The 66,551-nt window shown below is 65.9% G+C and overlaps 3 protein-coding genes across 5 annotated transcripts; 2 read left to right on the top strand and 1 right to left on the bottom strand.

Annotated features, from left to right (window-relative positions):
- Positions 1 to 12,800: 12,800 nt before the first annotated feature.
- GTF3C5 (general transcription factor IIIC subunit 5) lies at positions 12,801 to 30,121 on the top strand. Of its 3 annotated transcripts, XM_062207291.1 has the most exons (11): positions 12,807 to 13,566; positions 16,356 to 16,563; positions 18,218 to 18,416; positions 23,612 to 23,807; positions 24,435 to 24,539; positions 25,348 to 25,462; positions 25,826 to 25,906; positions 26,137 to 26,234; positions 26,770 to 26,852; positions 27,181 to 27,323; positions 28,491 to 30,121. In XM_062207291.1, the coding sequence occupies exons 1-11, from the start codon at positions 13,414 to 13,416 to the stop codon at positions 28,643 to 28,645; spliced, it is 1,536 nt and encodes a 511-aa protein (XP_062063275.1). In that variant the 5' UTR covers positions 12,807 to 13,413; the 3' UTR covers positions 28,646 to 30,121. The 3 variants fall into 3 exon arrangements, with proteins under 3 accessions (XP_062063277.1, XP_062063276.1, XP_062063275.1); XM_062207293.1 differs by lacking the exon at positions 27,181 to 27,323 and having other exon boundaries at positions 12,801 to 13,566; positions 28,491 to 28,611; XM_062207292.1 differs by lacking the exon at positions 25,826 to 25,906 and having other exon boundaries at positions 12,804 to 13,566.
- Positions 30,122 to 34,369: 4,248 nt separating this feature from the next.
- Positions 34,370 to 39,916, top strand: CEL (carboxyl ester lipase). The gene is made up of 11 exons (XM_062207289.1): positions 34,370 to 34,435; positions 35,986 to 36,136; positions 36,252 to 36,374; positions 36,521 to 36,718; positions 37,176 to 37,306; positions 37,421 to 37,528; positions 37,626 to 37,743; positions 38,327 to 38,513; positions 38,674 to 38,877; positions 39,176 to 39,373; positions 39,616 to 39,916. Exons 1-11 carry the CDS (start codon positions 34,370 to 34,372, stop codon positions 39,914 to 39,916), a joined length of 1,785 nt encoding a protein of 594 aa, XP_062063273.1.
- A 2,435-nt stretch (positions 39,917 to 42,351) lies between these two features.
- RALGDS (ral guanine nucleotide dissociation stimulator) lies at positions 42,352 to 60,210 on the bottom strand. The gene is made up of 18 exons (XM_062207288.1): positions 60,030 to 60,210; positions 53,159 to 53,269; positions 52,308 to 52,501; positions 51,807 to 51,902; positions 51,208 to 51,401; positions 50,807 to 51,090; positions 50,005 to 50,220; positions 49,756 to 49,859; positions 48,149 to 48,233; positions 47,098 to 47,166; positions 46,670 to 46,756; positions 46,334 to 46,366; positions 45,991 to 46,112; positions 45,818 to 45,913; positions 45,130 to 45,334; positions 44,812 to 45,054; positions 44,024 to 44,138; positions 42,352 to 43,217 (listed from the first exon to the last, which is right to left on the bottom strand). Exons 1-18 carry the CDS (start codon positions 60,198 to 60,200, stop codon positions 43,042 to 43,044), a joined length of 2,601 nt encoding a protein of 866 aa, XP_062063272.1. The 5' UTR covers positions 60,201 to 60,210; the 3' UTR covers positions 42,352 to 43,041.
- Between the last annotated feature and the right edge of the window lie 6,341 nt (positions 60,211 to 66,551).

Raw genomic sequence — 66,551 nt, 5'->3', positions numbered from 1 at the left:
ATTCCAGTTCTCGTGGCCCATGCAGTGATGGGGGGAGCTGTCCGTAAGTCAGAGTGCCCGCCCCGGCCCCACGCTGTTCCATACCCTCCCGCACGCACGCGGACGGAAGCGGCGTGCACGCGGCCTGGGGCCGAGGGGCTGCACACACTCCCCCCCCCCCCCATCTTCGCAGTCTGTTTTGTTTCTGTAATGGGCGTGCATGATGGCGTTATCACTGGCATTAGAAAAAGACTTCGCTCAGCTCAAACGCCCTTGGAGCTTTTTTCCTTGGGGTTTATATTAATTTGAGCTTTGCCTTCCCACCCCCTCCCTCAAAGCCACTGGTCCCTCAGGCCCCTGCCGCGGGGGCGCACAACTCAGCAGGGGCGTGCAACTCAGCTGGGACGGTTTCCTTTCTTCCCTGTGAGCTGCTGGCCTGCCCTGCCTCCTCACTCCCTGAATCACCTCCCAGCAGGTGCTGGGTCCCTTCCTTTGGGGTGGGTGCCTAGCAGGTCCCCAGGAGGTTGAGGACAGATGGGCAGCCCGTGGGGCCCCAGGCTCCTTTGTCATAGCTGGAGGAGGGCGACCAAGGGGGAGCGAGTCCTGGCCTGGGAACTCTGGGGACAGTGTGGACGATGACCGTCAGTGGCGAGCGGCCTCTCTCCGGCACACCCAGCTCTTCCTCCCAGCCTGAGTGGGGGGCTGCCCCTCCGGCCTCCGCAGCTGTCCAGCCGGGAGCCACTCAGGCCCGGGGCTCCTGGGGCTGGGGTTTGCAGGAAAGTAGCGGAGAAATCTGAGGCAGAGCCTGTGCTGACCTGGCCGCGCTCAGGTTTGACCTGATAAGTTTATCGCGCGGTGCCGGCTGCCAACGGCCAGAGGGGAGCAGGCAGCAGGCCGGGCAGGAGCACGCTCCTGGCTGATAGCGCCTTCCAGGTCTTATCAGGGCCTGGTGGCTCTGAGAGCGGGAAAGGGGGAAGAGAGAGAGACACAGAGAGAGAGAGACCGACTTGCAACCACTTCACCCAAAGACAAGAGCCCGGGGCTCCTCGGGGCAGCTCGACGCTCCAGCCACCTGGAGACCCCACTGAGTCGCTCACAGCCTTCCAGGCCACGGAGTAGTGCCTTTCTAGAAGGTGCCAGAACCCAGATAGCATGAGGCAGGAGGGCAGGAGGGCCCGGTGACTGTGGTCAGCCTCTTCCCTGTGAGGAGCTCCTTCGGTTTGTCCCCCTCCCCACAGTCCTTTCCCACGCCAGCCCTTTCTCTCCCAGCCCCCGAGGTCCTGGGTGAGAGTGACCTGGGTAAGAGTTGACGCTGAGTGAGCCCTGAGTGCCCGGCTGGCACCTGCTGCCGCCCGGGGAGCCACAATGTTTCCAGCATTATCGAGGAGACTGAGGTGCAGGGTGGCTGCCAGGACCCAAGAGACCAGAAGCGGCACCAGGTGCAAGCGGCGCCAGGTGCAGGAGCAGAAGCCCCCGAGACCTGGGAGCCGCCGACTCCCACCAAGGCTTGCAGGTCCCACATGTGCTTTGTGGTCCCAGGGAAAAGCCCCAGGCAGTTTGGCCACCTGTGTCCTGACTCCCAGGGTGTGAAGTCTCCGGCAGAGGGAGTCAGGCAGACCCTGGCCGCCTTAGTGTGTGTGGTCTCCGGGGGCCGGGGCAGGAGTGGGCTTAGAATTTCCCTTTCTGCATTTTTTCCCGGATTTCCCATGGCCTCTATAATGATGGTTTTTCACTGGAAGATGAGGAGGAAGAAAAGTGACCTGTTCGTTTGTTTAGAGAGGGCAGCTGGCAGTAAGTTGCTGCCTGTATCCCGTATGGGCACTGCTGAGTCCCGGCTGCTCCACTTCTGGTCCAGCTCTCTGCTCATGCGCCTGGGGGAGCAGCAGACGATGGCTCAGGTGCTTGGGCCCCTGCACCCCCATGGGAGACCCGGATGGAGCTCCAGGCTCCTGGCTTCAGCTTGGCTCAGCCCCAGCTGTTGCAGCTGTTTGGGGAGTGAACCAGAGGATGGAAGATCTGTGTCTCCTTCTTCCTCTGCCTTTCAAATAAATAAACAAATCTTTTTTTTTTAATAAAAGACAATGTTTGTAGCCTTTAGAAGTCTCTGGATCAGTCTGCACGTGCCAGGGGCCAGGATGCCCTGTTGTCTTCTTGAGCAAGAGGTTGTGGGGGGGAGGGAATGGAGCCTGCTCGGCTAGCAGCCCTGGGGACACACGTCCCTGCAGTGGGGATGCGGCTTGAAAACCAGCCCGGTGTGGGTGTTTGGTGCAGGGCAGGACCACGGCTTGCCTGCGTATCCGAGCGCCTGGGTTTGAGCCCCAGCTCACTCCCGAGTCCAGCTTCCTGCTCATGGGCACCCCGGGAGGCAGCAGGTTCAATGCGTGGGCCCCTGCCACCCTTGTGGGAGACCCAGAGGGCGTTCTGGGCTCCTGGCTTCAGCCTGGTCTGGCCCTGGCTGCTGCAGGCATTGGAGGAGCAAACCAGTGGGTGGAAGCACCTGCTCTCCTTCCCTCCCTCTCTCCCTGTCTGTCTTTCAAATACATACAATTAAAGTTTTTAAAATGGCACTGGATACATTTTGGCTGCTTCGACTTGGCCTGGCATTACTGATAAAAAGCTAATCTCCAGTGTTTATTGAGAGCTGACCAAGAGCCAGAGCAGCTACCAGAGATGCTCTGCAGCTGCTTTAACTGCTGAGACGCATTAACTCTTCAGATGCACCAACTTTAAAAAAAAGATTGATTTATTTATTTGAAGGGCAGAGTTACAGAGAGAGAGAGAGAGAGAGAGAGAGAGAGAGAGGTCTTCCATCTGCTGGTTCACTCCCCAAATGGCTGCAATGGCCAGGGCTGGGCCAGGCTGAAGCCAGGAGCCAGGAGCTTCTTCCGGGTCTCCCATGTGGGTGCAGGGGCCCAAGCACTCGGGCCATCTTCCACTGCTTTCCCAGGCCACAGCAGAGAGCTGGATCAGAAGTGGAGCAGCCAGGACTGGAACCGGCGCCCATGTGGGATGCCAGTGCTGCAGGCTGTGGCTTTAACCCATGCGCCACAGCGCTGGCCCCTCGATGCACTAACTCTTTAAGGGAGCAGCATCCCATTCTCCCGGTGAGGAGGCAGAGGCCAGAGACATTGGCAGGCCGTGCCCCCTGCACCTGTCACCTCTTGACTCAGACTCCCTCTGCCTGGAGGCTGTCCTCCCGCCGCTCTGCTCAGCTCCTGCAATCACTCTGCACCCCAGCTCAGCCGTTGCCTCCACCAGACGCCCTGGGGGAAGCTCGCTCCCCTCTGCCAGGTTTTCTGCCATGATGACAGCGATGCCCACAAGGTCATGCTGGAGACAGCTTAGGGTGCGTGTCCTGCTCTGAGTCAACGTAGCTATCCCGGCCAAGGGCTCAGACCTCAGAGCACGGGCTCTGGGCTGGATCCCAGGTCCTGGGTGCTCCCCGTCCAGGGCTGCTGGGCTGGGAGCAGATGGGGCCCTGCCGACGTGCGGTGATGAGCGGCTGGCCCTGCTGACAGCCGGCGCTCAGAGCTATTTCTGCAAAGGGTGACTTGGAACTTCCTCCCGGATCTCTTAAAAATAGAGGGGTTATCGTGGCCCTCAGGCCCCCTGGTCCATGTGGGGCACGGACATGATTTCTGGGGACAGCCCAGACGAGCCCCGGCTGCTCTCGGCCCAGCGGGGACTTATCTCGGAGCCCAGCCGGGCAGCAGGAAGGCGCTGAGACCACCGTGGGCAGCCCTTCCTGCCCCAGAAGCCCCTTTTGGGAGCAGCAGGGGATGTGGCTGCTAACTCAGGGGTGTCAATCACCCCCGTCCCCGAGGCTGTGGTTGCCACGGCACACAGGGGAATCAGGAGCCCGTGGGGAGGGCGCAGCCTGGGGAGGCCTGGACCTGCACAGCCTGGGCCCCGCTGCAGCCGCCTGCCTTCTCTGTGCAAGGAGGTGGTGGACGCCTGCCCCCATCACATTGGCAGGCCCTGGAGGGCGAGGACCAGGGGACTGAGCAGGTGCAGGCCAAGTGCAGGGCTGGGCCCGCCTCTCCCAGCCTCTGGGTCCACTCCGAGCACAGATGGTCCCCGGGCACCAGCCACCTCCCTCAGTCCCCTCAGGGCCCCCGAGGAGACCCCGGGCCTCTGTTGGATGAGAATTTACCCACTGGCCACTCTGGGCTGCACCCCAGAGGCCACGACTCTGAGGAGGGGGCCACTCAAGGGGGTCTGGAAGTCAGAGGAGGAGGCTTGGGCGCCCAGCCCTGGAGATGGGAGTCGTCTTCCTGGAGGAAGCGGACATCAGAGACAGAAAGGATTTCAGCTGTCACAGTGGGGAGCCTGCCAGGGCGCCCGTGGCCGTCGAGGGCCATGGCTCACGGTGCCCGCCCTGGGCCCCAGGGGGCCGACGTGTAAAACCAAGGTGAGCTAGAGGGGTCAGGAGCCTTCCTGGGGGGGCTCCCTAGCCAGCCTCACCCACCCTGGCCGGCCCAAGATGCCACAGGCTGGGCCAGCGCTCGGGGCCACCTGCGGCCCAGCCTTCCCCGGGGCCTCCTGGAGGAGGGCTCGGGAGCAGCCCAGGTCCTCAGAAGCCAGCAATCTTAGCTGGAAGCCGTCACGGCCTGGGGTTTCCTCCGCGCCTCCGAGTTATCGCTGCCCTCCAGCTGCCCGTCCCCCAGCCCCCTGCAACCACCACCCCCGATGATTCGGCAAATCTTCCCTCCCCGCGGCGCGGGACAAACAAGAAGGGAAAAATCACAAAGTCAGATTACAAAGCCCCAACTGCAGGGCAGGCCCGTGGCGGGGAGATAAAGGTCTCTCCCCACCCCCACCCATCCACCCACCCACCCACCCTGCAAGCCCCTCCGGCAGAGAACCCTTCTAAAGCCACAGGTGTGGGCGGTTGGGTGGCCCCGCGGGAGCCCAGGCCCAGCCTGGCCAGGCCAGTGTGCAGCAAGCTGTGTGAAGAGGAAGCCGTGGGGCCGGTGCTGCTGTGGCCACCCCACCCGGCCTGCCAGAGGGGCCGAGAGGGGCGGCGGCCTTCTCAGAAAGTTTGGTGGCAGGGTGCCCCGCATTTGCCCTCCACCCCCGGGCGTCCTGCTGCCAGCCTGCTCCCCCGCAGGGCCGAGCTGCTCCGCGCTGGGCCGCGTTGAGGAAGTGCCTGTTCTGGGCCCCTGGAGTAGCTGGGGGTGCCACTGCCCGGCCAGAGGCCTGCTCTGGGGAGACCCGTGTGGGATGAAGCCTGCTCAGCTCCCGTCTCCTGGACTGGGAGGCGGGTGTGGGGAGTGACTTGCCCACACCTAATGGCTGGAGGGGCCGGATGGCGGATTCGAAGGCAGCCTTTGAATGTTGGGCTTTGTCCCCCTGAACGGGTCACTTCACTCTGTCCCATCTGCTCACCCGGTACAACAAGGGTGATGCTAAAACCCACTGCAGCGCCGGCCTGGGGGAAAGACACCCATAGCTGGCAGGAGCCGCCCCGTCTCTGCTCTCTGCCCCAGGCGTGGGGCCCGGCGTCTCGGCAGAGCACGAGACAAAGCCCCCAACGCCCCGCATTCTGGAGACTTCCGCTCTGCCTGGGCAAGCTTCTTGGGGACCGCTCCCGGAACGCCCGGGGTGGCTGGCATGGAGCAGGCAGCAGAGTCCATGAGCACCCGGCACAGGCCGGCTGGGGCTCCCAGGACTCTCCGGCAGACTCTGCGCTCCTCTGACCTTGGCCGTGACTTTGAGGAAGTCCCCTTCGGCCTCTGGGCCTCCATTTCCCAAACTGCCAAGGGAAGAGATCGGATCACAAGGTGTCCGGTCCCTTTCACTCCAGAATTCCACAAAATAAAAGTTGCCCGTTGGTATGTGATTGGCCAAGGAAAGAGCCAAAGGGGCACAGAAAGCCGGTGCCTCGGAGCTTCGGGGCTCACCAGGGTCAGAGGTACAGGTGGGGCCAGTGCTGTGGCCCAGCGGGTAAAGCCGCCACCTGCAGTGCTGGCATCCCATATGGCCGCCGGTTCAAGTCCCGGCTGCTCCACCTCCAATCCAGCTCCCTGCTGATGGCGCGGGAGGGCAGTGGAAGATGGCCCAAGTGCGTGGGCCCCTGCACCCGCGTGGGAGACCCGAAGAAGCTCCTAGCTTTGGATCTGCCCAACTTCGGCCGTTGCAGCCATTTGGGGAGTGAACCAGCAGATGGAAGACCTCTCTCTCTCTCTCTCATTCTCTCTCTCTACCTCTCTGTGATTCTGCCTTTCAAGTAAATAAATAAATCTTTAAACACCTGCTGCCAATCACAACACGATGAGTGCCCTGTGCGTCTCCTGGAGCTGTCAGATTCACAGGGACAGAGGCAGAGGGGGGATGGCTGGGGCTGAGGGATGGGCTCGTGTCTGGTGGGGACAGAGTCCCGGCTCTGCGAGAGGAAAACGGCCCAGCCACAGGCGGCAGAGATGGCCGCCCAACGGCACGCGTGTGGTTAATGCCGCTGAGCTGTGCACTGGGGACGGCTGAGGCGGCAGTTCTGTTACCCACGTTTAACACTGGTTGTTGCTGAATCAAGGCCTGAGGCCTGGAGCCCAGTCCCAAATAGCCCTGCACCCCTGGCATCCCGCTGCCAGCACTCAGGGTGAGGAGGTCAGGGCGCCACCTGCAGGGCCGTGAGAGAGCTGCAGGGCAGTCTCCTCCCCAGGGCTGTTTATGGGGCGCCCACACAGCAGGAGCCCCAGAATCCCAGCGTCCTTCTCCCGTCTCTTCCAGTCTGGCTGTGCCTACCCCTGAGCCGCCTGCAGAGCCTCTCGCTGCTTCCCCACGCTCCGCCATGACTTATGGACGAGTGGGCCAACTACTCCTGGGGGAAGTGCCCAGAGAGGGTCTGTGACACAGCTGGGCGCTCCTGCTCCATCGCCCGGCACCGCAAGCTGCAGCTCAGTGCTCCTGAGACAGGGCGGACTGCGCACCTGGTCACCCAGCTCCTGGGCTGCCAGCGAGAGGACGCCCCGGACCCCAGCACAGAGCCCACCCTGGGGACAGCCCTTTCCCCATGGGGCAACGAGCCTCAATCTGACCTGAGCGGCCAGGAGGCCCCTCCCATGTCCACCCACACTGAGCACTGCCACTCTGAACAGAAGCCAAAGCTGCCGTTTGCAACACCAGCTTCCCATATCAGAGCGCCGGTTCAAGTCCCGGCTGCTCCACTTCCAATCCAGCTCCCTGCTAATGCGCTGGGAAAGCAGCAGAAGATGGCCCAAGTGCTTGGGCCCCTGCACCCAGGTGGGAGACTCGGATGGAGCTCCTGGCTCCTGACTCCAGCCTGGCCCAGCCCCGTCCATTGCAGCCTTCTGGGGAGTGAACCAGTGGATGGAAGGTATTCCTCTCTCTCTCTCTCTCTCTCTCTCTCTGCCTTTCAAATAAATAAATCTTTAGAAAGAAAAGAACCCCAGGTTTGGTGCCGTGGCAGCCCACCTTCCTCCCCAGGCCGCCGAGTTGGACAGCAAGTCGGCAGCTGGGTCAGGAGGGACCAGCCTGGAGCAGGAGCAGTAGCTGGGACAACACCAGCCTCCCCGCCTTGCCCTCCCCTTCCCCACTTCCCAACCGCAGGTGGGTGGTGGCCCTGGCCCAGACTCCTGAGTTATTTAATTATTTGATCTGTTCTTCCGCAGGCCTCACCTGCAGCCCGCGGCTGCAACGGCTCCCCAGCGCCCCCTGGTGTCCGTGTTCCACCCTGGTTGGGCTGGGTCTGTGCCAGGTGCCTGGGAGGCCAGGGCCAGAGAGAACCGGTCCCCACCTGTCGAGCTGGGGGAGGGGGCAGCAGGTGCGCTGCGGGGTGAGATCTCTTCTAAGTGGACGCAGCCGAGGCTGCGTTGTGCTGCAAGGGAACGGCTGGGGTGAGGGCATGGGGGTCCTGGGGGACCCTGGTACCGCAGGATTAGGAATCCGGGGGAAGGTGGGCGTGGCTGGAGGTGGGGTGGGAACAGGACCCCCGAGTCTCTGTTAAAGGGTTGATTTTTGCACCCCAGGGCAGTGAGGAGCCACAGCAGGTCCAAGACAGAGCGGGGAGGGGTCAGGTTTGTGGTGCTGTGGCAGGGTGGGCACCTCGGTTTTAGGTGGGTGGGGGTCACCCCCTGAAGGTGAACCGGCTGGCAGCTCTAGGGAGCGCCCAGGGACCTCCAAGACCCCTGTGACCCATCCCATTTCAGAGGGGAGAAATGGAGCGACTTGTAACTGAATACCCACGTCATGACCCAAGGACACCGGCCTGACGTCCTCCCTGCCCCAGACGAGGACCCATGGGAGGGGTGGTGCCCGCAGTCAGCGGCCCCCAGGGCCAGGGTGCGTCTGTGATCAGGGAGGCACCTCCTCCATGCTGGGCAAACGAGGTGGCGGGCGCCTCAGGAGGGGTCACGCTGGGCAGAGGCGCTGCAGGGTGAACCCGGTGCGTGGAGTTCCCCCAGCACCCCCTGCAGGCGGGAGCAGCTGACACTTGCCAGGAGGCACCAGGTGAGCTCCGGGAAGCAGCCGGAAGGCACAGCGGGAGGGAGGCCGGAGCAGGAGTGGAGCCCAGGCAGGGGTAGTGCAGCTGCTGCAGCCACAGCCCCTCCCCAGCCCCCCCTGCAGCTCCAGGACACCACCTTGAACTTGTACTTGTTGGAGGCGGCATCCTTTCTTTTTTAAAGATTTATGTATTTATTTGAAAGACAGAGTTACAGAGAGGCAGAGAGAGAGAGAGGGAGGTCTTCCATCCGCTGGTTCACTACCCAATGGCCAATCCGAAGCCAGGAGCCAGCAGCTTCTTCCGGGTCTCCCACATGGGTGTAGGGGCCCAAGGACCTGGGCCATCTTCTACTGCTTTCCCAGGCCACAGCAGAGAGCTGGATCAGAAGTGGAGCAGCTGGGACTGAACCGGCGCCCCTATGGGATGCGGCACTAGGTGCTGGCTCTACCCCTGGAGGTGGGTTTCTGTGGGCCAGCTGTCCCTGTGGGCCCGGGTCCTGCTTCAGTTCTTGGTGGTGGCAGCTGGCTGTGCGGGGACAGTGGCGGTGCTGGGCTTACAGGGCATGTGTGTTGAGGGCGCTCCTGAGCACGGTGCACGGGGATGGGCTCGTCCCCCGTGGGTGCTCTGAGGGGTCACTCCTGCAAGCCAGGCTTGCGCTGCGGAGTTTCCACGGGCCTGGCGTCCCTGCCAAGATGTGGCCCCTGGATCTGGGACCTCCAGAACCCTGTGGACCCAGTGCAGGGGCAGCAGGAAGCTGATGGAGATGATGCACCAATTGGATCTGTGCATTGTTCTGCAACCGAAAAGCTCAGGTACCGGGCCGGTGCTGCGGTGCTGTGGACAAGCGGCCACTTGGGACACCTGCACCCACACAGGGCATCTGGGGTCGAGACCTGCACCAGCTCTGAGCCAGCGAATGCACCTGGCAGGTAGCAGGCGACGGCTCCTGTGAGTCCCTGCCCCCATGGGGAAGACCTGGCACCCACAGCTGTCGCCACGATGTCACCGCCAGGCAGGCAGGTGCTGTGTCCGGTGCCCACCAGCGCTGGGGAGGGGCGGAGGAGCCCCCACCCCAGGTCCTCCGACTGGGAGAGCAGCTGCCAGGCCCAGCCACATCCTGCAGGTGTGGACCTCTGCCTAGGGAGTCCTGGGAACTTCTCGGACAGCACTGCCCGCGCCGTTTGTCACGGTGCCAGGTGGCACAGCAAGCCGCTGGAGTCGCGGTCGTATCCACGGGGAGGGGAGGGATTGGCAAACTCCGTCCACGGGTCCACAGGTCCCAGCCAACACTGGGCAGCGACACAGAGACGCCTCGAGGGGTCCTCTCTCCTGAAGATGCAACAAACCGTCTACACCCGGGATCCTGAGTGATGTACACATGTACACATACATGTACACACAGCACACATGTACACACACACACCCGCGTGCCACACCCCGGGTGCCACAAAGCCGGAGGGACGCCCACTCTCCTGCTGGGCCCCCAGAGCCGCTGCTCTCCCCCCGGCCGTGTGCGTCACCACTCTTCTCGCCCCAGTTAACACCGCCGGTCACCGTCCCTCATCCCACAGCGGCGTCCTCACGTCTGAGGTTTTACAGGGGCAGGTGCTGTCCTCCAACAAGGAGCTGCCAAGGAGCTGGGTCCCCCAGAACAGAGCCCCGCGCCGGCCGCAGGCGCCACGGGGGGGGGCGGGGAGGGGCTGGTGCAGCTGTCGGTGCTGCGGGGGCCTGCAGGGCGCGGCTCTCCCGAGTCCTGACCTCCCGGGCAGGCGCGGTCACTATCCCCGCCCTGAGCCCACGGGTCACTCGCGAAGCCCCAGGTGGAGCCCGGGCGTCTCCGGGCTTGCGGCGGACGTTACTCGTTTCTCTGATGGTGGCTGAGCTCCCAGGGCCAGGGGCCCCGTGTCATAGAGGGCAGTGGAGGTGACCCCGGTCCTGGGCCCCAAGCAGCCCGGCCCCGCCCTCTGCCCACCCACGCCTGCCGGCCCCGCCCCTCGTCCCGGCCCCACCCATGCTTGCCCGGCCCCGCCCTCTGCCCACCCACGCCTGCAGGCCCCGCCCCTCTGTCCGGCCCCGCCCCCCAGCGTTAGGCCCGCCTGGCCGCCGGATCCTGCTCACTCCCTGCCAGCCCGGCCCCGCCCCTCTGCCCGGCCCCGCCCTCTGCCCACCCACGCCTGCCGGCCCCGCCCCTCTGCCCACCCACGCCTGCCGGCCCCGCCCCTCTGCCTGGCCCCGCCCTCTGCCCACCCACGCCTGCCAGGCCCGCCCCTCTGCCCACGCACGCCTGCCGGCCCCGCCCCTCTGCCCGGCCCCGCCCTCTGCCCACCCACGCCTGCCAGACCCGCCCCCTCTGCCCGGCCCCGCCCTCTGCCCACCCACGCCTGCCGGCCCCGCCCCTCTGCCCGGCCCCGCCCCCCAGCCTTAGGCCCGCCTGGCCGCCGGATCCTGCTCACTCCCTGCCAGCCTGGGCCCAGCCAGAGCAGCACAGCTGGGCGGGGCAGCGACCCCGGACGGCTCCACCCAGAAGGGGTTCCAAGAGCAGAGCCCACCTGGGCGAGAGCGGGGAGGGGGTCTCCTGCAGCACTGGGGTGGGGGCCGGGATCACAGAGGTGCGGGAGGGTCAGGGCCTCGGGCTTTGGAGCTGGCCCGGCGCCCAAGCCCACACCTCAGGCTCCTGCAGCAGCAGCCACTGCTCCTGCCCTCGCACCCAGCCCCCGGCCTGCTCACAGGAAACGGCTCCTTCTGCCTGGGCAGGGCTCGCCCGGGGGAGGGGCCGAGGACCCTCACCATTCTCAAAGTTGGGCCCGGTGGAGACCCTTGCTCCGACGCTGTCGGGGGAGGCCACGGTCAGCCACGGTCACCACCCGGCCGGCGATGGAGCCCCCGGCCGCGGCCACGCGTCCTCACGGGAGGACACTCACCAGCCAATGGCAGGCAGAGGAGCCCCCACCGCCCCTCGGGAACCCGGCCCTGAGGTCAGACAGGGCTGCAGCAGACGCCCGAGTGCGGCTGGCCACACCAGGACGATGGGCACCCACAGGCACAAGGACACGGCCAGGGTCACGTCCAGTCCCGGAGCCGGGAGCCCCGGACCTGCGGGAGCCCGGCCGGGGACGTCCAGGGGGCGGAGCCGGCTCCAGGAGAGGTCAGCTCATTCATCACTCACCTAGCATTCCCTGGTCCCGGCCAGGGGCCCGCAGGGCAGCTTCCGCCCCGCCCACGCGAGCCCACGCGCACCCCGCCCATGTGGAGCCTCGCCCACGCGAGCCCCGCCCATGTGGAGCTCCCGCCCACGCGAGCCCACGCGAGCCCCGCCCATGTGGAGCCCCCGCCCACGCGCACCCCCAGGAGGCCCCAGCATCGGCTGCCCGGGGGCCCAGCAGGGCAGCTTCCGCCCCGCCCACGCGAGCCCACGCGCACCCCGCCCATGTGGAGCCTCGCCCACGCGAGCCCCGCCCATGTGGAGCTCCCGCCCACGCGAGCCCACGCGAGCCCCGCCCATGTGGAGCCCCCGCCCACGCGCACCCCCAGGAGGCCCCAGCATCGGCTGCCCGGGGGCCCAGCAGGGCAGCTTCCGCCCCGCCCACGCGAGCCCACGCGCACCCCGCCCATGTGGAGCCTCGCCCACGCGAGCCCCGCCCATGTGGAGCTCCCGCCCACGCGCACCCCCAGGAGGCCCCAGCATCGGCTGCCCGGGGGCCCAGCAGGGCAGCTTCCACGCGAGCCCCCGCCCAGGCGCACCCCGATGGCCCGGCTTCGGCCGCTCTGGTGAGAGGCAGGGTCCTGGCCGGAAGGAGAGACCTGGCCTCTGGGGACCAAAGGACGCGGCGTGGGAGAGGCGCGGCTCCCGCGTTCACCAGGCGAGCGGGGCCGGGGCCGAGGGCGGCCAGGGCTGCCCGGGGCCGCGCTCGCAGGTCACCTGGGCAGCCCGCGTGGGCGAGAGGGGCTGGACGGGAACCTGCGCGCCGGCCTCCGCGTGGACGCCGGTTCGAGCCCCGGCCGCTCCACTTCCCATCCAGCTCCCGCTGCGGCCCGAGGGCGGGGACCCCGCCCCCGCGTGGGAGCCCCTGGCCTTGGCCTGGCCCCGCCGCAGCCGTTGTGGCCACGTGGGCAGTGGACCAGCGGATGGACGACCTTGATAGAGAAGTCCACCCAGGACCAGCAAGGCGCTCTCTCTTGTCCGGAAGCCACGCCAGACCCTCGGGGCGCCCACCCTCAGGGCTCGGCTTGTCCCGCGTGGGCTGCAGGGCCTTCTCTCCGCCCCGCCCGGGCCCTCGGTCCCCAGACGCTGGCCCGACTCGGCCGCCCGCGCCGGGCTCTGGGGAACCCGGCACACGGCGGGCGCCCCAACCCGCCCGGCGGAGGACAGACTCAGCCCGGAGCGGGCGTGTGGTGCACGACTCGCTGGCGCCCCAGCCCGCAGGAAACCGCTAGGAGGCGTGGGACGCCGGAAACCGTTCTCTGAGGAACCGCCTCCCCGGAAGGAAGCAAACCGGAAGTCTGCTTCAGGCCCGCCCCCCAATCATCATTGGGTGGATTCCCGGAAGAAGGCGGGGCCCGGCAGAATCCTGATTCTGCATCGGTTAAAACCTATGAGGTTGGAGGAGGGGGCGGGACCTGGCTCTTCCTGCATTTTCATTGGCTAAAAAAAAAAAAAAATCTCTGCTCGTCCACGGATCCTCATTGGCTGAAGTTGGTGTTGACTTACAGTCCTCCGCGTCCCTCGCTGGCTGATGGGAGAGATAACTCCTTGCCCTGTCCCCCGGGTCAGCGCTCTTCATTTTAAACAGAGCCGAGACCAAGGCAGTCGTTTACTCACGGAGGCCTCCGCGTCTCGCTGAACCTCTGGGTGTAGGGACGCAGGACCGCTGATGGAGCCCGGAACGATGTCTCCGCGGAACCTTTGAGGCGAAGCGTCGGGGGAGCTCTTTGAGGAACGGACCGCGGCGGGCTCGGCGCGACTGGCAGGGATGGCGACCGGGGCGGCGGACGCGCGGCCGGGGGCCGCCGTCGCCTTGGAGCTGAAACGCGAGCGGCGCATGGTGTGTGTGGAGTACCCCGGCGTGGTGCGCGACGTGAACAAGATGCTGTCCACTCTGGGCGGCGAGGAAGCCGTCTCGCGAGTGAGCAGCGGGGCCTCTCCCCGGGGGGGGGGAAACGGCGCGGTTTCCGTGGCAACGGGAAATGGCGGCCGGTGGGCGGGGCCTCGCCGCCGAGGTGGCGGGTGGCGGGTGGCGGGCTCCGTCCCGGGACCCCGGTGGCGGGGCCGGAGGTCTCCTGCGTGCGTCCGCGGCCCTGGGCCGCAGGTGCGGCGTCCGTACCCGGAGCGGAGTGGACGCGGCTGGCCCCGGGGGACGCGGGCCGGAGCGGAGTGGACGCGGCTGGCCCCGGGGGTCGCGGGCCGGAGCGCCGTCCTCCGCTGGCGCTGGCGGCTGCGGCTGCTTTGCCCGCGTTGCGCGCTCGGAGGCGCTCGAGCCTGGGGCGCGACCCCAGCGGGGGCCACGCCCGGAAACCACGTCCCCGGCCTGGCGGGCGCCCCTCGCGGGCTTGGGCGGCTAGTGGCCCCCTCCTCAGGCCCGAGGTTCCAGCCCGAGGTTAGGGTCCAGCCTGGCACCCGGGCCGGCCCGGTTCGCACCTTTATCCTCCCGTCTCAGACGCTGGAGAAGCAGTGGGGCCGCAGGGCCCCTGCCGGCATCCCGGGGATTTGAACTCCAGTGCGTGGCTGCCGCGAGCGGGGGTGGGGACCTTTTTGTCTGCCAAGGCCCTGTGGGTGGGTGCAGCGCCGTTGCTGGGCCACGCGAGGTTGTCAGCGTAAAAGCCAGCCTGCTGGAGACCTCTGAGCTGCGGTCCCACCCACGCTTGCCTGCTCGGGGTCTGACCCCTCCCGTGTGACCCAGATGGCAGCAAAGCCTGGGCGGACACCTGCTCCCGCCAGCCCCAGGGGTCCGCCTGCCCACCACGCTGGGAGCCCCTGGGCAGGGGACCCGGTTCATTCGTCTGCTTTGTCTCTCGAGCACCTCTGTGCCGGGCCCTTGGCTGGGCCGGTAGCCAGTCCACCGGGACCCAGAGACGTGTTTCCGAACGGGCTCCTGGGGCCAAGGCCGTGCGCGACTTCGGCTACCTGGAGTAGTTCGGGTCTGCAGGGCCAGGCCTCGACCTGGGTGTTGGAGCGCAGGCGCCCCTGTCTGGGCGCGTTGCTGTCTCCCCTCCCGCAGAGCGGGCCTCGCGCCCCTGAGCCTGGAGGTGACTCCTGTTGAGTCTTGGCCACACGCCAGGCACTGGGCTAAGTGCTTTACACGTGTTTTTGTTTGAGCATCCCTACAGTTCTGCCAGGTAAGGACTGTTCTTAGGGTATTTTCTTTTTCTTTCTTTCTTTTTTTAAATTTCTTTGAAAGAGCGAGCTCCTATCCACAGGTTCACTCCCCAGATGCACAGTGGCCCACGTGGTGCAGGAACCCAGTCTCTGGCGCCATCTCTGCTGCCTCCCGGGCCTGCATCAGGAGCGAGTCACACATTGATGTGGAACACGGGCACCTTTTTTTTTTTTTTAAACAGGCAGAGTGGACAGTGAGAGAGAGACAGACAGAGAGAAAGGTCTTCCTTTTCCGTTGGTTCACCCTCCAATGGCCGCTGTGGCCGGCGCACTGCACTGATCCAAAGCCAGGAGCCAGGTGCTTCTCCTGGTCTCCCATGTGGGTGCAGGGGTCCAAGCACTTGGGCCATCCTCCACTACACTCCCTGGCCACAGCAGAGAGCTGGACTAGAAGAGGGGCAACCGGGACAGAATCCGGCGCCCCGACCGGGACTAGAACCCGGGTGCCAGCGCCACAGGCGGAGGATTAGCCTATTGAGCCGCGGCGCCAGCCTTTTTTTAAAAATATTTATTTATTTGAAAGGCAGAGTGACAGAGAGAACTTCTCCATCCACTGGTTCACTCCCCAAATGGCCACAACGGCTGGGGCTGGGCCATGCCAAATCCAGGAGTCTAGAACTCCATCCCCATCTCCCGTGTGGGTGCAGAGACCCAAGGATTTGGGCCATCTTAGGCCATCGTCTGCTGCTTTCCCAGGCGCATTAGCAGGGAGCTGGATCAGAAGTGGAGCAGCCGGGACTCGAACTGGTGCCCATATAGCCTGCTTGCAGATGGCGGCTTAACCTGCTGTGGTTTTTTGTTTGTTTGTTTTTAAATAAATCGTGTGGGTTTTTTTTTTAAAGATTTATTTGTTTATTTGAAAGAGTTAGAGAAGGAAAGGCAGAGAGGGAGGGAGGGAGGGAGGTCTTCCATCCCCTGGTTCACTCCCAAACTGGCTGCAACGGCTGGAGCTGCACTGATCCGGAGCCAGGAGCTTCTTCCGGGTCTCCCACTTGAGTACAGGGCCCAAGCACTCGGGCCATCTTCTACTGCTTTCCCAGGCCACAGCAGAGAGCTGGATGGGAAGTGGAGCGGCCGGGATGTGAACCGGCGCCCGTGTGGAATGCTGGCACTGCAGGCGGGGGCTTTCCCTGCCCCTCAGGGTTTGTGAGGAGGGGGAGCCGGGCAGGCACACTGTAGGGAAGACTAAAGTGGTTGTCACTTCATCTCCTGGGGACTTAGCGCCAGGAGACTGGGTGGTCCCAGAGTAGGTGCCCCCCGGGCAGTAGCAGCCTCAGGGACCTCAGAAGTGATCTCCAGGCTGAAGGAGAGTCAGGCACAGCCGCCCTAGAGGAGGCTTCGAGCTCCTCCAGTTGTAGTGTCTTGGAAGACAGGAGGTCCCTGATCTCTCGCCGGGTGAGGACCAGGCTGCTGTGTCCTCCAGATGTGGCACTGGGGGGTAAGAAAGGAGGCCGAGCTGCCCGGCCCTTCCTGGGTCCTCACAAGAGAGGTCTGCACGACCCTCACGGCTTCCCTCTGTCTCCTTCGGCCTCACTGCAGATCTACACGGACCCCACCAAGAGGCTGGAGCTGTACTTCCGGCCCAAGGACCCGTACTGCCATCCGGTGTGTGCCAACCGCCTCAGCGCCAGCAGCCTGCTGCTCCGCGTCCAGAGGAGGACGCGGCGGCGGGGGGCTGGGGCGCAGCCGGAGGTCACATTCGACATGGAGATCGTCGGCATCGTCCCTACCGTGTACAAGTTCCAGGGTGAGTGGAGGCCCCTCTCCGGGCATCGGGCTGTTTGGGGCCCGCTGTCCCAGCTGCCCGCGCGAGCCACAGGCACGTGGCCTTGTTCCGGGGCAGCGCCCTGAGCCTGCAGGCCCGTCGCCACCCGGAGTTCTGCAGTCTCCGGTGTAACCTTGACGGGGGCACCCCAGTTCACGCCTCTCAGTCTTGGCTTTGTTTTTGGTTTTGTTTTTAAAGATTCCCATAGTTGAAAGGCAGGGCAGCTTCCGTCCGCTGGTTCACTTCCTGCATTGGCCAGGGCTGGGCCAGGCTGAAGCTGGGAGCCAGGAACTCCATCTGGGTCTCCCAGGGGCCCTGGGCCGTCATCCACTGCCTTGCCAGGCGCAGTAGCAAGAAGCTGGATTGGAAGTAGAGTGGCTGGGACTTGAACTGGCGCTCCAGCAGCGGGGAGTGGCACTGCGCCACACTGGCTGCCCCCACTCCACCCCCAGGCTTTCTGACCTTCTCTTGGTCTTGGTCTTGACCTTGGCTGCTGCCGGGCTTGCCTCCCTGCTCCCGCCTTCCCAGCCTCACTCAGCCCCGAGCCCTCCTGCCCAACTGCGTGTGTCCTGTGGGGGCTTCGGTCACTCTGCCCCCTGCAGGGGGTCCCGGTGAGCAGGCAGCACGGTGCAGGGAGGGACAGTGGGGTGCGGAACCACGGACCCAGGGGCTGGGCCTGCCTGAGCTCTGCCTGTTTCTCTGAGCGTCCCTCGGCCTCCGTGGCCTTGTCTGTGCAGTGGGGTCCCTCAGGCCCTCGCAGCCCGGGGGCTGATGCCGGGAAAGGGCAGGCCCAGCACCGGCAGGGTTGGAGACGCCTGTGGTCACTGTGGTTCTCCGGCATCATCTGAGAAGGCGGGGGTTGAGGAAGAGGAAGCCAGCAGGAGACGGAGTGATGAGAGGAAGGCCCGAGCGGGGTCAGCCTGCCCGAGAGGGCCGTCCTCTGGGGGCCGCGTGCCGCGCCAGCGTCACACCGTGCAGCTGTCTTCCCTGGAGCTGGCGCCGGGCTGTGCGGAGGTTGGAGCGCCCGCCTCCCGGGCCGGCTCACAGCAGCACAGTGCTTCACGTGCACGTTGTGCCTGTGTGTGTGTGTGTGTTGTTTAAAGATGTATTTATTTGTTTATTTGAAAGGCAGAGTGTCAGGGGGAGAGATTTTTCTTGCATCCACTGGCTCACTCCCCAGATGGCCGAGGCTGGGTCAGGGCGAAGCCAGGAGCCTGGAACTTCATCCAGCGGACCCAGGCACTCGGGCCACCTTCCACTGCCTCCCCATGCGCGTTAGCAGGGAGCTCGATCAGAGGTGGAGCAGCCAGGACTCGAACCAGCACTCATGGGACGCCGGCCTCACAGGTGGCAGCTTAGCCCTGTGAGCCGCAGCACCAGCATGCGGCGTCGTCTTTATTGAAAAAATATATTGTTTACTTATTTGAAAGGCGGAGTGACAGAGAGATCTTACCTCCACTGGTTCACTCCGCAGCTGGACACAGTGGCCAGGCTGGGCCAGGCTGGACCCAGGCTTGGGCTGATGCGCAGCTCACGGGGAGGGTGTGGTCCCCGCTCGCCCACCCAGGCTCCGCAGGGCCTCCTCGGCAGCGTGGGCGGCGGTGCCGTGGCTGCCATCTGCTCCCCTGTCTTCCAGGAATGTCCGACTTCCAGTACTTGGCTGTGCACACGGAGGCGGGCGGCAGGCCCCGGTCCATGTACGACAAGCTGCTCATGCTGAAGCCGGAGAAGGAGGGCTTCTTCCACCAGGAGCTGCCGCTCTACATCCCCCCGCCCATCTTCTCTCGCCTGGACACCCCGGTGGACTACTTCTACCGGCCGGAGACACAGCACCGGTAAGGGCTGGGGTCAGAGCCGGGCACGGGGCCCGGCTGCAGTTGGCCGCTCAGGAGTCCGGAGGTCCGTTTCCTGCCTTGGACATGGGGTGACAGCAGCACCTACCTGGCACAGGTGTCGGGTGAAATTTACAAGGCTCGTGTGTTCTCGGCACAGGGCCTCTGTGAGCGGGGCTGGGAGATCCCAAATTGGCCTGATCCCTGAGGAGGTGGCCTTGGCGGGAGGGCTGGGACATCCCAAATTGGCCTGATCCCCGAGGAGGCGGCCTTGGCTTGAGGGCTGGGAGATCCCAAATTGGCCTGATCCCCGAGGAGGCGGCCTTGGCTTGAGGGCTGGGAGATCCCAAATTGGCCTGATCCCTGAGGAGGCGGCCTTGGCTTGAGGGCTCCTGCTGAGAGGTGAGCTCTGTGCCTTCACCCTGGCCTGCTGAGGCAGACACGACCCGGGGGGCTGCCTGGGAATTCTGCAGCCCCAGCTGGGTTCCACCTCCCCGGGCCTCTTGGCTGCTCTGCCCCCGCCCCAGCAGAGACTTCAGGGCCACGTCCTTGTCCACCCGTCTCTGCCGCTCCCCTTGTCAACTCAGCAGCGGAAGCTGAGCCCCCGTTGTCCCACTGTGTCGTTTCTGATCTGGCCGTGAGGGTTCCTTCCCAGAACCACCGCCTGCCCCGTCTCCCTGCACACAGGCCTTGCTCTCAGAGCACGGAGCTCCAGAGGACAGGACTGGGGGGCCCTCCCCTCGGGGTGGAACGCTCCGCTGCTGCCTGCCGCCCCCCCCAGGCCACATGGCTCTCGGGTGAAACGGGGGCCCCACAGCCGGACGGGAGGGTTTCCTTCCTGTGAGAGCCCAGGCTGGGCAGGGAGGGGCAGTGCAGACCTGACGTGGTGATAGTGCGGCGCCACAGCCCCGTGTCCGGCCTCCTGCGGGGAAGCCAGGGCTGACCGTCCGTGCCTCCCTCGCCCCCGTTCTGCGGAGGAGGCTGAGACGGGTCTGTCGCTTGCCGGGGGGCCACTCCCGGGCCTTGTGTGTGCCTTCAGTTTGGAAGGCAGAAGGCAGCCGTCTGTCCTGACCCAGGCCTGGCCTGCAGGGGGCGCTCAGCAGGTGTTGCTGGCCCTGCGAGGGAGGCGGGAGCGCGGCCGAGCCAGAGGAAGGAGACCTAGGAAAGCGGCCACGCGTGGGGACGTGGGTTAAAGAGCTTTTCCGTGGCGTGGCTGCGGCTTCCAGGGCTGCAGTCTGCGGAGGCGGGTGTTGACGGGACTCGCGCTGGGGGACAGCCTGGGACAGTTGTGAGCGGTGGTGTGCTGTTAGCAGCCTGGAGAAGTCGGAAGACTGCGCCCCAGAACAGCTACCTCTGAAGGGGGCAGGAGGCCCTTTCCCTGTTAAATGTTTCTTTTTTTATATACGATTTATTTATTTATTTGAAAGGCAGGGTTAGAGAGAGAGAGAGAGACAGAGAAGTCTTGCATCTGCTGGTTGAGCCCCCCACAATGTCTGGGGCTGGGCCAGGCTGAAGCCAGGAGCCCAGAGCTTCTTCTGGGGCTGCCTTGTGGGTGCAGGGGCCCAAGCACCTGGGCCATCCTCTGCCGCTTTCCCGGGCATGTTAGCCGGGAGCTGGATCAGAAGTGGAGTACCTGGGTCTCGAACCGGCACCTGTATGAGATGCTGGAGTCGCAGGCAGTGGCTTTACCTGCTAAGCCACAATGCCAGCCTCCCTCGTTGAATATCTCCTTCCACCCACAAGTCCTGACCAGTGAGTGCCCTTCATGTCCTGGGATGCTGCCTGCAGCCTGGTGTCAGTGGACAAGGTGGCAGGTGGGGCTGTGCTCTGGGGCCCGAGTCTGGAGCTGGGCAAGGTGGGAGGAACCCGGACAGCAGCCTGGGCGGGGCTGAGGGTGACAGGGAGGAGCCAGAGGAGGAGCTCCCATTTGAAAGGGACCCTGTGATAACAGCCAGCAGGTGGTGATCTGGGGAGAACTTTCCAGACTGTGGGTTGGGCACCCTCACAGCAGCGTGAGCCTGAGAGAGTGGGAGTGCCGAGGGCCTCTGGCCCCAGCAGAGAGAACGCATTTGATCATGGAAAGTTCCAGACACCTTGAAGCTGGAGAGAACTGACCGTTTAGGAGAACCCACGTGCTCATCAGGACATGGGATGTGAGCTCTGCCCTGCTGCGTTCCGTCCTGGGCCCAGTCGTGCGCGTCTGCGGGCCTGCAGCCTGGGTCATGCATGGAGCGGGTTTAGAGCACTCTCATTCGCACGGCCTGGCCCAGGCTAGCACGCACACACACACACACACCGGTCTCAAGCCGCCCGGGGCCACGTGCTGCTTCTGATGGGTGGCCCTCGGTGTGTTTGATCTGTAACCCCCACTGGCTTCCTGACTGTGGGCGTACTTTGTGTCCTGGAGCCGGTCAAGGCCGGAGAATCTTCACTTCCCCTCCCTGGGAGCGATGGGGCAGGGTGTGTGTGTCACACCCAGGGCGACCACGGGCCCTCCTGTGCTTACGTGGTTCTGGAGTGTTCCCCACACCAAGCAGTTTGCTCGCCGGTGAGGAACAGTATGCTGGGGCGAGAGCACGCCCCGCGCCGCTGCACCCTGGCTCTGAGCCTCCGGGGTGAGCCGAGGGCGGAGGGCCCGTGCCCTTGGCCCGGAGACACAGCATGTGGACAGAACCTGTCCTTTCTCCCAGGGCGCTGTTGACTTCTGCTCCGCCGGCCTCCCTGGGCGTGCGGGGCCGGCAGCTGGGTCCTGTGAGGTTGGGCTTCCTCGTGCCAGGTGGACGGGGGAGGCAGGAGGCTGGCCTGACGGGGCCCCACCTGCGCAGGAGCACCCCAGGGTGGTGTTGCTCAGAGACCCCTGCCAGCTGTCGTGTCCCCCCCCCCTGCACCTAGAGTGACAGGGACACACACAGCCCCAGGGCGGGCAGGGCCCTTGCTCTGCAGTGACAGGCACAGGCAGCTGCCCACCGCCTGCTGTCCACGGCAGTGCCTGGCTCCCCTCATGGGCTACGCAGGGCGGCAGGAACCCCCAGAAAGCAGGGCAGTGTGGCACTTGCTCAGGGCAGTGTTTTTTTTTTTTTTTTTTTTTTTTTAAGATTTATTTTTGCTCAAAGGCAGAGTGATGCACAAGGGGAGGTGGGGGGGGGGGATCTTCCATTTGCTGGTTCACTTCCCAAGTGGCCGCAGCAGCCAGGGCTGGGCCAGGCCGAAGCCAGGAGACAGAGCTCTATCTGGGCCCACCTGGGTGCCAGGGTCCCAAGCACCTGAGCCACCGCTGCTGCCCCCCAGGTGCGTTAGCAGGGAGCTGGGCTGAAAGCCGAGCAGCGGAGACTGGAAGCTGCCCTGCGGTCAGCCGGGGACGCCGTCCACGCCGCTCAGGGTGATTCTGACAGTCCACGTTTCGGAAGGCTCAGGAGTGGTGGTCTCCCCTGTGGGTTTTGTCCCCTAACCCGAGACTCACTGTCCCTGTCGCAGTGCACGGGTGACATAATTGTGCAGAAAAGATGAGGTGGAAACAAACACAAGCGGCAGCACTCACCCCTGGGAAACTGGAGTCCAAGACCAGCGCTGTGGCACAGTGGGTCAAGCCACTGCCTGCAGCGCCAGCGTCCCATATGGGCACCGGTTCGAGTCCTGGCTGCTCCACTTCCCATCCAGCTCTCTGCTAATGCATCTGGGAAAGCAGCAGAGGAGGGTCCAAGTGCTTGGGCCCCTGTATCCACGTGGGAGACCCAGATCGAGCTCCTGGCTTTGGCCTGGCCGAGCCCTAACCATTGCAGCCATCTGAGGAGTGAACCAGTGGATGGAAAACTCTCTCTCTGTCCCTGTCTCCCCCACACCCTTTTTCTCTGTAATTCTGCTTTCAAATAAATAAAATAAATTTAAAAAAATAATAAATGCATGTCTGAGTGACCCAGCGGGTGGGCAGAGGGTGGGTGATGTGGAAGAGCCAAGGAGGGGGGCTGGGGCCTTGGGAGGCTGTCGGGCTGTGGCTTCTTCATGCCTGTCTCCCTGCTTTGGTCTTAGTTGGCCATTTCTGATGTCCAAGAAGGAGTAGCATCTGCCTGGGCCCCATAGACAGTTCTGGAACCCTGCTTTGTTTGCATGCTTTTAAGATTTTATTTTCTGGGGCTGGCACCATGGCTCACTTGGTTAATCCTCCGCCTGCGGCGCCGGCATCCCATATGGGCGCCAGGTTCTAGTCCCGGCTTCTCCTCTTCCAGTCCAGCTCTCTGCTGTGGCCCGGGAAGGCAGTGGAGGATGGCCCAAGTGCTCGGAATTGCATCCGTATGGGAGACCAGGAGGAAGCACCTGGCTCCTGGCTTCGGATTGGCGCAGCTCCGGCTGTAGCGGTCTTTTTGGGGGATGAACCAACAGAAGGAAGACCTTTCTCTCTGTCTCTCTCTCTCACTGTCTAACTCTGCCTGTCAAATAAAAAAAAAAGATTTTATTTTTTAGAGCAGCTGTAGGTTTACAGCGAAAGGTTCCCCATCCAGTCCCACCACACGTGGGCAGCGTCCCTCATGGTCAGCGCCCCAGGGGGTGCATTTGCAACATTGGCCAGAGCCCTGCACGGCTCTGCGCCTCCCAGAGTTCTGCCTCCTCGCTCCTGGCTGCCGGATGTCCCATGGGTGTGGCCTGTGGAGCCTGGCCTTGGGCTCTGCTGATGCGCTGGGCGGGGCCCTCCATCCACTCTCCTGTGTCCCAGGCGCTGAAGTGAACGCTGGGGCCGCAGTACAGGTGCTGGCGAGACCCGCTCCAGGCCCCTGGGGTTGGGTCCCGGGGCCTCCATCAGAAGCCTGTCTCTGCCCAGGTTTCCTGTTTCTTGCGGCCTCAGTTACTCCACCGGACAGTGGTTTGTGCACCTGGGAGGCTGTGGAGGGACAGGAAGTGAGTTGTGGGCCGTCAGGAAGCATGGCTGTTGTCCTGTGTCACAGCCGGTCTGCCTCTCGCTGTGGCTTTGCAGGACTCGGTGCTGTGTGGTTGCTAGCTTCACAGGGGACCTTTCCCACACCCGGCCTCTGGGACCTCTGGGTGCCATCGGCAGTCGTGGCCCCTCCTCCCCTGTTGGCAGCCCCTGGCCAGGCTCGTCGGGCAGCAGCCCTGTGCTCCGCCCATGGCCACGGAGCTGCAGGCCGGCTGGGCCCCCCGCTGGGACCACTCTCCGTGCTGGACCCTCACCAGCTGCTTTTCCCCAGGGAAGGCTACAACAACCCCCCCCTCTCGGGCGAGAACCTCATTGGCTTGAGCAGGGCCCGGCGCCCCCACAACGCCATCTTTGTCAACTTTGAGGATGAAGAGGTGCCCATGCAGCCGCTGGAGGCCGCGGTGCAGACGTGGAGGAAGCTGTGCAGCAACCCCGTGGATCAGAAGACAGAGGCGGGGCTGCGGAAGGTGAGCCCGCCCCGCCCGCCGCGGCCCCCGTGCTGCGCCCCGCATGTCTGTCCGTCTGCCGGGTCCCGGCACCACAGCTGCTGTTAGAGCTGGGGCCCTGTCGCTCGGCAGCCACCCCCTCCCACAGCTGCACGTGCCGTGAAAGCCACAGATGGGGCCCCTGTCGTGTCCCCACAGACGTGACCAGCAGGTGCACAGCGTGGCTGCTGCTGACCCAGCTCTCCCTGGGGCAGGTGGTGCAGGGAGGTTGTTGTTGATGTCTTCACTGCCCCTGGACACGGCCAGGTTCCCAAATGAAGGCTCACAAGGCCATGTCTGCCCTGACCTTCCCCGCTGTGGCCGCTGGGCCAGCGCTGCCCCTCCTGTCGTCACAGTGTCCTGACTCAGGCACTGCCCTTTAAGTTAGGGCTGCTGGGGGTCCTGGCGCTCTGGCACGTCCCCCCCATGGCCCTCCGGACCCCCAGCTGCACTTGTGTGGGCATGCAGCCACACTTGTGAGGCGAGCCTGGGCCCTGCTCATCGCCGACTGCTCTCTGGAGGGGCTCCTGTGGCCCCGACCCTGCTGGGGAGGGCGGGCTCCGAGGGCTGGAGGCTGCGGTTTCTCAGGCCCTGCCCTTCCCTCCCCAGCTGTTCGACATCCGTCCCGTCTGGTCCCGGAACGCCGTCAAGGCCAACATCAGCATCCACCCCGACAAGCTCAAGATCTTGCTTCCCTTGATAGCCTATTACATGGTAAGTATGGGGCTGGCCTCCCAGCAGGCGGTCTTCAACCCCCCCCCACACACACACACACCTGGCACCTTAGAGCCGTGCGAGAGCAGGAGGCCTGGTCTTGCAGCCTCTGTAACAGATTTGGCCATGTCTGGCTGAGTGGGGACGCAGGAGCGATGACCACTGAGAAGCCGAGGGGTTGTGTGCACGTCATGTCCTTGGTTCCTCCCTGGAGTCCTGTGTTAGCCCTGAGAAAACGCCACCTGGGCCCAGCCCGTCTGGCTGCAGAGCCCAGGCCACGGCCACAGGGCCCCAGCTCAGTGCCCTCTGCTGGTGTTGAGTGGGCCCAGCCCGTCTGGCTGCAGAGCCCAGGCCACGGCCACAGGGCCCCAGCTCAGTGCCCTCTGCTGGTGTTGAGTGGGGTTCAGCCCAGGCAGGGGACACAGATGGGGGCTGTTGGGGCTGAGGTTCCCTAAGGGGCTGCCAGCCCGGGGTCCCCACAAAGGGCATCAGGGAACTGGCGTAAGACCTGACTGTGGGGTCGGCAGCAGGCGGGCTGCCTGGGAGAGGCTGTGCCTCCATCCTGTTGGGCCCACCCTCTGGAAAGCCCCCTGGGCCCCTGAACTCTAGTTTTCGATGCAAGTCCTCTACGCTGGGGCAGTGAGAGCGCTGGACACTGGTGAGGCGCCGGGCCCCATGGGCAGGCTCCCTGGGCATGACCTCAGCTGATCGGCTCCAAACCCTCACACGTGCCACGACCCAGTGACCTGTGCAAGGAGACGGAGCCCCCCGGAGCTCGGCCACCCTCACGCCCGCCCCTTTGCTCCAGATAACAGGCCCCTGGAGAAGCCTGTGGATCCGATTCGGCTACGACCCCCGCAAGCACCCGGATGCCAAAGTTTACCAAGTCCTCGATTTCCGAATCCGCTGTGGAATGAAATACGGTAAACACCACGGGAGGCGCTGGCTCGCTCGCTCGCTCGCTCTGTCTCTCTCTGTCTCTGCATTTCTGTTTCTAGTGTTTGCTTTTGTAATAAGAGTCTGTTCGCATGGAGAGGATAAAGAAGCCCCTCCCTGGTGAGATGTTGGACACAGAGTAGCATAGGCACCAGGAAGGCCCCAGCTCTGTCCCGCAGTCCCGCGTTCAGTGTGCTCCTGCGCCAGGGGCCGGGGCACAGCAGCCCGCACGAGGCGTCGGCCCCAGCCTGTGGCAGTGCTGGGCGTGGTGGCGGCGTGGCAGCCGGGGGTGGCGTTTCTCAGGAGCGGCCCTGCGCCTGCCCCCCCGACACAGCCACCCTCGTCTGCAGGTTACGCCCCCGGTGACATGCCTGTCAAAGCAAAGCGCAGCACCTACAACTACAGCCTCCCCATCACCGTCAAAAAGACGGGTAAGCACCCCAGGCCCGTTCTGTGGGTCGGGAGTGATCGGCCCCCAGGCCCACGACAAGGAAGGTGGGCGTCTGGCCAGTGAGGGGAGGCGCTTCCCAGGGTCGCTCCAGGGCGCTGCTGGCCCTTCCTGCCTGTTGGGGGGGGCAGGCAGGAGGGCAGGCAGGTGGTCAGGAGAGCCCCCCAGCACACGCCCCCTAGATGCCAAAGCACTGCCATTGTCCCCGCACAGCCAGCCAGCTCATCACCACGCACGAGCTGAAGCAGGACGCGGGCCCGTCGGGGACAGCTGACCCACAGAAATCCGCCTCCAACAAATACAAGCTCAAGGTGGGTGTCCTGGAGCCGCCCTCCCGCCTCGCCCCACAGGGCTGAGTGCCGTCTGAGTGAGGGAAGGCTGGTAGCCCGGCACTGTGTGGCTGCTTCTAGCTGCGGCCCTCACGGTCTCCCATTCCCATGGGTGCCGTCACCCCTGGGGAGGCCGAGCGGGCGGGGCTAGCAGAGTGGGCGGGGCTGGCACCAAGCGGCAGTGGCGCCTCCGTTCACCTGAGCGGCTTCCTCTGTGGGGCAGTTCCTCTGCCAGGACTGGTGCGGGGTGGGGAGAGAAGAGAGGCGCTCGTCAGACCCTGATCCTTCTAGAGGAGAGCTGGCAAGGCCACGTGTGGTGACCAGTAGCAGGCCACCCTCCCGGGGCTCAGGGCCCGGCTCTGTCCTCCGTCCTGCCCCACCATCCAGAACCTCCCGGAGAATCCGGGCCTGCTTTCTCCAGTCCGGGCCAGCCTGGGCCGGCGCACCAGCGAATCCCTTGGAGAGGTCCTTGTGGGGGGCTCGGCTCCCCTCCCCGACCCGCGCCCTCTGTCCCCAGGACTCCGTCTACATCTTCCGGGAGGGGGCCCTGCCGCCCTATCGACAGATGTTCTACCAGCTGTGCGACCTGAACGTGGACGAGTACGTGCGCGGGCCCTGAGGGACTCCGGCAGTGCTAGGCAGTCGCCCTGGGGCCAGGGTCTGGCTGTCCATGGGGGGCGTAGCCGCCTAGGAGTGGGGGGCCCTGGCCAGGCCCGAGCTGCCGTGGAGGGTGTGGAACACGATTCCTACTCCAGGCCAGCCGGGCTCCCTGGCGCCTTCTGTCACTCGCTCTTAGCGACGTCAGCCAAGAGCAGGGTTGAGATCCGAGTGGGGCGGGGAGCGCCACCTGTGGCTCCCAGGGGGCCGTGGAGGTCGTGGCCCCGGCCGCCCCGCCTGCGTGCTCCACCCGGTCCCTGTCCCCGTGCAGGCTGCAGAAGATCATCCGCCGCAACGACGGCGCCGAGAGCCTGTGCACGGAGCGGGACGGGTGGTGCCTCCCCAAGACCAGCGACGAGCTGCGGGACACCATGTCGCTCATGGTCTGGCACACCATCCGCTCCCGGAGGCCTGGTGAGGCCTGCGCGGGGCCCGAGGGGGCTCCGAGGGGCCGCCCCTGCCCGTGGGGGGTCTGAAGGATCACCCCTGCCCGTGGGGGAGTCTGAGGGATCGCCCCTGCCCGTGGGGGGGTCTGAGGGATCGCACCTGCCCGTGGGGGGGGTCCGAGGGATCGCCCCTGCCCGTGGGGGGGTCCGAGGGATTGCCCCTGCCCATGGGGGGCTCCGAGAGGCCACCCCTGCCCGTGGGGGGGTCCGAGGGATCGCCCCTGCCCGTGGGGGGGTCCGAGAGGCCGCCCCTGCCCGTGGGGGGTCCGAGGGGCCGGCCCTGCCCGGGGGGGGTCCGAGAGGCCGCCCCTGCCTGTGGGGGGTCCGAGGGGCCGGCCCTGCCCGGGGGGGTCCGAGGGACCGCCCCTGCCCATGGAGGGGGTCCGAGGGGCCGGCCCTGCCCGGGGGGGGTCTGAGGGATCGCCCCTGCCCGTGGGGGACTCCGAGGGGCCGTCCCTGCCCGGGGGGGGGGGGGTCCGAGGGGCCGCCCCTGCCCATGGAGGGGGTCCGAGGGGCCGCCCCTGCCCATGGAGGGGGTCCGAGGGATCGCACCTGCCCGTGGAGGGGGTCCGAGGGGTCGCACCTGCCCATGGGGGTTCCGAGAGGCCGCACCAGGGCCTGTCCTCCACCTCCCAGCTTCTCAGGGAGCAGTGACGCAGGAGCCCATGGCCGGCTGCCCGGCTCCTTTCCCGGGACGGAGGCGGCAAGAGCACTGGCGGGACCCAGGGTCTGAGCAGCTGGGAGGTAACAGGAGGTCCCTCTCAGGGCATCGTCCCCAGCTTGGAGAGGAGGAGGCCCAGGCCCAGCCACGCTCCCCCCGTCTGACTGGAGCCGGGGTTCTTAGCCTTGTCTTGGATGTGGACACAGCCCCCCTGTGTTGCCCCCAGGGAGGGGGCCGTGGCTCTGCAGCCCCCGTGGCTCTTCCAGGAAGTGGTCTTCCAGCCTGTCTGCCTCGGTATCCCCTGCGGTGCTGGTGAGACTGCGGGTTCCTGGCACCCCCACACTTGAGCGCGGCCTCTTCAGAGCTGCAGCCCAGGGGCTGCGTCGGGAACCTGCTCCGGGCGCCTGCAGCCCGGCCGGGGCCGCCCCGAAGCCCGCGCTGAGACACACATGGCCCTGTCCCCTTCTCGCCCAGCCCTCTTCTCCAGCCCGGCCAAGGCTGACAGCAGCAAGGAGCAGCTGACCTACGAGTCCGGGGAGGACGAGGAGGAGGAGGAGGACGAGGAGGACTTCAAGCCGTCGGACGGGAGTGAGAACGAGATGGAGACGGAGATACTGGACTATGTGTGACAAGGCCCAGGGCCCAAGGCTGGACTGCCCCGGCCAGGGCTGATGTCCAGGGTGATGTGGCGGCTGGGGCAGGCCGTGGCTGCCAGTACCACCCATGGGAGTCAGAAGGGCCCCAGGGCCCCTCAGGAAAGCTGGAACCTCAGCAAAGGGTGCAGCTGGCCCTGGCTGTGACCTGCTCTGTGTGGCCACTGGCCCTGGGTGGCTGGGGACAGCCTTGGCCCGTGCACCCCTGACCAGCGCCTGGTGGGCTGAGGAGGCAGAGCTGGTGTAGCCGGCGCTGAGCCCAGTCTTGGCTTGATCTTGTGGTGCTGGCGGCAGAGAGCCTGGGGAGCCAGGTTCACCCGTGGTCACAGACGGCCGGGGACCGTGCGTGGCTTTGGGTCCCATCTTTGGGGTGGCAGTGGCTTTGGCAAGAAGCCAGGCCCAGCTGGCGTTGTCCTGGACTGGATCTGTGGCTGGAGCCACAGGTGTTCCCTCACGCCCTGGGTCAGCCTCATTTGTCTCCTGTTAGCAGTGGGGGACAGTGGGGGACAGGCCTGTGTCGCCCTGAGGACAGCGGGGAGCCACCGCAGGCCCAGACCTTGTCCTGACTACTCCAGGTGGAGCAACAGGCTCCGTTTCCTCACGGCTTTGCCGGGTGGAACCACGGAGACCTGACCGTGCCAAGCCCACTGCCCTGGACTGCACCTGCCGCTTCCTGCAGGACCTGAGCCAGAGACGGGCCATCTGTCCCCTGGCGTCTAGTGACCCCGAGACCCTTCAGCAGCTTGCAGTGCAGAACCAGGTCACGGCGCTGCTGTGGCCATGTGCCTCAGGCCAGCCCTGTCCTGTCGGGGCACCCAAGACCAGGGACCCCAGGATCGCCAACACTGGAAGTGGCCAGTCCTGGGGACCGACCTCATAGAGGGAAGCAGGCCAGCTGATGACCCCGATGGCCTGCAGAGAAGTCGGCCCGGCAGCAGGAAGCAGCTGTGGCCTGAAGCGAGCTGGGCCCAGGCCTCGTCCCGCATCCCACTTCTGTCCCGGGGGGGGGGGGGGTCCCTTGGGAGCAGTTGTGTCCTCGCTGCAGCTCTGCTGAGGCTGCGCCTGCTGGGAGCCTAAAGAGAGGGTGGCCAGGCTCTGGGCCATCCCAGGGGCCACCTAGGTTCTGTGTGAGCCTGGGAAAGGGAGGGTGGCCAGGCTCTGGGCCATCCCAGGGGCCACCTTGGTTCTGTGTGAGCCTGGGAAAGGTGTGCAGGGCGTGGGGCGCCCCCACCAGAGGGCAGGGCTGGGTCCCGGCTTCCCAGGGCCTACCCCGATGTCGCAAGGTCCGTGCTTCCTCTCAGCCGGTGTCCCAGGAAGCACCAAGCATTTCCTGCGAGCCCAGCTGTCCGTCTCCTGGCTCACCCGCCGGCCACATTTGGCCACGTTGCTGTGTCTGCTCCCTCACGTCTCTGGTTTCCTGTGTTTGTTTTGCTGGAATTAAAGTAATTCCCACACACAAGGACTGCTTATGTAACTGTGCCAGCTGTCATCACACTGGTACCAGCCAGGGTTCTCCAGAGAAACAACTCGTGTGTGTGCATGGGTGCGTGTCTCTTCTACATGTGTGTGCATGCGTGCTTCTATGTGTGTGGCGTGTGAACCTGTGTGTGTGCGTGTGTGTGTATCTTTCACGTGTGTATGCGTGTGTCACGTGTGTGCATGTGTGTGTATCTTTCACGTGTGTATGTGCATGTGTGAGCCTTGTGTCACGTGTGTGTGTGCGTGTGTATCACGTGTGTGTGCGCATGTGTGAGCCTGTGTGTCACGTGTGTGCGCATGTGTGAACCTATGTGTGTGTATCTTTCACGTGTGTGTGCGTGTGCTTCTATGTGTGTGGCGTGTGTGAACCTGTGTGCGCAGGCAGGGCAGAAGGTGGGACATCTGTGGAGCCAGTGGGTTGGGTTGGCTTGCTGGCTGGGTGGGTCCCGTGATGGAATCTCGGTGGCTGTGTAGGAGACCACGCGGACAAGGAGAGCCCCTGGCTGTCCACGTGTGACCCATACTCGTGCTGGCCCGGGGGGGTTGCCCGACTGAGCCACCGTGACCCTCGGAGGGGGTGAGAACGCTGCCGCCTGCAGGCCAGTGTGCTCTCCTGAGTCCACTCAGACCTCACAGGGACGCAGAAGACCAAAAATCTAAGTGCCAGGATCCAGCTTTCTTTTCTTTTTTCTTTATTGAGGGAGCCACAGAGAACACACGCCTGCTGCATGGCTCCCTGACTATAGCCAACAGCCAGGAACTCCATCCAGGCCTCCTGGTGGGCGGCAGGGACCCAACCACTGGAGCGGTCACCTCCCAGGGTGCGCTGGCCTCAAACCCCCACTGTGGGGTCCCGCCCCAATTCCATCTGACTGACACCTGAGGTTAACCATCGCAACGCCAGACACAACTTCACCTCTTCCAGTCCCCGATTGTCTCGAACAGGTCAGAATTCAAACGCCTGTCTCCACCCCTTTCTGACTCCCCCGTGAGATGGAGCAGGCCGAGGCCCCGGAAGCCAGGCAGGTGCCAGCGCTGCCCTGTTGGGCCTCCACACTGGAGTCAGACTCGACCTCTTCTCTCTAAACCACCAGCCGCATGAGAGTGCCAGTGGAGCCCTGGCCACTCTGCCGATGCAGCTCCCTGGTCTGCTGCCGCACCTGGGGAAGCAGACGATGCCCCACTGCAGGCGTCGGCTCTGGGCGTTGGGTCCCTGACTCTCGGGTGGGGGACCCGGCATCAGTTCTGGGCTCCTAACTTCAGCCTGACCCAGACCTAGTCATAGAGGGCATTTGGGGGCACGCCCGTACAAGGAAAGCTCCCTCTGTCTTTCAAAAAACTTTAAACGATAATTGAACAGACTCAAAGACCCAACCAAGATAGGTTTCTAACACTTCCCCGGAGTCCATCCACCACTGTCCCCATGTCGCATCCCAGTGAGCAGACTGGTCACACGGGCCCATCTAACCCTAAGAGGCAGGCATTGATGCTTTAACTGGGTACGCTGTTCCTTGCATATAACTATGATCCTGGAGCCGGCGCTGTAGTGGGTAAAGCTGCCACCTGCAGTGCCAGCATCCCATATGGGCGCCGGTTCACGTCCTGGCTGCTCCACTTCTGATCCAGCTCTCTGCTGTGGCCTGGGAAAGCAGCAGAAGATGGCCCAAGTCCTCAGGCCCCTGCACGCACGTGGGAGACCCAGAGGAAGCTCCTGGCTTTGGACCTCTCTCTGCCTCTGCTTCTGTAACTCTGCCTTTCAAATAAATAAATCTTAAACAAACAAACATGTTCCTAAGGAAGACGAGAGAATGGATATCAGGTGGGAACTATCTCTAACACTGTTATTTACGTGCTGATACTTCAAAGCAATCTTGGGGGTGGTGCTGTGGAGCAGTGGGCTAAACCTCTGCCTGCAGTGCCGGCATCCCATGTGGGTGCTAGTTCTAGTCCTGGCCGCTCCTTTTCCGATCCAGCTCTCTGCTCTGGCCTGGGAAAGCAGTAGAAGATGGTCCAAATCCTTGGGCCCTTGCATCCATGTAGGAGACCAGGATGGAGTTCTAGGCTCCTGGGTTTGGCCTGGCCCAGCCCTGCTATTGTGATCACTGGGGAGTGAACCAACAGATGAAAATCAATCTCTCTTTTTCTCTCCTCCTCTCCCTGTCTTTCAATAATAAGGTTTTAAAAGATTTATTTATTTGAAAGAGATACAAAGAGAGGGCCGGCGCTGTGGCACAGTGGGTTAACGCCCTGGCCTGCAGTGCCAGCATCCCATATGGGCACCGGTTCGAGTCCCGTCTGCTCCACTTCCGGTCCAGCTCTCTGCTGTGGCCTGGGAAAGCAGTGGAAGATGGCCCAAGTGCTTGGGCCCCTGCACCGGTGTGGGAGACCCGGAAGAAGCACCTGGCTCCTGGCTTCGGATCAGCACAGTTCCAGCCGTTGAGGCCAACTGGGGAGTGAACCAGCAACGGAAGACCTCTCTCTCTCTCTCTCTCTCTCTCTCTCTCCCTCTCTCTCTCTGCCTCTCCTCTCTCTGTGTAACTCTGACTTTCAAGTAAAATAAATAAATCTTTAAAAAAAAAAAAAAGATACAAAGAGAAGGAGAGAGAGACAGAGAAAGATCTTCCATCTGCTGGTTCACTTCCCCGAATGGCCACAAAAGTCAGGGCTGGGCCAGGCCAAGCCAGGAGCCAGAAGCTTCTTTTGGGTCTCCCATGTGGGTGGCAGGAGCCCAGGAATCGAGGCCATCTTCCACTGCCTCCCCTGGAAGATCAGCAGGGAGCTAGATCAGAAGTGGAGCAGCTGGTACCCGAACCGGCACCCATATGGGATGCTGGTACTGTGGCCACGGCTTGACCCACTGCACCACAGCTCTGGCCCCCCAATAAATCATATATATATATATATATATATATGACCAGCAGGTACCAAAACTCAAATGAGAAGATCCCTACATCATAAGCCACCCAGAAGTACAGACAACAATGACCCACTCTGCACCTGCCAGTATGACCCAAATCCAGAAAACCGACAGCACCAAGTGCCGGCGAGGACTGTGGGCGGTAGTGACACATGGTGCAGCCACGTCCGGAGGTCACCTGGAAGATTCTTGCAGCCCAAAGCACCCCCTCAGTGCATGGCCCACCAGCCACACTCCTTGGTGCCTGGCCACTTGGCCACACAAACGCCCACCACAGGTGCACACGGCAGCTTCATTCATGGTCGCTGAACCCCACGAGCAGTCGGTGAATGGACGCAGAAGCAATGGAAGAATGAGCTGAGAGCCACTGAAAAGACAGGGGGCGCCCATTCCCAAGTTGGGAGCGGGCGGGCTGCCCACTGCTGACCCCGCCTCTGCTTCTGGGAGAAGAACTATGGAGACAGGGCACAGGATCCGTGGTTTACGGGGATGAGCGGGCGCCTTGGTGGACTTTGGGGGCAGGGAAACTGGCGTGTGCCATGCTGACGCGGCAGGTGCATGGCGAAACCCTCGGATGAGCTGAGAGCCCTGGGTGTCAGCATAGGTTCGGGGTGGGGTGGCAACCATCCTTACCTCTGAGGGGGGCTGTGCAGCAGGTCGCGGCCAGGCTTGTCCCAGAAGGCTTTGTCCACGATGGTCTTTCCCTCTTAATGACCTTTTCTGGTTACCAGAGCGACCCACATGCACAGAAACTATTGTCCATTCATCTCATCCCCATGGTCAATTCTCTCTCCTGTCTTGTCCTCTTCCTCCCTGGCTCTGGCTCTCTCTGCCCACCCCTGCATCGCCCTGAGCCCCGCTGCCCTCATTGCTGTGGGCTGCTCTGCACCCCACCCCCTGCCCTCCACACACACATCCTTAGTCAGCAGCACATACTCACCAAGGCGACAAGGCTCAGCCCTGTGGCCCAGAGGTCTCACGCCCAGGCAGTCGGGTCATGGAGACGAAACACGCCCCTTGTCCTTGTGTGTGAGCCTGAACACAGGGTACCCGGCAGCCAGCCAGGCCCCGGCCCTGGCCTGCGCAGCACCTGTCTCTGCTCCCAGGTGGGCCGTCGCCTGCACAGGTGCAAGGTGTGCACCGGGCACTCGGGAGCAGCCAGTCCTGGGAAAGGTGCGGCGTCTCTGCACCCGTGTGTGTGTGTGTGTGTGTGTTTGCCAGCACACGCACAAGCATGTGACCTTGGCCCCTGCTCCATAAGTACCCAAGGCCCCCAGGGAGAGCCACCCAGACACAGACACACCATGGGGCGCCTGGAGCTGACCGTCTTGGGCCTCGCCTGCTGCCTGACAGCGGCGCATGCGGCGACGGTAAGAGCCCGCAGAGGCACAGGGCCGGGGCGGGGGCCCCCTTCTCTCTCCTCTCAGCCCACCAGATCTGCAGACAAAAAGGCCGGGGTCCAGAGGAGGGAGTCCCAGCCACAAAGAGCCAGCCTAAGCCAGAGAACGAGGGACCATGGCCGCAGGTGCCGGACGCCTGCCCCCTGCTGGCCAAGCTTGCTTGTCTCGCTCGAAAGTTCATGGCGAGATGAAATGAGGTCTCACGTCAGTGCCCGTTTCCCACGAGCTCTGTGGAGGGCTCTCGTCCGATGACCCAGATGGCCGGGCTGCGTGGGAGCTGCAGATAAACCACGCAGGATTTCGGTACACTAAACAAGCCACCACTGTCGATCTGAAATCTAAATGTGGCCGAGCCTCCCCAAGTTCTATTTGCTGACCCCGCAAATCCTTCCACAACCCCCTGCTGGCATACATGTTACAGAGGGGGAACTAGGGGCCCAGGCCACGCAAGCCATGGGCCCCACGTCACACTGACCACAGACAGGAAGCTGAAACCCAGTCGGGCCCAAACCAGGCATCTGGCTGCCCTCCCCAGAGCGACCCGCAGGAGGCACAAGGCACAGACTCACCAGCCCGGGCTCTCCCACCTGCTGTCTCTCCCCCCCCCCCCCCCCAGCCAGTCCTGAGCTGTGCACCTGTTCTGCCCGAGACCTGGGCTCCTCCAGCAGCGAGAGAGGTCACCCTCTTGAGGGGGACAGGAAGGACCCTGCTTCCTCCCAGCTGCTGCAGCGGCCGCCGTCACCCCCGTCCCCATGCTGTCGCGTGGGCCAGGGTCCCCACGCCCTTGGGCCCCCCACCGGGAGGCCGAGGAGGGACTCCCGTCACTGGCCTGGCCCTCTGCTCCGCAACCAGGCAGCCAGACACGTGCTGCTCAGGGGTCTTCCTCCCTCCCGGTCCAGCCCACCCCCCACTCTCCCACCCCCAGACTTCAGAGGGGCCGCTGAGACCCTGGCTGGGCCTGGGGGTGGTGGGCTGTGCGGCCTTTTCCAGGGAAGCCGGCACAGGCGAGAGCCAGATGCTGGTCCCGGAGGCAGCAGTGGGCGGGGCCAGAGCTGCCTGTCTGTGAGGTTGCGCAGCACGGGCGGTGGGCGCATGCGCACCAGCCTCCGGGACCCACGCGTGGATGGAAGGGCTGCAGTGGCGGGGGTGGGGGGCGCTCCCCGGTGGGATCGTTCTTAACAGGGAGCGCGGGGTCTGTGAGGTCCCCCTGGGCACCATGGGGCGGCAGGCCCGGCCGTCTGGGTTGGGTTTGCACAGTGCGCACCAACCACGCCGTTGTGGCCCATCTTACAGATGGGAAACCTGAGGCTGGGGGGGCGGGGTCACAGCTAGGCAGCCACACCCAGAACCCAAACCTTCACCGCACTCCTAGAAGGGTCCATCTTCCTCTACCAGCTCCAGGGAGGGGGCCAGCAAGCCCCTCGAGGGCCGCGGGCAGGTGGCAGACACCCGCTCGGCCGCCCACCCTGCTGTGAAGCCGTCCCCGGCGCCTGTGGGGCTGAGCCCTGTCTCCCTGCCAGCTGGGCGCCGTGTACACGGAAGGCGGCTTCGTGGAGGGTGAAAACAAGAAGTTGAGCCTCCTGGGCGGGACCTCCGTGGACATCTTCAAGGGCATCCCCTTTGCCACCGCCGCCGTCTTGGAGAACCCCCAGCGGCACCCGGGCTGGCAAGGTTTGGCGCTGCGGAGCGGGGGGATGCTGGGCGGGCCCCACAGCGGGGGCGTCCCCGAGGGCGGCGCCATCCTCACCGCAGCTCTCCCCACCTCCCCCACCACCACCACCTGCAGGGACCCTGAAGGCCAAGGACTTCAAGAAGCGATGCCTGCAGGCTACCCTCACCCAGGACAGCACCTTCGGGGACCAGGACTGCCTGTACCTCAACATCTGGGTGCCCCAGGGTCGGAAGGAAGGTCAGGGGCCCTGCCTTCCCCTGCCTTGTGTCTGGGTTCTGGCATCAGCACCGGGGCGGGACGGGGAACCCCCGCATGGCTGCGCCCCCCAGGGGTCGGTCCGTTGGGCGGCGTCGGGGCTCAGCCAGCCGTGCCCTCCCCACCAGTTTCCCACAACCTGCCCGTGATGATCTGGATCTATGGCGGCGCCTTCCTCATGGGGTCCGGCCAGGGGGCCAACTTCCTCAGCAACTACCTGTACGACGGCGAGGAGATCGCCACGCGCGGCAACGTCATCGTGGTCACCTTCAACTACCGCGTCGGCCCCCTCGGCTTCCTCAGCACCGGGGACGCCAACCTGCCAGGTGCGCCGGGCGCCTCCGCCCCTGTGAGCCCTGAGCCCCTCAGAAAGGCCGGGGACAGGCGGGAACCCCGGCATTTGTGGCGAATTGAAAGAGGCTGCCCCAGCCAGGCAGGCAGGCAGGACTCCGTGTGAGCCCCCAGGGGCCGGGCAGGCATCCCGGGAGTGACACTGGGACAGAGACCCCGGGGCAGACACACAGCAGGAGGGCCTGTGGCAGCGAGGGGGAGAGGGGCAGGGCTTGGCCATGCTGCTCCCTCCCCTGCTCCGACCCCCTACCCCCTCCTGCACCCCACTCTCGCCCAGTCTCCCGGGGACCCACCTGGTGCCTTCCTGGGTTCTACAAAGTTCTACACAGTTTGCACCTGCTGTGGGCCAGGCCTCGGGCCTCTCATTTCCAGTAGCCCCCGCCCTGGCCGAGGGGCGGGGATGAAGGTGACCCCCCCCGCACCCCCTCCAAGGTAACTACGGCCTCCGGGACCAGCACATGGCCATCGCCTGGGTCAAGCGGAACATTGCGGCCTTCGGGGGAGACCCTGACAACATCACCCTCTTCGGGGAATCAGCAGGAGGTGCCAGTGTTTCCCTGCAGGTCCGAGGACCCCCCCACGGCAGAAGGGGGGCAGGCTGGGGCTGGAGCTGATGTCTGGGTGTCAGTGGCCGAGCCCGGGTGCAGCCTGGGTGACAGAACCTGTGTGTGTCGCAGACTCTGTCCCCTTACAACAAAGGCCTCATCCGGCGTGCCATCAGCCAGAGCGGCGTGGCGCTGAGCCCCTGGGCCATCCAGAAGAACCCACTCTTCTGGGCCAAAAAGGTGAGCAGAGGGGAGCGGGCGGCGGGCAGGGGAGGGGCTCAGTGTGCGGGCCTGGGCCCTGGCCTTGCCCACCTGCTGGCCTCGCTCCTGCCCCCAGATCGCCGAGAAGGTGGGCTGCCCGCTGGAGGACACAGCCGCCATGGCCGCGTGTCTGAAGATCACCGATCCCCAAGCCCTGACGCTGGCCTATAGGTTGCCGCTGGGGGGCACGGAGTGTGAGTGGGCGCTGCGGGTGGGCGGCTGGGGGCTCTAGGTGGGGGGAGGGCCCTGCTCCCGCCAGGCCCGAGGCTGGGCCCCCTGGCAGGCCTGGGGGTCCCTGCTCTGGGGGTTGGCTCTCCTTCGTTGGCTCCTCCGTGGCTCACAAGCGTCAATCTCTGAGACAGGCATTCGTCCCGCCCTAGCCCCACCCCTAACCCCGCCCACAGTGTGCCCGTGGCAGCACCACTTGCAGCTTTAGGGGGAAATCGTGCTCCAGCCGGGCAGAACCCCCGTCAGAGCCGACCATTTCCTTCCCTGTTCGTTCAACAATTTACCAAACTGCGGCCGGTCGTATTGGCTGCCCCCTCGGCTGGGGACCCTCAGCACACGCTGAGCCCAGCGGTGGGCTCCTCCCTCCCCTGTCCCCACCGAAGCCAAGCCCAGCAAGGCCCTGTCATTCACACGTTTACGTGACATGGATTAGAATGGACCCACAGGCACGCAGAGGCTCTGCCCAGGTTTCTGAACGCAGCCCCGAGAGGCCTGGGGAGCAGGGGCGGGGCTGGGAGGTACAAGGACCCTCCGGCTCCCCTCCCCCAGATCCCGTGGTGCATTACCTGGGCTTTGTCCCCGTCGTCGACGGAGACTTCCTCCCCGAGGACCCCATCAATCTGTACAGCAATGCCGCCGACATCGACTACCTAGCAGGCACCAATGACATGGACGGCCACCTCTTCGCCACCGTCGACATGCCGGCCATCGACAAGTCCTACAAGGACATCTCGGAGTACGCAGGGGCACCACACGCGGGCGGGAAGCCAGGAGGAGCCGGCCTGGGGGAAGGCTGCCTGGAGGCGGTGGCCCGAGTGAGGAAGCGCGGGGTGGGTGGGCAGATGCCCTCCTGTTGGCACCAGTGGAAGAGTCCGGTGCCTGCTTGGTCTCCACAGCCAGGACTTCTACAAGCTGGTCAGTGGCATGACTGTTATGAAGGGGTCCGAGGGTGCCCAGGCCACGTACAACATCTACACCGAGTCCTGGGCCCAGGACTCCTCCCAGGCGAACAAGAAGAAGACGGCGGTGGACATTGAGACCGATATTCTCTTCCTGATCCCCACGGAGACGGCCCTGGCCCAGCACAGAGCCAACGCCAGGTGAGGACGCCGGCACAGGAGGGGGCGCCTGAGACGCTGCCCCTTCCTGCGTCCCTGCGCCAGCTGGGTAACCCACGCAGCCAAGGCACAAACGGGAAACAGCTAGGGGCGCACGCCCCGGCGAGGGAAACCAATGCCTGGTGGACAGGAGGTGTAGATAGGATCCGTGCGTCCGTGCGGCCGGCCCCTCGCTGGGAGACGCTCTGCTGTCCCTCCAGGGCCCACGCTCCCCCACCCAGGCTGGGCAGCCCCAGGGTGAGCACCCCCCCCACCCAGGTGGTCTCTCTTCCCCCCTCAGGACTGGCAAGACCTACGCCTACCTGTTTTCCCACCCCTCCCGGATGCCCATCTACCCGAGCTGGATGGGGGCCGACCACGCTGATGACCTCCAGTACGTCTTTGGGAAGCCCTTTGCCACCCCGCTGGGCTACCGGCCCCAAGACAGGACGGTCTCCAAGACCTTGATCGCTTACTGGACCAACTTTGCCAGAACCGGGTAAGGCACAGGGTCGTGCCCAGGCCTCAGGGCAGGTGTTCTGGTCCCCATTCCCTCCCTGAACCCCAGTGCCCGCCTCTGTAGATGAGGGGGAGGGCTGCTGACCGAGCTCTGACCCACGCTCCAGCTGAGCCGGGGGTGGGTCTACAGGGAGGGGCCGCGAGGCCAGGGGCGGCTCAGTGCGCAGGTGCGCAGCCTCCGGCGAGGGCCCAGCCCCCGCTCAGCCTCTCCCTGCTCCACAGGGACCCCAACACGGGCCCTTCGGAAGTGCCCGCCCACTGGGAGCCCTACACCCTGGAGAACAGCAGCTACCTGGAGATCAACAAGAAGATGAGCCAGGACTCCACGAAGCAGCATCTGAGGACCAACTTCCTGCGGTTCTGGGCCCTCACCTACCAGGCGCTGCCCACGGTGCTGGAAGACGTCCCTGTGCCCCCAACGGATGACGCTGAGGTCGTCCCCCTGCCGCCTGCGGACGACTCCTCCACGCCCCCAGCAGATGACTCTGTGGGGGCCCAGATGCCCGTGGCCATTGGTTTCTAGTGTCCCGTGAGCCTCGGCACCAGGAGGCCACAGGGTGGAACCCCAGAGGCCCGCCTCCCCTCCTGAGCTCCTCCTGAATAAAGCCTCAGCTCTCTGTCTGCCGTCTGTCTGGTTCTCGAGCCCGGGCTGGAGGGCTCTGCCAACCCCACAGCAGCCGTGCTGGGCCCACAGCACCACCTCTTTACCTCCAGCCGAGCCCAGGCTCTGGGAAGTCCACAGCACTGCCGTCACTGTAGTGAGGGGGGGTCAGGTGCAGCGCAGCCACACGCATGTGTGTGTGTGTGTGCATGTGTGTAGCCAAGAGTGGCCACAATGTGCCCCATGCAGGGGTGAGGGCCTGCTGGGGGCTTCCTCATAAATGACGTCATTGAAACTGCAGGGGGCCGGCGCCGTGGCTCACTAGGTTAATCCTCCGCCTGCGGCGCCGGCATCCCATATGGGCGCCTGATTCTGTCCCGGCTGCTCAACTTCCAGTCCAGCTCTCTGCTGTGGCCCAGGAGTGCAGTGGAGGATGGCCCAGGTCCCTGTGCCCCTGCACCCACATGGGAGACCAGGAGGAGGCACCTGGCTCCTGGCTTCGGATCGGTGCAGCGCTGGCTGTGGCGGCCACTTGGGGGGTGAACCAACGGAAGGAAGACCTTTCTCTGTCTCTCTCTCACTGTCTAACTCTGCCTGTCAAATAAATAAAAAAGAAGAAAAAAACCCTGCAGGAATGTGGGGGACCCCCATTCACGGGACGAGGGCCATCGTGACCTTAAACGCTGCACCAGGAAACCTCCCCAGACACAAAACCAAAGGAGGAGGAATTCTGTGGTCGGCAGAGCGGGTTGCAGGCTGAGGGGAGGGCCGCCCCGGCATCCGCTGTCTGCAGTGCACGTCATGTTGTGTGCAGTTTTTCCCTACCACCTTCCAAAGGTTTTGCCAAGTCGGTGGTCAAAAAGGAACCCCGAGGCCGGTGCCGCGGCTCACTAGGCTAATCCTCCGCCTGCGGCGCTGGCACACCGGGTTCTAGTCCCGGTTGGGGCTCCAGATTCTGTCCTGGTTGCTCCTCTTCCAGGCCAGCTCTCTGCTGTGGTCCAGGAAGGCAGTGGAGGATGGCCCAAGTGCTTGGGCCCTGCACCCGCATGGGAGACCAGGAGAAGCACCTGGCTCCTGGCTTCGGATAAGCGCAGTACACCGGCTGCAGCGGCCATTGGAGGGTGAACCAACGGCAAAAAGGAAGACCTTTCTCTCTGTCTCTCTTACTATCCACTCTGCCTGTCAAAAAAAAAGAAAGAAAGAAAGAAAGAAAGAAATTGTACATCGACGTCTGAACAGGGCCAACTAGCTGAACACACCTTTTTTTTTTTTTTTTTTTAAGATTTATTTATTTGAGAGGCAGAGTTAAGAGAGGAAGAGAGAGAGGGAGAGAGAGGTCTTCCACCCACTGGCTCACTCCCCAAATGGCTGAAACGACCTAAGCTGGGCTGATCTGAAGCCAGGAGCTTCTTCTGGGTCTCCCACGCGGGTGCAGGGTCCAAGTGGGCCATCTTCCACTGCTTTCCCAGGCCACAGCAGAGAGCTGGATCAGAAGAGAAGCAGCCAAGACTCGAACTGGCATCCGTATGGGATGCCAGCGCTGCAGGTGGAGGCTTAGCCCACTACGCCATGGCGCCGGCTGCCATACAGTCTGCGGTTGCCACGGCTCCATTCCTCTCGCTTGGCATTGGCACAGACCCCGTCTTCATACCCCGTGCTCCCGCTAACACAGCTTATAATCACTTAGCAGCCTTGTGGGGATCTGGAAGGGGAGTTCCAAACCTAAAGTGTCCACCTTCTGTCGGACCCTCGCCAGCGAGGGTCCAATGTAGTCACGAAACGGTCACTGTTCATCAGTTCTCAAGGAACTTTTACTTGTGGGGAGAGAAGGAAAGTGGGGAGAGGAGAAAAGAAGAGGAGGGGTTGCAGTGGCGGCCACGCCCCGCCCAGATCCCAATGTCCCTTTATGCTGCTATCGTCCAATCAGATGAAAGGGCGCGTACGGCCTCAGGTCCAAAGTCCATCTGCTTCACCTGGTTCTTCCTGGTTTACGCAGAGTCCATTCTGCTTCATCTGCTTCACCTGGCTGTTTTCGTAGGCCTTGTGGTGGACCGATTGCTGCAAACCATGTAGAGGAGGAGGTTCTCACAGGTGGCCAGCCTGCGGTTCCCTACAACCTTGCCGGCTTCAGGATTCCACACGGCTGAGCGGCAGGCGGAAGGCACCCCCTCCGAGGGGCCGGCCCGGCACCCAGCTCGGCTTTTCCACACTGAGAGGAACGCTGCTCTGTCTGCTCCAGGGCACCTGCGCAGGGCCGCCGGCCCCCCTGACCTCCCCTGTGTGAGACAGACGGGTTATTTGAACACGGGACTGAGTCTCCCTCTCGCTCTAACACGCAGATCGAAGAACAGAACCACGACCACCAGGCTATCGTAAGAAACAGGATTTTAATATAATATTCAAGTCTAGCATTTACTATTTACATCAAATAAATATCGCCCCCCCCCATGGTAAACATTTTTGCTTTTTTATACAAATACTCCACGGCCCTCCCCCACCCCCACGAATCCCGTCTTCTGTGGTCTCGGCTGGCCCAGGATGCAGTGGTGAGTGGCACTTGCAGTGGCTTGAGATTTGCACCAGTGGGACCGTCCACGGGAGTGGTCCACGAGAGGGTCTCCCCCTCCCCTGCTGCGAAGGGGCCGGGTGTGCGGTGGGCGGGAGCCCCTCGTTCTCACTCAGCCCCGACGGTGGGATCTTTGGTGCAGCCCGGGGAAGGCCACGGTGGTGGCAGGAGGGGCTGGGCCCCTTCGAGGGTCGCAGGCCAGTGCCCGTGGGCACGAGGAGAGAACGGCAGTGGTCTGACCCACAGGGTGAGGGTGCCCTGGGGTGCCCCGCACCTGGGAGGGCTCCTCTGGTTCCAGAGAGCACAAGGCACCTAAGGCAGCGAGTGGCCCCCGGAGGCCAGGTCAGCCCGCGGCGGGCGGGCGTCACTCCCGGCAGTGGGAGGGGGCCAGGTGACACGCGTCTGGGGCGGGCACGGGGCACCTGCTGGGCCTGAGCCAGTCCAGTCTGCCGGTGCCCGGCCGGTCCCCGGGGAGGCGTCCTTAGAAGATGCCCTTGGCGATCTTGAGTCCTTTCTGCTTCACGCGGGGCAGGGTGGAGCTGGCCCCGTGCTTGAGCTTGGCCCCCTTGGAGAAGGTCCGCTTCTTCAGGATGAAGTCGTAGTTGGCGGTCGAGTTCATGGCATAGAACACGTTGGCGTTCTCGGGGATCTTCAGCTCTGGGGGGTGGGGCAGGGGAGGGCGCTCATGGGGGGCTCGGCGGGACACCTCACCACACCCCCCCGAGAGCCCTGATGAGGACAGGCCTGGGCTGCCAGCCTGAGACTCCCCGTGCGGCGCCTGGGGACAGGCTGCGCCGTGGTCGCCACGGGGCCCATCCGCTGTGGCTGCAGAAGGGGCTGCCCCCGGCTGCCCACACAGCCAAGCGGGCTCTGGGATGCAGCCCGCCACCCCGGGATCCTGCACCACTCAGCTCCAAGCCTCCCAGGACCAGCCAAGGGCAGGCCTTGCCCCAGGGCACCGGCAAGTCCTTCCTCTCTGGCCCCCAGGCCTGCAGCCTGCAGTCCGCCACGGCTGGGCCGGCCCCGGGCTCCCATGGACACCCACGGCTCTGCTTCCACGCCCTTGGCCTCGCCCTTTCTGTAAGAGGCGTCCCAGCTGTCCAGGGCATCTCAGCCTGCACCTGGCCGTAACCCACAGCCTGTGGCGGCCAGGGCTCTCTCTAAAGCATGCAGAACCCGAGCCCTGAGGTGAGACAAGCAGTCCCCCAGGCCTGCCCGAGCCCCTCCCCTCGGACACGCTGCTCCGCCCCCCCCCCCCCGCCTGAGCCCCTCCCCTTGGATCTGCCGCTCCACCCCACCCCCCCGCCCCCCCCGCCTGCCTGAGCCCCTCCCCTCAGATCCGCCGCTCCGCCCCAAGCCCCTCCCCTTGGACCCACCACTCCGCCCCCCCAGCCCCTCCCCTCAGATCCACCCCCAGCCCCTCCCCTCGGACCCGCCCCCCCGCCCCCACCCCCGGGACGTACTGCGGTCATCTGAGATGACCTGAACCAGCTCGTAGTCCTCGGGCTCGTCCTCGTCCAGGTTGTGCTTGTCCATGGCCTTGCGGATGACCGTCGGAGCCTTGTCCTGGCTGGTCACCTGGATCGGGGTGGGGACAGCCCATCAGGCCCGGGCCCTGGGGTGCCACTGAGCAGAGGGGCTCACGGCCTCAGGCTGGGTGCTGGGAACCTTCCTCTGCCCCTCGTCCCAGGCTGCCCCAGGAAGCAGGGGGCTGCTCTGCCGGACAGGACCAAGGAGCCTGGAGAGCCCAAGCCTGGAGGTGAGCCAGGAGCCGCAGGCTGCCGCGCCGGGTGGCCCGGCTGGAACCCTGGCTGCCCGATACAAGCCTGCCCGGGTGGGCCGGCCCCAAGACAGCCACGCGCTGGCCTCTGGGTGCAGGACGTGTGTGTACGATGGGGCACCTGACCCGGCACGGGGGTGCAGGGTGCATGGGGGGAAACCCAGCGGCTTCGACACCATCGCCGGCCTCAGGGGTGAGAAGCCCACCCCCACCCTCAGCCACACAAGCTCCTGGAGCACAGCCCATGGGCTCCGTCTGTGAACCCACCAAGCGGGAGCCTGAGTCTCCGGGGCTGGTGCAGCCCCTCAGGGAGGCCCGACTCCGCCTCTGCCTCCCGGTGCAACATGGCCTGATGCTGGAGCCCCTCTCCTCCCCGTCCCTCCCACGCTCACCAGGATGCTCTTGTACATGTTGCCCTGCCCCGCCCCTCCCCGCCCCTCCCCGCCCTCCCTTCCCCTCCCCCGCGCTCACCAGGATGCTCTTGTACATGTTGCCATTGTCCACGTCCAGGCTGACGCGGATGACACAGCGGTCGCCCACCTGCTGGTTGTAGAGCGGCGGGGAGGGGCTGTAGCTGCAGGCCCCCGACACGGAGCGCTTGTGCGTGCGCGCGGCGGCCACGGGGGTGGTGGAGGCCGAGGAGGACGAGGTGCTGCTGGAGCCCGAGCTGAGGCCGGAGGTCTCTGGGGACGACTGGGAGGTGGACTCCCAGAACTGTGGGGACGGCAGCAGGGTCAGCCCGAGTCCCGGGGCCTGCAGGGGTGGAGGCGTGGGGGGGGGGGGCTTCACCTTCTTCTCCTGTGCGTCCGGGGACTCGGGGACGAAGCTCATGTTTGAGATCTCCTCCACGTCGGAGCTGGAGGAGCCGGCCGAGTGCACGCTGAGCGCATCAGCCAGGTCCCCGCTGCTGAGGTAGGGGCCGCACCTGAGCTGGTCGCAGGATTTGGAGTGGCAGCTGCCGCTCCTGCTGAGCTCTGTGCTGGGGGCCTGGCGGCTGCACAGAAGACCCGGCTCACTGGAGAGGTCTCCCCCAGGGCGCATGCCACCCTGTCTCTGTGCCCCATGCCAGGTCCCAGGCCCGTTTCCCAGGGTTGGCCAGCAGGGGGCACTCGGCACTTGTTTCCCAGGGCCGGCCAGCAGGGGGTGCTTGGTGTCTGTCCCAGGGCTGGCCAGCAGGGGGGCACTTGGTGTCTGTCCCCGGGCCCGCCAGCAGGGGGCGCTCAGCACCTGTTTCCCAGGGCCCACCAGCAGGGGGCGCTAGGTGTCTGTGTCCCAGGGCCCGCCAGCAGGGGGTGCCAGGTGTCTGTCCCAGGGCTGACCAGCAGGGGGCGTCAGGTGTCTGTCTCAGGCCCACCAGCAGGGGGCGCTTGGTGTCTGTGTCCCAGGGCTGACCAGCAGGGGGTGCTAGGCACCTGTTTCCCAGGGCCCACCAGCAGGGGGTGCTGCACCGCCCCGCCCGCAGGGCCCAGGCACTCACTCGCTCCAGCGCTTGACGATGGCCGTGTTCTTCTTGGCCTTGAGGGTGTTGCTGGCCGACTCGGACGGCGGCTCCAGCTCGCAGGACAGGTTGTAGCTGCGGGCAGGGGTGGCCGTGAGGCTCCCCCGTCCCGGCCATCGCCGCCCCGCCTGGCTCTCCTGCCCCGGCCTCACCTCTCGGCCTCGCTGAGCCGGGCCACGGTGCGGAACCAGGCCCGGAAGCGCTCCTCGGGCGCAATGCTGTAGTTGTTGCAGGCCGACTGCAGCAGCTTGATCTGTGCGATGACCTCGAACTCCTGGGCAGGGGAGGCCGGGTGGGGGCTTCGCTCTCGGCTCCTCTCCCCTGCTCCCACCGGGGACCCTCCCCGTTCCCAGAGAGGACCTCCATCAGCCAGACCCAGGATGGCCCCCAGGGAGGGGCCCCTTCCCTCTGCAGCCAAAGGTCCCCCCTGAGTCCAAGGGGGTGGGGAGGCAGGCGGGCCCAACCCCGTCTTCCCCGTGGGGGTGAGGGGCTCACCTTCCTTCTCTTCTCGAAGTTGATCAGCCGCCCCTGCAGGGCAAAGATGGTCACTACCACTGCCCGCCCACGCTGCAATACCACGCATGCCCACCAGGGGGCAGGGCGCAGACGCCCACACCAGCAGGGGACCTGGGCACACAGGCTCAGGACCACGAGGTCCTGCTCGCCCACCCACAGAGGGGCCACACCCCCCCCATGGCCACTGCCCATGGGCGTGCTGTGTCCAGCTCCACCAAACCCTCCTGCAGCTCTACAGCCAGGCAGCTCCGGGTGGGACGGGCCCGGTGCTAGCTCGGGCCTTGGCACCCCCGCCTTGTCCCCGGGCTCACTCACATAGAGATAGTCCTTCATGGCTGTGTCCAGCATCACCAGGTCGGTGAGGAAGGTGCCCAGGTAGGGGACAGTCCCCTGGATGACTCCCTGCGGCACAGGGTGGGGGGTGAGCAGCAAGGTCCTGTCCCCGCCCCACTCCGAAGGCTTCTCAGCCTGACCCCTACCTGCGCCTCCCACCTGGAGCAGCCGGGGGACCCTCAGCCACCTCCCCCCCCCACTCCTACCCCAGGCTCCCTCAGGCTGGCGTTTTGCAAATCGCAAGGCTACAGGGCCCCGGTTCCTCTGTCCCCGAGGGCTCTGCCAGGTCCTGGCTCTGGTGGCCACAGCTGGTCCCCCACATTACCAGCTGGCCAGGGCGTGTCTCGGGGGGCACCCCTCCTCCCGACCCCCAGGCCAGCCCCTGAGCCAGCCGCCCTGAGCTCACTCACCATCTCTCTCTGCCGCCTCTGGGCTCTCCTGGGGTTCATCTCCAGGGTGGCAAACTTGGAGGTCCCCTCCTGCGGGGCAGAGGACGGGCTCAGCGGGGTCTTCCTCCCCACAGCCCTGGCCGTCCCTCTGGCACTGGGCCCTAGGCGGGACCCCTGCTCCAGCGCCCGCTGAGCTGTCCCCACGCCCGCCCCAGGGGCTGCCGAGGGTGTGAGATCATGTTCCCGTTACTGCTGCTGGCCTGGCCCTGACCAGCTGTGGCCCCCTAGGGACGCCTCGCGTCTCTCCTCTCTCGAGCCTCGTGGCCCCCACTATGAGGTCGGCACCCCACGGCCGCCACGCCTCCATTTCCCAGACGAGTAAACTTAGGCCCAGGGGGTGGCAGCGACTTGCCCAGGGTTCCACGGGGACTCGGGTGGGGGTGGGGGACAGCCGCCCAGCCGCTGCGCTCTCGGTGAGCGCCCAGAGGGACGGGGCATCTCTGGGGCCGGGATGGTGCCTGCCCACCCCGTGGTCCAGAGTCTGCTCCACAGGCCGGGCCGAGGCAGAGGGAGCTCCACCCACGAGGGGGCGCAGGAGCCGGCTCCGACTGCCCGGTGAGCCAGTGCTTCCTCCGTGTGGGGAAGCTGCTGAGGCCCGGCGAGGAAGGGCCCACGGAGGATCCACTCACACGGCACGCCTCTCCCGAGGCATCCAGGCACAGGTCAGGGCCGGCCAGCCCACGGCCAGGCGCCCAGGCTCGTCTATGGCCGACCAGCGGCAGCTGGGGCAGAGCGGGGACTGGCACGGTGCACCTGAGTCTGGCTCTAGGCAGGCCGGGCTGGTCTGGGGCAGGAGCCACTGACCCCTTCCATGCACCCGGCAGTCTGGGTGATGCCAAACCTCGCATCCGGGAGCAGCCGGGAGGCCGAGCACCTGCTACCCCTGACAGCTCCTGGGTCCCTCCTGGGACTACACCTAGTGACTCAGTGCTCACACCTCCCCCTCCCCCAGATGCCCCCCGCCCTCCAGGCCCCAAGCCCCCACCCTCCGGGCCCTGCCCCCAGCCCCCACCTTGATGAGCAGTTCTCTGCTCAGGGAGTAGTTGTTCTCGTCCGAGAAGATCTCCGACAGCTTCTGGAAGATTCGGAAGCTGTCCCTGCAGGAGGGCGGGGAAGGGCAGGTGAGAGCTGGGGGGGGGGGTCCTGGAAGCCTGGTGCAGCCCCGCCCCCCACCCCAGGCGTTCCTGAGCGGCCCTGTCTGGACCTCACGGGGACAAGAAGCCCTGGGACTTTGATGAAACACGGGACGACGTCCGGGGCAGCCCGGCCCCGCCCCCGGCCAAACCTGTCTACCTGGGACCCGTGGTCACAGCACACCGGGCGTGGTGCCCGCCCACCTGGACACCTCCTCCCACAGGGCGTCCGCCCACCTGGGGCTCCCACAGGGCGCCCGCCCACCTGGACACCTCCCCCCACAGGGCGCCCGCCCACCTGGACACCTCCTCCCACAGGGCGCCCGCCCACCTGGACAGCTCCCCCCACAGGGCGCCCGCCCATCTGGACACCTCCCCCACAGGGCGCCCGCCCACCTGGACACCTCCCCCCACAGGGTGTCCGCCCACCTGGACAGCTCCCCCCACAGGGCGCCCGCCCACCTGGGGCTCCCACAGGGTGTCCGCCCACCTGGACAGCTCCCCCCACAGGGCACCCGCCCACCTGGGGCTCCCACAGGGTGCCCGCCCACCTGGGGCTCCCACAGGGCGCCCGCCCACCTGGACACTTCCCCCCACAGGGCGCCCGGCCACCTGGACACCTCCCCCCACAGGGCGCCCGCCCACCTGGGGCTCCCACAGGGCAGGAAGCCCACCTGGACAGCTCCCCCCACAGGGTGCCCGCCCACCTGGGGCTCCCACAGGGCGTCCGCCCACCTGGACACCTCCCCCCACAGGGCGCCCGCCCACCTGGACACCTCCTCCCACAGGGCACCCGGCCACCTGGACACCTCCCCCCACAGGGCGCCCGCCCACCTGGACACCTCCCCCCACAGGGCGCCCGCCCACCTGGACACCTCCCCCCACAGGGCGCCCGGCCACCTGGACACCTCCCCCCACAGGGCGCCCGGCCACCTGGACACCTCCCCCCACAGGGCGCCCGGCCACCTGGACACCTCCCCCCACAGGGCGCCCGGCCACCTGGACACCTCCTCCCACAGGGTGTCCGCCCACCTGGACACCTCCTCCCACAGGGCGCCCGGCCACCTGGACACCTCCCCCCACAGGGCGCCCGCCCACCTGGACAGCTCCCCCCACAGGGCGCCCGCCCACCTGGACACCTCCTCCCACAGGGTGCCCGGCCACCTGGACACCTCCTCCCACAGGGCGGGAAGCCCACCTGGACAGCTCCCCCCACAGGGCGCCCGCCCACCTGGACACCTCCCCCACAGGGCGCCCGCCCACCTGGACACCTCCCCCCACAGGGCACCCGCCCACCTGAACACCTCCTCCCACAGGGCGCCCGCCCACCTGGGGCTCCCACAGGGCAGGAAGCCCACCTGGACACCTCCTCCCACAGGGCACCTGCCCACCTGGGGCTCCCACAGGGCGCCCGGCCACCTGGACACCTCCCCCCACAGGGCGCCCGCCCACCTGGACACCTCCCCCCACAGGGCGGGAAGCCCACCTGGACACCTCCTCCCACGTCTTCTTGAGCCGGTGGATGGCGTTGCTCTGCAGTGCCGAGAGGATGGCGTAGAGCGACGAGAAGTTCTTGAGGAGCCGACACTCCTGGGGGGTAGGGGCTGTGAGAGGGGTCGCAGTCTTGGGCCCCAGGGCCCCGCCCCACCCCAGGAACGGGGAAGGCGTGAAGGACCCCAGGCCAGGTCCTGAGAGCGGCCGGGGCGGGGAGGGGTCCCAGGGCCCCGCGGCCTACCCGGGCCACCTCAATCCAGTGCTCCACCACCCGGGCCCTGTCGAGCGCCTTCATGCTGCGGTCCCCGAGGCACGTGGTGATGACGCAGTTGGCCACGCTGTTGAACTGGGTGACGGTGGCGCGGATGGTGGGCGCCAGGTGCTCCTTGCCCTTCTTGTCCCGCTGCGACCAGATGGAGCCCAGGCAGTGGTATGGCACCACCTTCTTGAACAGCTCCTGGGGAAGGCGCGGTGTCACTGTGTCTCCGGGCGCCACTGCCACCCTTGTCCCTGCCTGGGGCCCGGCGGCCTGAGCTGGAGCTCAACCCTTCTGGGGGTGGGGGTGGGGTCTCTGTGCCTGCCCATGGAGGGCGCCCAGCTCCGAGGACCAGGAATCCTCACCAGGTCCAAATGCCTACGCCTGCCTGTGTCGGGTGGCACCCCCCCCCCCCGTGGTGGAATGAGAAGGCCATGCCAAGATGGCCGCTGGCAACAACACCCTCCCACCCCCATCACCCATCGCTCTGTCCGGATGCACAGCTACAGGCTTTGCCCAGTGTCTGCCCATGGGCTCATACAAACACGAGGTGCCTAATGTGTGCTGAGGCCGGTGGGGCTTCCTGGGCAGATGGTGGGGGCCCAGGGGTAGGCCTGTCTCTGTCCACCTGTCCCAACTGCACAGTCACTCCGCAGAGGACGGGGCCTCCTTCACTGTCCAGGGGTGCTCAAGGCCTTGGGGCTAAGCAGCCTGGTTGATGGCGGAGGGGCTCTGGGCCGGGCACGGGCGGCCGGGGCAGCAGGCCTCGTGGAGCTGAGCCACTCACCGCGTCCATCAGCGTGAACTGCTCGGCCACCAGCTCGGGCGGGAAGACCAGGAGGCGCGGTTTCTCCGGGCTCAGCCCGTCCTCGGCAGCCACCCAGGGAGGCTCTAAGGGTGGACCTGGGCCGGGAGCCGCGTCCAGCTCCAGGGTCTGCGACAGAGCTGCCTCCAGCTCTGCGGCCAGCTCTGCGGCGGGCGCCGGGGCGGGCTGCAGGTCCAGGACCGGTGCAGGTGCCGCCTCTGGCTCGGGACTGGGCGCGAGAGCTGGCACCGCAGCCGGCGACAGAGCTGCAGGAGGAGGAGGGGTCACCAAGGCCACCGCCTTCCCGGCTGCCTCCCCCGGGACAGAGGGCTCCCCGCACCCCACATCCAGAGGAGCCTGGCCCTGCCCCGTCTCTCACGCACCCTCGGGCTCAGGGTCCCCACGCTCCGGGTCCTCCAGCTGGGCCAGCAGCAGGTGCGCCCGGCGCTCCAGGTCCGAGCCGGGCATGTTGAGTTGCACGTAGGCCACCAGCTGCTTGAGGCAGGGGAAGTCCGGAGGCTGGCAGAAGTCCTCCGAGTACTGGTCCAGCCAGGTGCCCAGGATGGAGGAGATGGCGCTAGGGGCAGGCGGGCGGCCAGCAGGGTTAGGCGCCGGGCCTCCTGGTCCTCCCACGCCCCCGCGGCTGTGCAGGGCCTGCACTGAGGGATCCCTCTCCCCTGGGGAGCCCCCTGTCCGCGGCCTGCCTGCGCCCCCATTGGAACGCAGCCCAGCCGGCAAGGCACCCGTCCTCCCTCTCCGGTGGGTTCTGGGGCCCTGGCTCCCTGTGAAGACCACCCCCCCGTGCCAGGGAGCCCCCAGGTGTGTGAGCTATCTGCTCCCCACCTCCAGTCCAGGCCGAGACAGGACGGGGTGGGCTAGCCCGCCCCCCTCCCCTAGTCCCGTCTCCCTTCCCCTGTGGGTGGCGCCCTCTAGTGGGATTGCAGGTCCTGCTCGCCCCCTCCCCGACCGGAAACCCACTCACTTCTTGAGTTGGTCCTGGGGTCCGCCGTCCTCGCTGGAGTAGGGGAGGACACATCCGTATCTAGAGGAGGCCGTGAGGGCGTCACATCTACCGTACCTGCTTACGACGTCTGGTGTTACTGGGCACTCCCCACCAGGGGGCAGCCCAGGCGGACGGGGGCTCTCCCTGCTTCTGCTAAGGGCGGGACGGGTGGCTGCACGCTGTGAGTGCCTCACAGACGGCTGCTGAGTGAGAACCCAGCCAGCTGCTCTCTAGGGATCAGGGGCCCCAGTTCCAGCTACTCCCAGGACAGGGACCCCCCGCGGAATCTAGAATGTCTTCTGTTTTTGGGCAAACAGCTTTGGGGGAGGAAAGCCCTACACAAGACCCCCGGTCCTGGGCAGCCCACTCCTCAGTGGCGGGGGAGGAGGGCCCTTTCTGTGGCTCATCCCACCAAGACCCCACGCCGCCCAGGGGGCTGGGCCTCCCTCTGAGCACCTGGCGGCAGGTGCAGGCGCTCACCTTTTGAACAGCAGGTCCAAGACCTGCTGGGTGGTGGTGAAGGCCCTGTAGGTGCACAGGAAGATGGTGACATAGGAGAGGTCGCTGCCCTGGAAGGCAGGCACCAGGTGCTCCACCAGCTTCTCCAGCGTGCCCGCCTTCACGGTGCGTACCTTGCAGGTCTCGTACAGGTTCAGGGCCGACTCGTTCTCACACTGCGGGGACGAGGGAGGGGAGCCGTCAGTGGAGCGACCCCAGGAGGCTTGGAGGCTACGGCACAGACCCACCCCCCAAGCCCTCAGTGGTTCCCGGGTGCATCCGCAGGGCGCTGGATGGGAAGCGGAGTGGCCGGGACTCGAACCAGGACTCCGGTGCAGGACGCTGGCACTGCAGAGGGGCTCGGCTCACCGTACCACAAAGCCAGCCCCGGTTCTCGGCTTTCAAAGGAGAATTTGAGGCATGGGGATGGGGAAAACACCAGTGCTTTCGGGGGGGGGGGCAGTTAGCAGAGCAAGGAACAACCATGGGACACAGGGGGTTCCCTGCAGCTCTGCCCAAGTGGCCGCAGACACCCACCGGCCTCGCAGTGCCACACAGCGGGCTGCAGGACCCCGGGGAAGCTCTCGATGGGTTGCCAGACCCCTGAGCTCTACAGGTGAACGACAGCCCTGCTCGGCAGCCCTGCTCGGCAGGATGACACAAAAGGCCGGGAGGAGGGACACCCGGGGACGCCGGGGACCCAGGGGAACCCTGAACGCCTGGGGCAAAGCCCGTCAGGTCTCAGGGGCTGGGGGCAACGGGGCAGGGCGGTGAGCAGGGGGAGGCACACGTGGGAGAGGCCTGGGAGGGAGCCTGGCGGACTCTGCACTCACCCCGAGCCAGCGCTGCCCCTTGCTGGCTCCGTGGTGCAGCTGCACCTTGCGCAGGGAGATGGAGTAGATGACCCCGTTGATCAGCTCCTCACCGATCTCCTGCGTGGAGTTCTGCAAAGACAGCACCGGGGCCCGGGAACATCAGGGCAGGCACAGTGGTGCTGCGCAGACTTCCAGCCCGGGGCAAAACGAGGGGGCGCTGGAGGCTGGGCTGCACAGCAGGGTGGACGGCTGCTGCCCCCGCGCCTCTCCAGCCGGCATCACTGGGCACTAAACATGGCGGCCCCCAGGCTTCCGCCCCTGGCCCCCCACCTCCACCCAGGATCGCCACCCTTCGCGCTACCCTCCAAAGCAGCTGTTGTCTTTACCCAATCCCCAGACAAGTAAACGGAGGTGGAAGGAGGAGCAACCGTCCCCAAGGCTACACAGCCCCCCCCCACGTCGGGGGTGCCTCCCCAGGCCCAGCGGCCGAGGTCACCCCACGCTCATCCCCCCTCCATCCCGCGAGCCGGCAGCGGCAGCTCCAGGCACAGCCCTGGAGTCAGCACCGAGTGCGGGGCAGGAGTGGGGCGTCCCCGACGGCCACACGCGAGGCCACTTCCTTCCCCTTCTGCCCATTCATACCCCGTGCTCCTTGGGCAACAGAGCGCTCAGCTCCTGGTGCCGGCCATGTGACAGTGTGGCCGTGGGTGACAGCACGGGGGCTCCACAAACCCCGGAACCAGGCGGCCTCACGTGGCTGCCTCCTGCATGCCCGGTGAGTGGAAGAAACACCCTCTGTTTCAGGAACGAGGCGCTACCCCTCCCAACCCGGGGGAGGCCAGCCCGGGGCCGCATCCTCAGGGTTGGCCAAGGCCGTCTGGCCTCCCACCCGCCACTACTCAGGGAAGGGCAGCTTGGGAGGGGTGGGGAGTTTGGGGTGACAGCCTCTGAGAGTTCAGGAGGAGCTGGGGATTGGGGTCACCAGCCGAGGCTGCGGGGGGAGGGGCGAGGGGTGCAGGGAAGGGGCAGGTGGCCAGCGCCCCAGCAGTCCGGGGGCCCACCAGAGACTTGCTCCCAAGGCCTGGGCAGAAGCCAGGTGCCCAGCACGCTGTGGGCTGCACTCCAAGCCTCGGGCCTCCTGGGAGCCCCGTCCGGAAGTTCACTTCCTCTGACCCGAGACCGCCCTCCCACTCTGGGCTCTGTACCAGCGGGAAAAGCCGCGGACATCACCCGGCTCCGGCCCTCCGCCTCCGCGGGGGGGCCAGGCGCGTTTCTCGGAAGTCAGCGGAACCGCAGGCGCAGCCCCGCCACACACACGCCCCCCCCCCCCCCAGCACAACACGGGGCGGCCAGCCGCTGCCACCCCTCCCGGCTCCCGGGGGCGCCAGGCCCCAACACTCCCCTGCAGAGCCCCAGGTCAGCTGGGGGGCCTCTCCCCGCCACTCCCCTCCTCTCACTGGGATCTTGGCTCAGAGATCGGGGAGTGGGAGGCTGCGCAGGACCCACCTGCCCCAGGCCCCTGGACTTTAACCCTCTGGGGGTTCAGCGCCGTGTCCACCCTGGGGGCTCCCTGTGTGTCCCTGAGCACCGTGAGGCAGGCCTGACGGACAGCAGCTCAGCCAGCAGCTGGCCATCCCTGCGTGGGTATCACGTGACCCCCTCAGCCTTCCTACCGCCCCCAAGGGGCCCTCTCTGCCAGCCGGGGTTGGGGGGGTACAGGCCAGTGGGAGAGCCACACATGCCTGGGATGGGAGGGGGGCGTCGGCGCCCCGTGGAGCAGATGGGGGTTAACCCGTCCTCCGTGGGTGCTTCACGTGACAGCAGCGGGAGGAAGGCGGACGCCCCATTTACTCCCAGGGTCTCTCCGTCTGTCTCGCAGAACAGGGTGGGGGGCTTTGTCCCCTGCTGCGACCCCCGTCCTGGGGACAGAACCGGGAAGCAGCCAATAGCCGGGCCCTGCCCCTGACAGGCTACCCTCAGTTAGCCCAGGGCACAGCAGGAAGGGCACGGAGGCAGTGCACTGATTCCCTGGGGACCAGGCCGGCGGGGCTGGGGAGGCCGCGGGGGCGGGGCAGGGCCCGCCTGGTAAACAGCTGATGCTGAGAAATTGCCTGCGCCAGAGGGCAGGCGTCCAGGCGGCTCTAAGCTGCCTGCTGCGGGAGAGGAATGCCACACGGCAGGCTGTGTCCTCGGGGCACGGCTCCACAGTGGGCATCTGAGCCTCTGAACACCCTTGGGTCATGGGGGGGGGGGGTATGTGAGCTGTGGGCCCTGCTGTCCCCTGGGTCGCTGCCAGGAGTCCCAGGATGGGGCAGGGAGGAGGCCTGGGCGGCTCGGGCTAGTGTGTCACCTGATCGGCCTTCTCAGAGTGACCCTGGCCGATAGAGACAGAGCTGCAGCCAGTCCCCAGTCCCCCAGGGGGCCTGCCCCACCTGCCAAGCTCCCCAGCAGGGGTTCGCACCTGCACCTGCCACAGCGGCACCTTCTCCCATCCTCACCGCCCCTCTGGTCCAGCTCCCTGAGGACCCCTGGGGCCCCCAGCCGCAGTCTGGCTCCTCCATAGGAGCCCTGGCCGAGGGCAGTCGTGGAGAGGGGCTGAGCTGCCCATGGGCTCCTCTGTGTCCAGCCGTCCCAGACCTGCGCACCGAGAGGCTCAGCCCACCTGCGTGGGCAGGTGCGGGCGGCTTCCATGTGCCTGAGATCACCCTGAGCTCTGGCCGGCCAGCACCCTGCGGCTCTTAGCGTGAGGCCTACCTTAGGGCCCCGTCTCTCCCAGCTCTGGTGGTCTCAGAGTGCGAATGGGGGTAGCAGTCGCTCTCCCTGTAGGTGATGTGGAGGGCGACACAGGACGCGCACTGCTCGGGCCTGGCCTGGGGCCTGACAGTGGTGGCGTGGGCAATGCCTGCCCACAGCGCCAGGAGGAGCCGATGAAGCCCGGGCAGGTACACCTCATGAAACCTGCCTGAGACCCACGGCCGGCTGGGGAGGGGGCGGGCCCTGGACACCCACCCTCTACGCCATTGCAGGAGCCGGGACGGGAGCCAGGGCAGAGATGGCTGCCCACCCCCAGCCACTGCCACCCGTGCCCCCGACTCCACAGCTAGAGACGGACGCCCGGGGAGGGGTCCAGCATAGAGTCCAGGTGCAGGGGAGAAACCCTGAACTGCTCTGCCCAGCTCCCAGGCTCAGAGACCACCAAGGGAGGGGGCAGGAGAACATGGGGCGTCCAGGCTCCCCCCCCAACGCTTGCCCCTAAGTGGACACCTGAGCCTTTGCACAGCAGCTGGGACCCCAGCAGCACGGGGGTCAGCGCTGCATGGGGGGGGGGCGGCCTCAGTCAGGGGCTACCCTGGGGCCCGGGTTCCACGGCAGCCAGGGAGCTCCGTGACCCCAGGAAGGGGGGCTGGGGACCCCTGTGTTGGGCCATCTCCTCAGGAAGCCAGCACAGCCCGCTCCTGATGGCCAGGCAGGTGGGGAAGGCCTGAGAGGGGGCGTGGCCTGGCCTGGCCCGGAGAGGGCACAGGGTGGAGCCAGTTGAAGGCCCAGACTCAACAGCTACTCCAACCACGGCGTCCAGCCCGGGCGAGAACTTCCTGGTCCCAGGCCACTGCTGACAGGTGAGGGAGGGCACAGCCCAGGGCGGGGATTTGAACCCTGGCCTGCAGAGACACACCCAGGCCTCGCCGCTGCCTCCGATGCAGCTTTTGGGGGAGACGCCGGATCCTTGCTGCACAGACACGGGGAAGGGCCACAGCCAGGAAGGACTTCCTGGGGTCACACAGCACGGCCAGACCTCTTGCACCTGCAACACTAGGGGGGCGTTTGTGGCCATGTCCTGGAAGCACCACGCGGGCAGGGCCGGGCGCTGTAGCCAGAGCCCAGGGCGCGGGTACTCGTAAGGCCGGGCCACTCCCCTGGCCGCTGCCCGTCCAGCTTCCTGTTAGGCCGTCTGGCTCACCACGTCTTCCATCAGAACTTGGTAGGGAGCTGGCACCACGTCCACCGTACAGATGAGGACACTGAGGCCTGGCGTGGGGGCAGGGCTAGGGCTACAGAGGGGCCGAGGGAGTCCCCGCGGAGGACAGGAAGCGCCAAATTCCGGTGACCAGTCCTCGGGGGCTGCCACGCGGAGACTGGGGCCTGCCTGCTCAAGTGCAGCTTCTCTCTCCTGCGTGACGTCCAGGAGCGCCGCGTCACTGGAGCAGGCTGGGAACACGGTGTTTCTGGGCCTACACGGTGGGTGGACCAGCCCTGGGACAAGGCAGCCACAGCACGGAGCGGGGCAGGAGCCACCGGGGGAGCGGCCGGCAGCCCCTGTGGGCCAGCCCTGGGCTGTCTGGGCAGAGTCAGGGACACACTGACCAGGCCCCTTCGCAATGGCCTCGCGCCCCAGTCCTGCCTGCGAGCGATCTCCCACCTCCCAGAGCCGTCCCTGCCACCCAGCCCTGCTCCAGGACCAGCCCGGGGAGCCTCCCAGCACACAGGTGCCCCCATCCAGAAAAGTCACGAGGACCCAGCAGCGGCCAGGTGGGCCCCCTCCCCCTGGGGCCCCTGTGAGGGACCTGGGGGTCTGGCAGGTGACCGTCGGTCCTCTCATGAACCCGACGGGCCCTGTGGCTCCTGGGGCCGCCCCCTGGCAGCCAGGAAGCCGTCTTGGGAGACTACAGCCACACACACAGATACACACACGTGTGCATGTTCGCGCAGGTGCAGGCCCCTGAGGCCAGGCCTATGGGCTGCCAGTGTCACAGGTACTGATGTGCCCTGGGGTTACACCTCAGGCTCCCACACAGCGTGACCAGGAGAGCAGACAGGTGGGAGGGAGGCAGCAGGCCAGGGGGAGACGCCCCCTACTCCTCCCGCCCCTCACTGCCCTCAGGCCCCGCCGTCAGCCTGGGTCTGGTCCAGCCACTGCCACAGACCAGCTCGTGACCGTGCAAACTAATAAACCTCTAGAGGCTGCATTGTTTCATGTGTCAGACGGTTTATTAATAATCCTGACCCCAGAGAGACACAGGCGTTGCAAACGACGCAGCTCAGCGCCCCTCACACACGTGGGGCTCCCATGTGCTGTGAGGTCCAGTCTGGGGGTCCAGCCGGGGGCCTGAATCCTCCTGGAAGTCCCCCCAGCGACCTCTGGCCCAGAGCACTTTTGCCTTCCCCTGGGCCGGAAGCACCCCTCACTCTCCCTCGGGGTCTCTGGGCTGCCTGGGCCTGGCTCCCGCACACAGCAGGGGCCCCAGAGAGAACCCAGCCCCATCCAAGTCCGTGCTGCACACGCATGTGTGTGTGCGCGCGCGTGTCAGGGACCTCACCTCTCTGCCTCCTTTTCCTAGAAGGTGGGGTTGGCAGCTGCTCTCCGGGCTGCTCCAGGCCAGACGGAATGAGGGGCAGTGGTGCCTGCGGCCCGAGAGCTCCCCTGGCCGGGCGGGGGGCAGCGGTGTGGACAGGCGGATGGCCAGACGTGCAAGGACATCTGGCAGGCCGGGGCGGGGTGGGGAAGCGCTGGGCGGAGGCTTGCTGGGGAAATGGGGATGGGGGAGGGAAGCAAACGTTGCTGGGGTTTCCCGAAAGGACAGGGACCACGCGTGTCAGGCAAGCGAGCGGCACCAGGAAACCAGCCCCAGGACGGTGTGTGTGTGTGTGTGTGTGTGCCCGCGCGCTGGCAGGAGGGACAGGGACTTCCCCACCCCCTCTCCCGGGCCCTGCTAAATGGTCATTGTGTTTGCTTTCCGGCTGTGGCCTCCTCTCCTGCCAGGACCCTGGCTTTCCTGCCCGGGCCAGAAGCTTCCCCTTTGACTTCTGAGCGGCAGGCACCGGCCAGCGCTGAGTGGCGAGGGACGGGGGCAAACGCCGGGAGGGAGGGAGCTCATCTTGGCGGCTGCCTGGGCTCCTGGGGGTGCGGACGGACACGGCCAGCGAGAAGCTGCCCGGCCCCGGCGAGCACGCAGAGCACAAAGCCCGAGGCGCTGCCAGACATAATGAGAGCCAGATGAACGCGGCTGGTGTCAGGCCGCCCACCCCCCACGCTCCCGGGGGTCCTGCTCCGGCCGCCAATCAGCAAGGCAGCCCTGGGTGGATGGGGGTCGAAGGAAACAGGCCTGGTCTGGCCGCCTACCAGGCCCAGGAGGAAATGGTCTGAGATTCCCCTACCAAGCTGGGCGGAAAAACACCCTTTATATCCAGGCCCGGAGACGCGCAGGCACAAGACCCAGCTGACAACTGCCAGCAATTACCGGGCACCAGGACCTGCACCGAGCAAGGGGCTCCGAGGCCTCCCGGGGGGCGGTGGGGGGCGTCACTGTTCAGGCTTTGGTCCAGCCCTGAGCACCCCCCCCCCAGGCAGAGGGGAGTCAGGAGCTGGGCCCGGGATCCCACTGCACGGGGTCAGGTGCACGGGCAGGCTGGACGCCCCTTCCCCGGGCACCCTAGAGGCCCCACCTCCCCCGGTGACAGGCACGCGCCCCCCTCCTCTGAGACCGCCCCAATCCTGAGAATTTTCTGATCAAGCAGAACTGAGTCAGGACCTGGACACCCGGCCCCCCCTCCATGCTGGAGGCCCCCAGCCCCGACGCCTGCCTGCCTGGTCACCGCTGTCAATGGCCGTCCTGGGAACGCCGGGGTGCCAATCACCTCGGACCAGTCCAGGGCTCTGCCGCCCTAATCATGTGGTCCGCGTAACAGCCTCCGTGCGGGTCCGGCCTCCCGACCCCCACCCCACTGGGAGCAGCAGGGCCCCGCCCTGTGGGCGCGGAGGTCGCAGGCCTGAGACACCCGGACGGCGCCGCGGGGGAGGGTCTGCCCGGGCTCGGCGACGAGCAGGCGCTGGGACGGAAACCCAGCCCTGGAGCCTCACCAGGGGACGCGGCCGGCCCGCCCGCTCACCCACCTCCAGGCGCGGCAGGTCCGGGTCGAGCTGCGTGAAGCTGTGCAGCACCACCGGGCAGCTGTCGGGGCCGCCCACCTCCAGGCGCACGGCGTCCCACACGCTGCGGCTCCGCCGGGAGCCCGGGAACAGCGGCTCGGCGCCGCCCGCCTCGGCCCACATGCGCTGCACCATGGACGGCTCGCGGCGGGGGCGGGCGGCCGGCCGGCCGGGCCGCGGTCCCGGGGCGGCCCGCGCGGCTCGGCGCTGCCTGCGCTCTGCGCCCGCGGCCCGGCCCCCGCGGAGGTCAGGCCGGGGGCGGGGCCGGAGGGCGGGGCCGACCGGCGGAGGGGCGGGGCCGGCGGCGCGTGCGCGCGTCCGCCGCTCGGGGCCGCCCGAGAGCCTGCGCCCTGCGCCCGTGGCCCGGCCCCCGCGGAGGTCAGGCCGGGGGCGGGGCCGGCCGGCGGAGGGGCGGGGCCGGCGGCGCGTGCGCGCGCCCGCTGCTCGGGGCCGCCCGAGAGCCTGCGCGCTGCGCCCGCGGCCCGGCCCCCGCGGAGGTCAGGCCGGGGGCGGGGCCGGAGGGGGCGGTGCGGAGGGCGGGGCCGGAGGGCGTGCGCGCGCCCGCCGCTCGGGGCCGCCCGAGAGCCTGCGTCGTGCGCGCGCGCAGCAGAGGGCCCCGGGCGGGGGGGCAGCGGGAGCAGCGGGTGCGCGGGTGCCGGCGGTGTGGCCGCGAGGGGAGTCCCGCGCCACGCGTGGTGAGGCCGCCCTGGCGCCAGACCCCCTCTCCCAATGCCACCGAAACCCCTGCCTGGCCCTGTGGCCTTGCCCAGGTTCTTAACCCCGGGGAGCCAGCTGCTTCCTCTAGCTGACCCCTGGACAGCGGGAGGGAACGGACGCAGAGTGCCCGCCCCTGGGTGGGGGAGGTGACCCTGCGTGACTGCGCACACGTGCACCTGGAAACCCGGAGTGTGGGGCTGGGGGCACGAGGGGCCCCACCCGTTCCTAGGGACGGCCCTACTGGGCCCCCTTTGAGCTCCAGGGCCTCGGGGCTGAAGGCAGGCCGAGGCCAGGTGGGGGTCCCTGCAGGTGTCCATCCACGAGGGCGGGCTCAGGAGGCACACAGGCAGGGCTAGCACTGGCCCCACACTGGCCAGCTGGACCTGCTGGGGGCCTGATCATCCACGGCTTCAGGGCCCAGCAGGACGGGCCGGGAGCCCCTGCTAGGGAACCTGGAGGTTACCAGCACCGTGGGGTGACTGGAGAATGAGCGGGACCCCTCCCCACACCCAGCCCACTGCCCGGCCTGCCCCAGCTCAGCGCAGTCCGTGCACGTGCCCCACCCTCCTGGGCCTGCTTCTCCATCGGAGAATGAGGGGCGGGACCACCTGCACCTCCGGGTGCCGAGTCCCAGGTCCGCGGTTTCTGCGGCGGTGAGAGCCGGCACGCAGCACCAGAGGCCTCTGCCCATCGCAAAATCCAGGTGCTGACTTCTGGGCGGTGCTTCATTTTACTTCTCCAAATTCTGAGCTGAGGGTTTTTGTCAACATGTACTGCCTGTTTATACAAAGCAGCAAAACACAGGCAGCCTGGGGGGGGGGGGGGGCCTGGGGGCTGTTTCGGGCACCTCCCCACACGCCCGTCCCTTCTCCCAGGGCACCGGCTTTATCTCCTTTCTCCACTCATTATCTCTTTCCCCAAGGGGAGGGCCCTGGAGGCTGGACAGGCCTGACCACCCAGGTGTCATCTGCTGGGCAGGGGTGCGGGGTCCCGCCTTACTTAACCAGCCCCTCCGGCTCCCCCCCCACCATGCATGAATCTCCCCTCCCCACTCCTGGTAGGGCCTGCTCCCTGCTCTGGCTGCACACACCTGGACCCCAGCAAAGCCCAACTCCATGGTGCCCTCCTTCCCTCGGGCACGTCACGCCACCTCACCTGGGTGGCGGGGGTCTCTCCCTTGTACAGGGGACGTGAATGAGACAGCCTAGGGAAGCCCCCGACCTCCAGAAGGGGCGTGTCCCGGACACAGGCAGCAACCAGGCTGCGCTTCTCCTGGGGTCTCACCGCCAGTCCTTCCTCGACATCCTCCCCATGGGTAGACCCCTTACCAGGGGCAGGCCAGCCCCAAAGAGAGGGACCAGGCCCGCATGTGCCCCCTGCGGCTGCCGTTCGCCAAGCGTGTGCACCGGAAAACAAAGCCACATCCAGCCTGGGCCGTGCTCGCAATGAGCCTTGGGGAATCGCAGACTCCAGGCTGCGGGACCCCCACAGACAGCCCACGGGGAAAGATGGAGGCGATCTGTGGGGGATCCGGCCCAAGACCCCCGTGGACGCCGAACCCTGCACACAAGCACCGTGGGCAGTCCACCGGATAACCAAGACGCGGGAGGAGGGGATGAACCCTGTCCTGGGGCACAGGGTTGGATGGCGCGTGATGTCACCAGGCTACTCGGGCAGGTGCACAATTTAAAACCCGAGAATTGTTTATTTCTGGAATTTTCCGCATGTTTTTGGCCCAGGGTGACCAAGAGAGTGGAGGGTGAGTCACGAGAGGACCCCTGTGTCTGCAGGGTACTGGGTGCGTGAGGACGTTAGCACTGTCTGAGGCATTCTGGGTACTGTTAGAGTTACCCACGGGGCTATCTGTGGGTGGAACAACGTCCTTGGGATTCCTGCACACAGGGGAAGGGCGGGAGCTGGGGCAGAGAGCGGCCCTGTGCCGATGACGGCCGGCAAGCTGGGGGTCCTTAATGCCATTTTTCCTCCTTTTGTGTCTGTCTGCAATTATCCACAGGAGAAATGTCCATCAAAGGAGAGGGCGTGGCTTTTGAGGCTCAGGGCCCCTCCCCCCCAGTCTCCAGCAGCCGTCAAGGGAGGGCCCAGGTTGGCCGTTTCCCGTGTTCCTCGCTCCATGAGAAGGGGTCACACGTGGCATCCCTACCACAAGGGGCTGGGGACCCCCCTGCCGCAGGGGCAGTTGGAGGCCAATGGGCTGCGTGTGACCTTGGGGGGGTCTGAAGATCAAGGCCGAGGGGAACCCTGGTGCTAGGAGGGGCAGAGGAGCCCTGGGGAGCGCATCTCCACCCCCCACCCCTTCCTCCAGGGCCAGCACGGCAGGTCGGCAGATGGCCTGTAGACACAGCCGGAGCCCAGAACCAGGCCCGCCCGGCCCACACACGTGTTTTCTTTGGCCGGCGAGGTGTTTTTAAATGTCTGAGCCAGCAGTGACTTTAATATGAAAATCCACGTTTCCGCTTCTCCTGGAAATGCTGCCGCCCTGACCACACGTGGTCTGCATTCCCGCATGTGACAGCGAGAGGCCGGGCGGAAGCTGCCGGAGCGGCCATGTTGCCTGGGGTCAGGGTGGGTGCCTATGGGTCGATTAGTCACAGGCAACCCCTCCCCATCTCCGGCTTGGGGAAAGGTGTCCTCAGGCCAGATCTCCAAGGCCCCTTCTCTCCCTGTCCCCCTGCCACCACTGGTCCCCCAGACGCACGGCAGCCGGGGGCTCGTGGCTCCTCAGAGCCCATCTGTCCTCAGGCCTCAGATCAGCTGCTCGGGTGGCCCCCGCCCCACATCCAGCCCGGCGCCCACAGACCCGCCCGGAGCCTCCGGCCTTTGGCTCTCCAGGTCTGGTTCACAGCTGGCCGTGTGGCCTATCCCCCACCCGTCTCTGCTAGGGGCATGAGACACGGTTCACGGTGCGGCCCCACCCATGTCCAAGTCAGGACCCAGGCCTGCCGTTGGGCAGGGTCCCAGGGATGGGGTCTGGGCCCAGGCGCCGATGCAGCTCAGAGTGGGAATGGGCACAAGGCGACATCTGAGTGGCCACAGCCCTCGGCCATCACCCCCTCCAAGCTGGACCAGCAGCCCGGCGGGCAGACGTGGGTCAGGGTCAGGCCTCTCACTGGCGGTCACTCTGTTGTGCTCTATATTCAGAGCCTGGGGAGGCCACCTTGAGGGCGTGGCCTGCCCACGCCCCTGGGTCATTTCCCGGCACAGATGTCACCATTCCTGGCCTGCCTGAGCCCTGGGGTGGCCCCCTGTGGGCCGATGAGCACACGACTCAGCGGGCAGTGACACACCTGGGCTGGCCGCCGAGCTCCTGCACTGGAGAGAGGGCCTGGCGCAGCCCCGCCTGCCCCGTGCCTCCCCTCGCACCACTGCTGATGCCAAGAGAGCAGAGCAGGGCAGGAGGGGGACGTGAGGCGTGAAGGCCTCTGGGAGACCACAGTGAGCGGAGGGAAGTGACCTCATCCTGACCCTAAACTTCCTGTCCCAGGGCAACAGGACAAGGTGCACCAAGGCCTGCGGCCGCATGGACAGGTGCTCTGGGGCTGCAGACAGGGAACTGGGGCCGCTCTCACGACTGCCCGACACCCCCAGGACCACCCATTCCACAAGCGCACCAGCCTGGGGGACCCACAGGAGCTTGGAAATTGAGCCCTGAAGGCAGAGGATGGCCGAGGTGAGACCGGGAGGCCTCGGAGAGACCCAGGGAGAAACGGGCGGCCCGGCACGGCCCTGGCCAGGAAGCGGCACTGGGTGGGAGACGCCGACCTCGCCTGCAAGACGCCTGGGGTCCAGCATCGCCGCCCGCTGGCTCCTTTCTCCTGGTGGGTGGGCAGCCAGCTGCCGCCCGTGCCCCTCTGAAACCCTCGGCAAGGGCGAGGGCACCAGCATCGCAGCACAGCGGCCAGGCTGCTGCTTGCGAGGCCTGGGACTGCGTCCCTCCTGTTTCAGTCCAGCTAACGCACACCCTGGGAGGCAGCAGGCAACGGCTTGGGGCCCCTGCCACCCACGAGGGAGACCTGGCGGGAGTCCAGGCTCCTGGCTTTGGCCTGGCCCAGCCCTGGCTGTCGTTGGCATTTGGGGAGTGGACCAGCAGAGGGAAGCCCTCCCTCTGTCACTCTTATCAAAATAAATACTAAAACCTTAAAAGAATTAAAATTTTAAAAAACCTTCGGCAAACAGCCAGCGCAGAGGGGCCTGGGATGCCCCTGGTGGCCACTGGAAAACGCGGGCTCAGATTCAAGTTCCAGCCTCCACTCTGCCTTTCCCAGGCTCACCACCCGGCGCCCCCAGCAGTCAACAGGGACAATGACAGCAACACCAGGCTCTCGGGAGAACAGAGGACGAAAGAAGGCACAGGAGGCCTCGGAAATCCGAGAGACGTACGCAGACGCTCACAGCCCACAGCTCCCCTGCCCCAACTCACAGAGGCCAGCCAGAGTGGGCGCCCGCGGCAGCCCCGGCACGGCAGCCCCGGGCACGGCAGCCCCAGCCTCCTCACTCACGCCTGGGACGGGAGATGGAGATTCCCCAGCGTTTTCCAGCCAAACTCCTTCGACCAGTTCTGACAAGGAAGGAGGCGGGACGCCCGGGAAGAAACATGCCCAGGCTGCCCCACGGAGGCACGGCTGCCCTGGGAACTTACCTCGGCGGCCTGCACAGGCAGAGGGGCTGGCCAGGGGGGTGGGCCTCGGGTGGCCGCCTGGCGGGCCAGGGCACGACGCCGGGCAGTCACCACGGAGACGCAGGCCAGGAACACGGAGCTCTTCCTCCCGCTGGGCACGGCGGGCCCCGGGCAGGCCTGGTCTGCTTCCCGGGCCATGGTGGGGCAGGAGCCCGGTCGGAGAGTGGGCTCCCCAAGGCCCTGGCCTGTGTGCCGTCGCCTGCCTGCTCTGGTGGAGTTGAGCGCCGGAGTGCCTGGGCCTGCTGTCACCAGCGTGGCTGTCATACCTGCCCCCGTGACGGGCAGGGCCAGGAATTCCCGCCTGTGTGAGGCCATCGGCCTGCCAAACGGCTAGGTGCTCACCCCAGCCGTCGTGGGGGGCTCTGGCTGGGGCTGTTCCTCGCTGGGAGGGGCCAAGCCATCCCCTCTAGCACCCAGGCCCCAGCCCTGTTCCCCTGGCCAGAGCTGAGCAGGTGCGGGGGCAGACCCAGGGGCCTGGGCAGGGGCGGGGGTTCCACGGCCTCATTCTGGAAGCCTGTCCAGCCAGACAGACCTCAGAGTGCCCCAGCCCCGGCAGCCAGGTGGAGGGTCGAGCTAGGGTCACCACAGTCTATCTCACCGAGTAGGGTAGCACAAATAAATAAATAACTAAATAAAATACCAGCCCCATTATCATCCTTTCATCCACCACGTGGGAAACCCAGACGAAGCTCCTGGCTCCTGGGTTTGGCCTGGCTTGGTCCTGGCTGTGTGGCCATCTGGGGAGCGAACCAGCAGGTGGACACTCTCCCTGTCTGTCTGTCTCTCCCCCTCTAACTCTGACCTTCAAATAAATCTGTTTTAAAAACAACACCGAGGAGCTGGCTTGTCCCCAGGTTTCCCATTCTGCTGCATGCCAGACTTTGGAGCTGTTCAGCCAGGCCAACATGCCCACTGGACACAGGAATAAGGAAAACTGAGGCCCGAGACCTCATGTGTGCAGCTTGGGACAGGGGCACCCGTACGGCAGTGCCTGGTTCACGTCCCAGCCATTCTACTTCCTGCTAACACCCTGGGAGGCTGCAGATGGCACAAGTGCTTGGGCCCCTGTCACC

Source organism: Lepus europaeus, chromosome 12, assembly GCF_033115175.1.
Source record: "Lepus europaeus isolate LE1 chromosome 12, mLepTim1.pri, whole genome shotgun sequence".
NCBI classification, from domain to species: Eukaryota; Metazoa; Chordata; class Mammalia; order Lagomorpha; family Leporidae; genus Lepus; species Lepus europaeus.
The sequence above is the reverse complement of the archived record's forward strand: the minus strand, read 5'-3'. Positions and strand labels throughout refer to the sequence as shown.

Excerpts from the sequence above, each read along its gene's own strand:
- GTF3C5 (XM_062207291.1), top strand. The coding sequence starts at position 13,414 with ATGGCGACCGGGGCGGCGGACGCGCGGCCGGGGGCCGCCGTCGCCTTG. Across the intron at positions 18,417-23,611 it reads CGGCCGGAGACACAGCACCG|GGAAGGCTACAACAACCCCC; the intron begins GTAAGGGCTGGG and ends GCTTTTCCCCAG. Across the intron at positions 25,907-26,136 it reads CATCACCGTCAAAAAGACGG|CCAGCCAGCTCATCACCACG; the intron begins GTAAGCACCCCA and ends GTCCCCGCACAG.
- RALGDS (XM_062207288.1), bottom strand. The coding sequence starts at position 60,200 with ATGGTGCAGCGCATGTGGGCCGAGGCGGGCGGCGCCGAGCCGCTGTTC. Across the intron at positions 47,167-48,148 it reads GCAGAGAACTGCTCATCAAG|GAGGGGACCTCCAAGTTTGC; the intron begins GTGGGGGCTGGG and ends TCTGCCCCGCAG. Across the intron at positions 44,139-44,811 it reads ACATGTACAAGAGCATCCTG|GTGACCAGCCAGGACAAGGC; the intron begins GTGAGCGCGGGG and ends ACCCCGATCCAG.
- CEL (XM_062207289.1), top strand. The coding sequence starts at position 34,370 with ATGGGGCGCCTGGAGCTGACCGTCTTGGGCCTCGCCTGCTGCCTGACA. Across the intron at positions 37,529-37,625 it reads CACTCTTCTGGGCCAAAAAG|ATCGCCGAGAAGGTGGGCTG; the intron begins GTGAGCAGAGGG and ends TCCTGCCCCCAG. Across the intron at positions 38,878-39,175 it reads CAGCACAGAGCCAACGCCAG|GACTGGCAAGACCTACGCCT; the intron begins GTGAGGACGCCG and ends TTCCCCCCTCAG.